This window comes from Phaseolus vulgaris, chromosome 9, assembly GCF_051622355.1.
Source record: "Phaseolus vulgaris cultivar YP4 chromosome 9, ASM5162235v1, whole genome shotgun sequence".
Lineage (NCBI taxonomy): Eukaryota > Viridiplantae > Streptophyta > Magnoliopsida > Fabales > Fabaceae > Phaseolus > Phaseolus vulgaris.
This window is the reverse complement of record NC_143506.1, coordinates 21,674,532-21,742,005: the sequence shown is the minus strand read 5'-3', so window position 1 is coordinate 21,742,005 and position 67,474 is coordinate 21,674,532. Positions and strand designations below refer to the sequence as shown.

Here is a 67,474-nt window from a genome sequence, read left to right as displayed (position 1 = left end):
AGATTTAATATTTTATGAAGATGACATATTTTAAATAAATAAAAATTAAATTAATTTTATATTTAATTAAATTAATTTTATAACTTCTAGATACAAATATTTGTTCAATATTTAATTAAATTGTTTCCTTTAAATTTATAAAATAGTCTTTTTTTAAGATTCACTGTAAGAAAATTATTAATCACTTTAAATAACAATAATTTGTTAGTCTCTAAAATAATATATAATTTAATTAAGTAATTAATTATTTTTTATTTCTAAAATTGATTTTTGTTTAATTATTTTAATTTTTAAGATTATAAAATTGAATATATAACAAAAGTGGTAGAAAAAGAATAGACAAAAAATTATTTAATTAGTTTGGATCTTTAATTATAGATTTACTTCCTTCATATTCTCATTTTAATAAGTGATTTAAAATACGCTTCTTAAAAAATATCATTATATTTAACGAATAAGAAAATTATGTGATTTGTAATCAAATTTTTAATTTGAATAGTTTGTTTTGATTTGATGATTCAAATTTAATGTTTTCGTTTACCATAATAACTGAAGGTCCTAATGCTTGCAATTAAAATAGATTTGAATAACTAATTTTAATTCTATGGTTGTAATTATATTTTTATTTTTCACAATAGCTATGAGTTTTGAACAACTAGTGATTAATTATATGTTATATATATATATATATATATATATATATATGTATATATATTATGAAAAATAATAATTTTAAATAGTATGTGTTTTTAGATAAGTGTTTGAATTTTTCCTTTTAAAAGTCTTTTATTGAATAAATGGATTGTAGTAAAAGCAAAAGTTACTTAGGTTGGGAGCTTGAATTCAATTTAAGCAATTCACAGTTGAATTTTTTTTAGAATCTTCTGTTCAAAGTGTAGTTTGTTTATTTTGAAAGCATGATTCTTAGTATTTTTTATGCATAGGAAACAAAGTAATAAAACTGAAAAGAAATCTGACTACAATCCACAGCTTCATATATAATTCATACAATAATTTATATAATTTATAGACGAGAAGTAGAGAAGAGTGTGATAAAATAAATAATATAATGAAAATGTATAACATACATATAAGCTCGAATATCTTTTTATTATTTTCAAGTTCAAGATAAATTATTTTTTCTAATTTCAAATTGGAGATTAATATTTTAATTTTCGTAATTTTAAAGATACTTTAACGTAAAAAATAAAAAAAGAATTTCCATAAAAGTGATTTGTAATCCGTTAGTCTTGTAAGTAATTTTTCTAATAAATTTTGAAAAGAAGACTAACTCATTTTTTTTCAAAACACAGAATTTAAAATAATTAATTTTAAACTTGAAAAAAATAATCTACGAATAGAACATTAAAGGCGTATTTATGGGTAGGGATAGAATGGAGGGCCGGTAGTATCTTTATATTGAAACCATTTTTGAAAGTAAAAATTTACATGCAATATTGGGTAAAAATCTTATTAAACAAGTGAATTTTACCATATTGAATTAAATATAAATTTATTTAATAAGATGATATTAGAGACACTTAGTTTTTATCAGAATCAAATTCATTAGCGTTGTCATCTCATCGTTATTTAACTCTTGTTGGTCTCATAAATATTTAATATCATAATTGAGATGTTCATTCATCAGGTAGATGGATAAGAGAAATCATACTGAATATAGATATAACCTATTCATAAAATATAAATGTAAACATCAATGTACAAACTAAATTTGTGAGAAGATTGACTTAGACATAAATCCACCATTGACTATTCTCGTTGGTGTCTAATCTCTATTAGTTAACATATATATCCATACTCATACTTGCACTTGTATTTTTCAAATACTAATTAAATAATTTTTCTATAAAAACAAAAATTCTCTACAAATAAAATATAATATTATCAAGGATTTAATGTAAAATGACATTCATATTCCTTTATTCAATGTGAAACAAAGAATCTTTGCAAATAAAACAGGATATTATTGTTAAGGATTTAATTTCAAAATGATACATATTTTCTTTTATTCAATATCAAATTTGAAGAAAGTAATTATAAGTGCATAAATAAAGTATTAAATAATAATTTCTTTAGTATCAAGTAGTTATAAAAAAGAGAGTAAATAATTACAGTTAATTGAAATTTCATGTCAACTAAACATCTATTATTTTTTATGGTGAGATTGATGGATATAAGACAAATTAAAAGATGTGTAGCGGAAGAATAACTCTTTAAATTAAATGAAACTAATAACTAGAGATAAAGTATCATAAAGATTACCTAATAAACTAATGTGTTTACACAATTGAACCCTCGATATTGATATTCAAACATTAAATTATACAGTAAATAATAATACTTAAAATAAGCATAAAATAAATTATTAAATGTGTATCATAAAAACAATTTAAATTGATTTAAATGAGAACTACTATTCCATAAGATGCAATAGGTTGCTTCAATAAAAAATGCATAAAAAAAATGTATAATTGAAGTTGCAAAGAGAATGAAAATACCTTAAGGACATGAATTTTTTTGATAAATATTGAATGAGAAACGAACAATTAAAAGAGATAATAGAAAATTATGTAGAGAAAAAAAAGATTTTTCAAATAAAACAAAACAAATGACCAAATGTAATATTGAAAATAAGTTTTTCAGGATATATAATAAATTATGATGTTTTAGTATCTTCAAACGAAAACAAGAATGAAATGTAATGAATATGCATATACTCATTTCTCTTGTGAAACTCGATTTAAAAAATAAAGTATGACTTACACTTACACTTACACTTATAATTGTTTCAACAAAATCAAAACGAATTCACACACTATCCAACAATATGATTTATTTATCATATCTCTTCAAGAAAAAAAAATATAAATTATATATATATATATATATATAATTATATTTAGATACTGAAGCTTATATATTTTTTTAAATATTGAAGCAAAATTAATATTTGAAAATGCTATTCCAAAAAGGTTAATTTCTAAAACATTTATATTCTTTACTAAAATAATTTCTTTTATTCTTAAGTCTAAAAATGTAAGTGCATCTTAAAAGTCTCTTTAGAAAAAGTTTGGTTCCAAACACGAAAAAGCGAAAAATAGAAAAGTGTAGAGAAAGTTAAAAAAATAAAAGAAAGTAAAAATATGGAAAACGATACAACTTTTTGTTTTAAAACTTTCTCTTCTTCCTTGAGGAGATTTGTAGAGAAAGATGACTTTGCATTATTTTTTTTAAAAAAATAAAAAAATATGATTATATATGTAAACTATTAATTTTCATATTATAATAAAATAATAAATAAAATATTAGTTTTAATTATTAATAAGTATTTTTATTTAATTTAATATTAATTTTTTTATTTTAAATTATTTTAATTCTAATATATATTTTTAATTTCTTTTATAATAAATTCTTTAATAATTTTTAAAAAATTTATTATTTATCAAATTTGTAAACTTACACTTTATACATTTAAAAAAATTAAAATATTTTTCACAATATCACATCAATTACAAACTTCAATAAATTTTTCTCACAAATTTACTCTAATATACCCTAATCCAAACAATCTCACTTTCCTCTTAAATCATTCTAAATCCTCTCTCTCAAATCTCCCTCCCCAATTCAAACACACTATAAAAATCTAGAAGCATCCTCTTATACTCGAGTTTCATTCTTTAGCCTAAAATTAATTCTCTACCAAAAAACTATAACCCAAGTGCAAAGAAGGTTTTTGCTTGTGTATGTGACAGAAAACCACTTTAGTAAAGTAGACCCACTAAAAAAGAGCAAAGATTTTGTGATGCCATTTCTTTTTCCTTTCTGCTGACACGTTCTATCTTTTTAACATCAACTTTACTTCACCTTTTCTAAAATGGAAAGGTGCCATTAAACTAAAGAAAAGGTGTTCAAGGAAGAAAGAAATTCAACATTTAAAGGAGAAAACTAGTTAAGAAACAATGATGAGCCACTCTACCTCACTTTTCATTTTTCACCCCAACCCCTCCCTCATAGTTATGTTGGTATAGTATTTGCTATTGTAACTTCTATTTTTTAAGTAGGGAAAACAACATTAGAATCTGAAGCAAGGAAAGTTATTGAAATGAATTTACTTTTCTAATAAAGTTTTAAATGCATAAACAGGATAATCAAACCCTGTTAATATACTTATGAGATTTAATTATGTATCCACTAACTAAATTTTAAGATAACATAGCAGGGGTGGGTGATTTTACTAGTTTAGTGACATAAGCGATGAACAGAAGCTATATTACAGACAGTAAGAATACTCTGTATCTGTAACTATGTTTTGGTTTGCACTAGTTTCACTCAACTCCAAAAACTATCTAATGTGTTTTTTTTTTATAATTTACAGAACAATCACATGCAAACCACCGATGGTTACTCACTTTTCTTGGAGTATTTCACAAATCATTTCTCAATTGCATCTTCTGGTTTGATATCATTGTTGAACATGATCCGTGGCTTGCCCATGCTGAAATTGAGAACCCTTGCATTCATGTTATACTTGATTACCCCATCGTATAACAGCTTTCTTATGTAGTGCTCTATGTCAGAACCAATCAGACGAAGGGTGTAATCGTTCAATGGAGCACCCTGCTTTGTGTAATCATAGATTAGTATTTCAACACACACAACAACCTAAACCACATATCTAGAATCTCACACCCTCTTTTGTTGGTTTATCAGTTAGACTCGAGACTAGAATTTCTAGAAACTATCGATCAAACCTTAGCATGTAATTAAGAGAATTTGATTAACATACATTATGGTGTGATTATAACTATTTAAAAAAAAAATCAGGTTGTGGATAAAATTGCAGACCTTGTTTGTAGGTAACACTAACCTAAGAGAAACAAATCGAAAATAAATGAATTGTGTTTAAGGAAAGTACCTCGTAGTGATCAACAAGTTCCTGGAAGTAAGAATAGACCATGTTGCTGGTCTCAGGGTTCCACAGAAACTCATCAGTAGGATCAAGAATAAGGGTGAGCTTATCTATTTGGGTTTGATCAAACTCAAAAGTTACAGGGTCGATATAGGCTGCAAAGATCCTGACATGGCGTGTGGTGCAGCTCAACCACTGTCCTCCATATTCCCTTAACATGTTTTTGCTCTTCACATTCACCTGAGGTTCCACTGGCCTTGGTTTGGTACCTTTTGGCTTCGGTTTCTCACTCTGCACTTGTTCCTGCTCTTTCACCTTCACGTCCTCTGCTTCCTGAACATCGCTTTGTTGTTGGGCTGAGACCAGAACTGCTCTCCGGTTTCTGACTTCTCTTCTTCCTCCACTCCAACCCAACATGGATAATTTGGTGGAAACCATGTAGGAGCAACTTGTGGCCATGACTCAAGGTTGTGTTGTGTCGTTGCTAAGGTTTAATTTTCGTGGTCATTGCCTTTATATTAGTTTCAGCAGCTTTGGACCTTCTACTGTGGATAAGATTTCTCATACATAACTGGAGGGAACTTTTTGTGGTCTGCGAAGAAAGAAAACTTTCTTAAATCGATACACCACTTCCAATTTTACCCATGCACACTTTAATTGATATGATCTGAAACGAAGATAGAGAAAAATTATAATTGTTGATTTGGTGTTTAAACATAAAAATTATTCATCTATTATTACTTCCCAAGCTAGCGCTTTTCGCTTTTCATTCATGTAGTTTTTTCTTAATCATCCTTCAGATACAAGTTTTTTTTTTAATTTTTAATTTCTTTCATCAAATTTTACTGCAAAATATTAAATTTATTGATGTATGATAATATTATCCCCTGTTATGTTAATAAAAAAAATGACATCATGTAACATCATCATCGTTAAGAAAAAAACACGTTAATAATAATACCACAATATCGATATAATCGATGAGTTGAAAATAGAAATATTATAAGAAAAAAAGAAAATAGATAGATTAAAAGAAAAAAGTAACATATTTGTAAACATGAAGAATTCAACTCTTAACTGTAACATCTAATTTTTATTTAAAATAAAAAAAACGAGATGAAATATCGTTTTGATCTTTTAAGCCCTGGTCAAGTTTGTTTATGATATTTTAAATTTAAAAGAAAAGTAATTTGAGAATAATCCATCATTATTGATCCCTAATTTGTGGTAGTTTAGTCCTCAATGAGAATCAAAAGTGGACAATTTCTAAATAAAAGACTAAAAATTAATTTAAAATTGAAGGGACCGAAATTTAACTTAACACAAATTTAAGGGGAAAAAATCAGACGGTGTTACTTTATAAATTTAGGAAGCTGGTGTAGTCTTGTTTGGATTGGATGCAAAGCAATGATCCTTATGCTCTAAATGCAACTTCTTCATCTCTTTACCAATATATATTACAAAACTTGATCAAATTGAGATCATGGGAAAAAAAAAATAGAGAAACCATTTGAAGTATAGAGTGACAAGGGGAACTGGCCTATAACAACTTACAAGACCTAGTTTCCTGGTTATTAAGTAAAGGAGGAGGGCACACCCAAAGAACCTCTCATCCTAAATCCATTTAAAACCGAAAGAAAAGATGAAGTCAAGAAAAAAAGGATAGAGCTTCTTCTAGCATTTTGCTGGTAATTTGCTCAGTCAAAGCTTGATGCACGGCTGCAACGGCCTCTCAAGTACTCCTCCAATGTCAAACCTTGCTCAACACTGCACATGGAGACCGAATCATCCACCACATCACCCAGTGCAACATTTATATGTGACTGTAGATTATTACTCGGTGGACAGGCTTCATCATCAACCGTTTCTGCTGCATCCAAAGCGTTATTAACTTCTAACCTTGCCCACTTCATTGTTTCAGTGTCACCTTGAAGGAGCTTTAAGATCTGTGGTCCAATATAATCAATACATCACATTTTCAACAAAGGACTAATTCACAAACAAGAAGATAAAGTTAAGGTGTGCACTATGAAGATATGTACCACAGGATTTAAGATAAGCAAAAACGCAAAAATTCACTTCATATGCAACGAATGAGTCTATTATTATATCTGATATGACGTAGAATCCATAATATAATAAAGTCAAAAGTGGACCACTTACAAGGTTCATTTGAGGCCTAGCCCTTGGAGCACGTTTGATACAGAGTGTGGCTGCCAAGACCATCTTTTCCATCTCCTCATGATCATAGTTATCACCCAAACTAGGATCTAACAATTGTAACACCTTTCCACTATTTAGAATTGGACTTGCCTGCGAAAGTGCCTTTGTGTTATATTTTTTCAGGAAACATATGATTAGGAAAAAGAAGTAAATGAGGAGATGCTAGAGTGTAGGACTACAGAAACATACCCACATGACAAGACTCTCTTGGCCTTTAGGATAATCACGGTTTATGGGCCTTCTCCCCGAAAGAAGTTCAAGGAGCACCACACCAAATGCATAAACATCAATCTTATCATTTACTTTGCCGTACATGAAGTATTCAGGAGCCAAGTAACTGCATAATAAGTAGAATACATAATAATTTAGGACCATTTCAAACACATTATCTCTCTGTAGCATGTGCTCCCAAGAGGGATAGTATGATTATGCGGGGTTTAAATGTACAAACCCGAAGGTTCCAGCAACATCTGTGCAGGTTATATGCGATGACGAGGTTGATGCCCATTTTGCCAGTCCAAAATCAGAGAGCTGAAGAAAATCAAGCACATCATGTGCCTAGATAGATACAAATTATGTTAAAATAAAAAGTAATCAAAAGATAAAATACCTGGGGTTCAAAATCCTCGGATAATAACACATTTGATGACTTTACATCCCGATGGATCACGGGTTGATCATCTTTAGAATGCAGATAATCTAAAGCCTCAGCAATACCCACTGCTACCTTATATCTCTCCGACCAACCAAACGCAACTGAAGTTTTCTTATTACCTATTTCGGAATGGAATAGAAGGAAGTCAATAACACGCCACCGACTAAAACAAAAGGGGATAGATATAGCAAATGTATATTTGCAGTACCATGAAGGTTCTCTTCAAGGCTTCCTCTTGATAATAGATCATAAACCAGAAGAAATTTGCCATTCTCAAAGCAGAATCCCAGGAGGGAAATTATGTTTTTGTGATGCAAGGTAGTGATGATTTCTATTTCTAGAATAAACTCCTTCAATACATCTTCAGAAGGCTTTAGAATCTTGACAGCAAGTTCCTTGCCATCACGAAGACAACCTCTGTAAACCTGACTGCTTCCTCCTTTCCCAATAAAGTTTTCTGAAATCACATTAGTAACCACATTAAAGGAAAATAATCCAGTTTGTTAAATTGAGCTAAGTCAAACTAACTAAGAAACAAACCCGGTAAGAAATTTGATGTGGCAGATACAAGATCTTGGTACCCAAACAATCTACAAGTCGAGGAGTACTTCTCATGAAGGCCCTCCAATTCTTTAGGAATGTTTCTTGAATTGCCTTCAGGCGAAGTAGCTGTCCCTATTTCAGAATCTACTGGAACAAGCGCACCACTTTCCCTATCTAAAACCGCAGGTTGATCTAGACCTTGACCACAACTTTCAGGCTTTTCATCACGATCTGCAGCGTATGAAATATTTCTAGAAGGTAACCTCATTGCCCACTGGACCACGGAGATCTGGGGATGCATCAATGATCTATCAGTAGATTGTGTGTCCGATAAAATTCCGCGGTGTAGTAGTGGCCAACCAGGTTTCGATTCCGTTTTTGCTGCAACAGTGGGTTTCACTTGCACAGGTACTATAGCCAAGGAATTCTCTTTACCATCATCACCAGAAAAGCTTTCTTCAGACTGGTAGCAAGAAGGGTCTGGCCATGCCAGGGTTGTGCCACAAATTGAACAGTTTGGTTTTCTAACAGTTTCTGTAGAATCCAGAAAAAACTTAGCCAAACTGTGATCTGAAATTTGGACAGGTTTCTTCTCATCAGCATCCGTCCCTGAATTGTCATCACTTAGAACTTTTGTGTTCTTACTGAGTGTCCAATGAATCGAACCGAACAAACCATTTCTGTGTTGACGATCAATCCCTGCAAAACAAACTCAAGACTGAGAATTCTACTTACTCCATCAGAATCCCAACAATCAAAACTAAGAAGAATCTAACACCTTGTAAGTCAGCAACACTTGGTGGCGAGCTGTCACGCTTGAACACAACTTTCCTATTGTTAACAGCGAGAACACAACAATCCTTGGATAACTTTTTAGCACAGTATTTAGCTACAAAGGTAGATGACCGGATTCTATGCAGACCATGAGTTGTTCCAACCACAACATGAGTTGCGGAAGAACCATTTGCTTCTCGAACCAAAATTTTCTTCACCGATGAACCACGGCAAATTTTGAGTCTGAGGTTGACCTAACAAAAACAAAAACGAAAAGCATAAAATTCAGTATGTTTTCTTCAGAGACTTCAAAGAAGAAGCAATTCCACAAACTTCAAATTACGTTTTTGTTTTCCAGTGGGAAGTTTTATTTTGTATGTCCTGCATTTCCTACCCAATTTGAAGACAGCAAATGAGTTTGCATAATCCGTTTATAGAAATTGAAAAGAGCCCACACAAAGAAAGAAGATTGAGAATTTGAACCTGTTTCAAGTTGCAGAATCCTTCATAAACGGCAAGAACAGAGTCAAACGCCTTGACAAGCGAAAGCAGCGAAGATTTCCCGTCTCCATTCACAGTTTCTACGTAACCCCATTTCACCAATCAATCTTCACATTGAAAAACAAAAACCCAAAGTAAAAAAGGAAAAAATAACTGAAATTCCCCGAGTACCCTGGTTCCCAAGAACATGCAGAGCAACCACGGTGTCACCAGGGTGAGCAACTTTGACCAAAGCCCACGTGAGCAATTCCTTGCTGGGGGAGTCCATCTTTACTCCGACCACCACCGTGCTGCCACCTGAGCCTCCGCGGGTGGGTTCTCCGGTGAGACCCATTTGCGGCATTTTTGACGTTGATCACGATCAGAGGGACGTCGTTTTGTTGGTGGCGAGTGTTGTCTCTGACAGAGTGACAGAGACTGTGAGTGAGTAATACTTCTAGGAATTAAGTGAGTTTGTTGTTCCTCTGTTGTGCTGTGTTATGTTGTTATATGATTCTGGTTTGGTTTGGAACTACTAAGGTTTGTTCGGCTTAACTGTCGTTGGTTCAGTTCGCTTTTGAAGCTCCCACGCCAAACTATGAAGCTTCTAACTTTTCTGCTAAAATTATTATTATTATTATTATTATTATTATTATTATTTCTATTTATATAGGTGACTTTCTAAATAAAATGCTACTAACCAAGTTTAAAGCCTTCGGTTTTGACCATTCGACCCAACCTCCTATGTCTAACACGTTCAACCTAAAATGTATCATTTTTTCAACAATAAATATTCTTATCTACTCTTATAAATTTATCTATTTTTTAAAACTATCTTATCTTATCAAAATACAACAAAATATTTTTAAATGTTATCATTAAATAAAATATATAAAAAATCGCTCTAAAATCACTACCATTCAAGATAAATTATTTTAATATCTCCGCATATAAATTAAAATCGTTATATTTATAAAAAAAGGATTTTAATTGTTTGTTAACATTTATTGTTTAGCCTCTTAAATATTTTAGTATATCACTTTCAATATCTTTAATTTTAATTTAATTTCAGTATTGTCCGACAGTAATTAAAAATATCATACTACACAGTATAAATTATTTATCTCAAATATAAAATGTAATTTATATGCTAAAATATTTATTTATTATCATTAATAGTTATGCATTGGAATCGAAGCTCTCTTGAATTATAATTAGTAGGTTTTTAGGTATTTAAAAGAGTTTTGAAATGAAATTTAATGGGAGGGTGAATGGTGGTGTTAATTATTTGTGAAGAAATAGGAATTGGTTTTGTTACGTCATTCTCATTTCATAACATCACGCTTTAATTTGCTTCGCTTTCAATCATTGTGTTAACATCCACCGTATACGTATGCACCAAATGGAATTTTTCTTTTCTTTGTCTTATTAAGTTTTAATTAGCTCATTTTTCATGCTCTATTATTCCATTATTCAACAACCTTTCACACTCTTTAATTTTCCTTCACTTTGCAAAACCAAAACCAATTCAAATCTCATTGCAGGTATGAAAGACGTTAAAACCATGTCCAATTATCTATGCAATAAATTTTATTTTATTTTCTAAAATAGATATTCGTGTATGTACTGAAATTAATATTAATATTAATACTTTCCACAACATAAAAATTCCATTCCCATATTTTTATTTTAATATAATTATTGTTAATAAATGAAGGTTTTTAAATATATTTTATATTTCATTTGTATTAAAAATATTCCTTTCACGAGACGTGTACCAGTTGGTTTGAATTGTAGATAGCAAACCGTTAGATAACGAATTTTTATAAACACTTCATTTCAAATATAATTAAGAATCACGATTTAATTTAAAAACTTATTGACCGGATGCTTATTAAGTAAGCGCTTATTAAAATAAGTTGAATTAATTGTATTTTATAAGATGTAAGTTGTTTTTATAAGCTATCTTAGAAAATTTATTGCAATAATCTATTTTCATAAACTCTCATAGACACTTATACAAATATTTTATGTCAAAAAATGTGTTAAAAATATACAAGTAAATTCCTCCAAACAGAGTTAATACGAGATTTGAAATATACACTTGAAACTTTAATAACCAAAGTTATTTCTTATAAGATGGATAAAAATATATATGTGGGGGAAATGGTCAATCTTATTAAAGATACAGAATAAACTATAAAATTAACATCTATATTAATTGTTTTGTTGATACACTATTCCTATCAATTAGAGTTTCGTTTTATCTAAAGAAAAAAAAATAGTAATAATTTCAATATTTTTCTCTCTGTTTTTAAAGGAAGATTTAGAGCCACAGTACAGTTTTTTTTTAAGTTAGAAAAAGTTTTCAAATTGACAAATATTCATAAAACATTTCAATTTACTTATTCTAAAAAATAATTGGACGAGACCTAGAGATCTCGATACCCGATTTTGGCTGATTGATATATTTAAAATGCATTAAAATTAAGAAAAGATTAACAAGATTAAATCATACGAAAAAATTAGATAATATACCCTTAATCACAATCTAAACGTTAATCTCATGTCAAAAGTAACAGACCCATTATAAAATATAAATAATTATAATTTTTGAGAAAAAAGTACGTCATTATTACACATTTATTGCATCGAGCACCAAATACTGAATACTTACTTAAGCATTCAAGCACCTCTTGCACGTGTCTTACCGATCGAGAGCTTACGAAGGAATGAGATCTTGACTGGAGTAGAGGAGCGAGAGTTGAGAAAGGGAGATTAAGTTGAACAAGTCCGAGAAGTGGAAGAAGCAGTGGTGTATACCGACTGACCGAAGCAGACAGATAGAACTCCTTTTGGTTGAACAATTCACTCCTTCGCTATTTTAGCTACCAAGATTTTACCTACCAACAATAAGTACCTTTTTTTTATCCTCCATCCATCAAGAAGAAAGAAAGATTTTAAAATAGAGAGTCAAAGGAAGTGAAACCTTGGATCGTCATTCATCTAATTAGATCTACAAAGCTCTAAAGAAACTTTCTTTTAGAGAAAAATGTCAGAGTCATCCATCTCAGAATCTCTAAAGCAATAAAAGGTAATCTCTTATGGAAAAAGATAGACATAGTCTCTCTTAATATATGCGGGAATCACATAATTTTAAGATCATGTTTTGAGTTTCTATATTATGTAGTTATTGAAAAATCTTAAGTTTTTACTCCATGTTTTTACATGCGGTATCTGAGTCTCGGTTATGAAATTATATAATTCTCCTTATATGTTTTCTCCTGGTTTTATAAACTATATTTATGAAATTTAGAGATTTTTAATTTATGAGGTTTTGAGTATGAAGGGGTATGAAAAATAATTTATTTTGATCCTATATTATGATTATGGAGTTTTCACTGCACATATTGTTTGATTGGATGATAAAGTTGTGTCCTTTTTAAATTGTATGCACAAATATTGATGTTTCCATTGCAAGTTGATTGTGTTTTTTTTTTCATTAATGTTATAATGAGATTGCTAATTTTCTTTTTCTGCTCAAAAGAAAGAGATAAAACAAATATATGAATTGTTTGTCTTAAGATGACAAAATGAAAGTGTATAGTTAATAACACGTGCATGTATTATATTTGTTTGCAATTAGATGTATGATAAATTTGTTAGCCATCAAAGTTGTCAAATTTTTATGTTTATACATATTATTTTGAAGTGATTGAATATTCATACTTCATATTGTTGGATGTGTGGATACAATGAAATCCACTTTAAATTTGGCTATGTATTTTTTTAGTCAAGTGAGAAATATTGTAGAGAAATGTAAACGCAGTCTATTTTATTGTATTCACCATGAAAGTTAAATATGTAACATGTTGTGAGACCACAATTCAGGATAATTGGTTACATAACTTTATTTTAGGGCTTGAAATTGTTAGTAATATTGTCAGGTTGTAGAAAATGTATTGTGATAACTTGTAGAAAATGTATTGTGATAACTTTACAACAATGCTTTTCTCATGGAATGACAAATACTCTGAAAGTGTTAAACATATGGAGATGAAGTACTTTATCGTAAAAGAATAAGTTTAGAAGTAACAAGTGTCAATAGAACATATTAGCAGAAAACTTCTAATATCTAACCCTTTAACATCCAAATTATTTATTGAACATGTTATGAATATGGATATTATTGATTACAATAAATATTGAGTATTGAATATTGTGATTATTTTATTATAGATAATTGATAATTTGAGCTTAAGTATGATATACTTTTGGACCATAGCAAAATAATATGGTTTATATCTTTATAAACTACTAACGTATAAAAAGTTCCTCCTAATAAATATATATGTTTTTCTCTCCTACATCCATCAAGAAAAAGATGTCATAAAATAAAGAGTTAAATCTTGAATCATAATTCATCTAATTAAATCTTCAAAACACTGAAAAACAGTGTCTTATAAAAAAAAAATCATCAATATCATAGAATCTCTAAATTTATGATAATAAAAATACACATAATAATCTCCCTACGTATGTAAGAATTTTAAAATATTATATTAATTTTCTATATTACACAATTATCGAAACGAAAACAATACTTTGATACCGTAATAATAATAACACTTACTTGACAACCACTTTTAAGTTCGTCAAAAAATTCCTTAAATTTAAATTTGACAATTTTAATATTTTTTCAATACCATTTTGCAGATTTCAAAATTTTAATTATTTATTAAAAAATTATCCTTTTCTCACATAAGCATCTCTTATAGTGTCACAATTATTTTAAAACATTTTTTTATTTAATATATAAATTAATTAGTCTCAAAGTTTTCTCTTTATATATATATATATATATATATATATATTTGTACAATACATTAATCGAGGATATCTTTTACATTTATATAAAATGCAGATTAAAAATTAACTTTAAATTTAATTTAATTTTATAAAATTAACTTTATAAGATAAAATTTATATTCCATATATATACTATAAAATATCATTTATTATAAAATAACATTTTTTCTAATATGAAATTTCCAACCAGTTCTGCAACTGAAGTGTATCTCGTTTTACCTTTCATTTTGCGATGATACTTTTACTACAAAACAAGATCATTTACTTTCTTGATTTATATTAAATTTGACTTATAATAATCACTGTTTGGAACTACTTAGTTATTTGTTTTTGTATTTTTTACACTGACCTCAACTCCAGCGTATTCATTTATTAACTGTGGATACAAGACACAGATTACCTGCTGTGGCATAACCCTTTAACCTGTCTGTAGAATTGAGTACTCAAAGAAGTGAATGCATTTGTATTTATTGATTGTGATTGAATTGATGTGTTTCTCAAGTGAAACCGACCATAGGAGGTGTTAATATTGTGGTGCTTTAATGCACCTCATGCACTTTCTAATAAATCATTTTCCACTTCCATTCAACTCTAAATCATCCATTAACAAATACTCACTGCACATCTTATGTTATCCACTGTCGGTGAATCTCATTTCTTTCACGGACTTCAGTTAGAATAATAATGAATCAAAAAACATGTTTCTATTTTTTTATTTAGCTTTTCTAAAATTAATTTATTTATTTTTAACAAAACCATACGTATATATTGAGACAAATCGCGTCAAGTATTATTTCAAAATATCTGCTAATAATGCTTATAAGAATCATGGTGATATATAGATTAAAGGTAGGTGGAGAGTTTGATTTGATCGTTATGAAAACATTATTAGTATTTTTGTTGGCATCATATTTTACAATTATATCTTGGCTTGACAAAAGGAATGGCGCATATTCTTCCGGTGTAGTTGACTCCGTACAAAATTAAAATATTCAGTTCAGCATAAGCCATGCCAAATTAGTGTATTATTATATAAGAAGATGATAAGACAGGAATGGAATAATTTTTTTATTGGAGTTATACGTATAAACAAGAAAGTGTTTGAAGAATATCTTGAAAACAATTGGTATGGTATGTAGCAAAATATGATAAGAAAAAGTGTCTGACTCTAAGCTAGAAGCAAGAAGTAAGTGGTACTCATCGGCAGTTAGAAGCAAGAAGTTGTAGATAACATATCTAGCATTGCTTACTAACAAATCATTCAATTCATTCAGACACAAAAACATAAAAATGAAAGGCTCTATCTATCTATCTATCTTTCATTAACTAATACTACATAGTAAAACATTAATGGGGCACAGTTTCTTTGAGCTTAATTAAGGCCTTAAAACAAGGTTATTGGACATAGCTTCTTCTCACCATTAATAAGTAACTTAGGGGAGAAATAAACAGAGAAAATTATGTTGAAATGACAGTAACAGTGAAGGCAGTTACATGCAATGATTTGATATGGGTACAGTTTGAGTCGATTTCTGGCAATAAATGGGCGTTAAGATGGAGTTTGGAAAACCAAAACGACATATTAACCAAAAAGTGAAACATCAGATAGCGGCAATACCAAATCTCACTCTCTCTTTTCTTAAACTAACTTTGTACAAAACAAATTCATGACACTGAAACTTAGTCTGTCTGCTGGTGAGCTTACTTTTATATGTTAAGACACCAATAACATATGCAAATCTTGGTTAACTTAGAAACTCTTACATCTACCATATCATCAAAATATTTATCAAGAATATTATTTATTAAAAACTAATCATTCATATTGTTTTCACTCCATTTTTCTAATACCCTTTTGGTAAAAACCAAGAACTTATTTGTGTACTTATATTTTTAATTTTTTGGCAAAAAAATATTTTTGCATTTAAATAAAATGTAAAAACGAAACGAAAAAAATACTTATAATAGTGGTTATAAAATTGATTTAGCTTACGGCAAAAATAGTCATTTAATATTTTTCATTAACTATAAATTATTCATAGCTCCCACTTCCTAGTTAATGTGGTTATAGTCCCGTTGGAGAGGTTTTTAGCATTAATTTATTTTGAATAGGATAAAGTTCAAATATTTGAATTATATGTATCTAGAACACCAAAAAGAACATTGATTCCTCTAAAATAGAATGTGCATGTAGAAGTTGAAGTTGAAGTTGTGATCCATAACACCATTTTTTAAGTGAATGGTTGGAGCCTCCATTGGCCCTACAGATTCACATGGTTCCAACACTTTTTTCTGAATAACAAGATTTGGGAGAGAGAGGGATGATGGAGAATTAATGTCTATTTAATATCATTGAAGGTCGTATTTAAGTATACCTTATTTTTTCTTACCATAACTTCCTACAACTTTCATTCCTTGCATGTGATATGTTATTTTTTTTTAATATTCACACAAAGATCAAGACAACATCTAGTTTTTAAAAAAAAAATTAATAACATACCATTTAGATTGAGTTAGAGGATGAAATCTTCACTGATAATATTTTGCATAGTTGTAAGGACGTATCATAATCCAGTATTTTTAAGTAAAAATGACTTCTAAAACCATAGCAATAAAAAAAACTGAAATGCCAAAATATTTTAAAAAATTGTTGGGACTATGTATGTTATATAACTTCTCAATTTTGTAACAGGATTAGAGCATCTGTAAAATGATACAAGTTTATTCATTTTTTATTTGTTGAAATAATAATAAAAAATATCATTACAAATAAAATTATGATATTTTTTGGAATAATATTACTAAATATTATGAAAATAGTTAAAATTTATTTCAATTTGAATAGATTTCTCTCACTAATAAATTCAAGAAAAATGGAATAATACATTTATTAACACTAAAAAAAAAATATCAAATAGAAATTAATTTTTGATACCAAAATAATTAGTTACAATAGTAACTAAATTAGAAACCATTTTATAAACTAAAAAAACGTTTATAAATTAATTTCTATTATTGTTAAATAGTTTCTAAATTGATATTTAATTAGCTATCAAGGTTTTAACTACCAATTATTTAGTTTCTAAATTTGGTAGCAAAAATATTGGTCGCTAATTAGATACCAATTTAGAAATCATTTAACAATAATAAAAACTAATTTATAAACCAAAAAATTATTTAGTCCCTTAAATGATATCTAATTTAGTCACTATAACAACTAATTATTTTTTGTCTCTAACATTGGTTTATATTTCATGATTTTCTTGTAGTGTAAAATTGCTGGGATTTTAGTATATGAAAAACTAAAAAAAAAAGTTAAAATAACTGAAAACAGCTTAAATTGAATTAGATTATTTTTTACCTAACCATTTACTAACAACCTAATAGATTTTGGTATAGTTGAATTATAATTATATTGTATAAATCAGTTTTTTTATAAAATAATAATTATATTTATAAAATAAAATAAATATTATTTTTCTAAAACAAATATATATAGATATATTATATTTATATCAATTATATATAAAACTTAAATTCAATAATATTACTTAGTTTTAAAAATAATTTACTTTATTTTTATATAAATTTTTTTTAAAACGTGTCAGAACGTCCGTGGATCCTAAGGAAAGCTGAACCACAATAAATGGAGTTTCTTCTTGCACCTCCTATGTTTTTCTTCTCCATCCCCACAATTTTTAAAATTCCAAAATTAATCTTGACCTTTCATTTGAAAAAGGCACCTGCATTTTTTAATTACATATTTGTGAATTCAGAATGCATTTTTTTCATTATGGACTCTGAAATCCATAAACATTCTACAAATCCGCAAATCTAGAAGATTATCGGACTCTGAGAGTTTTGTAGATTCAATATTCAAAAAAGACAAAAAAAAACAAAATGCGGATTTCCTGTTTTGTAAACCTAGCGAATTACATTGTTTAGAATCACAATATATATATTGCGGAAATGAAAATCTGCAATAAAAACGAAACTATAGATCCAAAAATAAATAAAAAATTACTTACCTTATTCTCCAAACATAGAACCTTCAAGAGAAATCACCGAACAATCACTAAGTCCGGAGACACCACCAAGAGAAATGCCTTCTATGTCAAGAGATGGAGTAGCGTCGTCGTTGAGATAGCAATGCAGTCTATCTGTGTGGAGTCTGTGTGTAGAGGAAGAAGAAAGAGTAGAGTGTGAGTGTTGTGTGCATTTTCAAAAAATATTAAAGATAAGTTTGTCTTTGCATAACATTATGGGGGTACAGGAAGAAAAACATAGGGGTGCAGGAATAAATACCATCTATTTAAAAATTGAATCCAATGGGCTGAAAATAAATTCTTTCTGCACCTCATATCTTCTTCACCTGCACAACAATGGAACTTTTTTTAGAAGACCAAAATCCACTCTTCCAAACAACATCTTTCATCATCATAGTACTTCTCAGGCTATCCCAAAGGGATATTCATCTCAAGTAATGGCAATGTTTTGGTGTCATCGGTGTTTTTTTTCCGTAATTTTAAAACTTATGTTCGTGAATGTTCTTTTCCCAAGAAAATAAAAATGCATATTTGGAGAACTCGATTCCCATTTTCCTTCCATATTTGGGATTAGTCATCTTTCATTTAACTTACAGAATAAAATTACGTAAGTCCCATAAGAAAATCAACATCATCATGGATTTTTTTTTGTGTGACATAAATTATGACATTTGCTATATAATTAAACTTTAACCTCTTTTAAAATGGAAACTAAAAAGTTTAATGTGTGTGGTTATGGACCAAATATGCTTCACAACATTTGCAGTACATGCTCAAAATGTTGATTGGAAAGTAAGAAATCTCAAATGTAAATTTTAAATTTGAGTATTTTGAATTATATATTTTATAATCTTCATTTTGAAAATATTTTAAAAATACTTCCAGTAATTAGGATTTTTTTCAATACATTTGGAATAACATTTTCCTATATTTTAAAAGATTAGTTTTACCATTTCATTACAATAGAAGTTGCAGAAAATAATTATGAAGATGCAGAACCAACACGAAACATAAAACACGTAAGCCCAACCCGCTGTGCAATTCTATACTGTAATAGCTGTATTAAACCAAGAAATATCTCACATCTCCAATTAGAACATTATTAAGCAATATAAAAATAATTATTGAATATGCTTATATTAGCTTTTCCAAAAAATTTGGAGAAAATAAAATAGAATAAATTTATTCATAAACTAAAATTAGCTTATTTAAAATTAAAAAAAATATAATTTAAAAAAAAAGTATATTATACAGCTATAGAATACTAATTTTTTTTTAATAATTTTATCCCAATAAACCTTATTAACCCGGATCTCACTGTAATGCTTAAGTGTAGCAGAAAAGAAATAATGATGTAAGTTTATTAAATTGTCAGAATTTTTTTTAATATATTATAGGTATACTTATATGCATACAAGTACGAGTGTATATTTATTAATGGAGACACGTGTGCTCGTTAGTGTGTACATAAATAGATGCAAATACGAAATAAAATGAAGATTAAAATATTTATAAAATTGATTCCCTGTTATTCAGTTTTGAATAATTATCTATAAAAGAAATAATATTTGAACAGTGAGATAAAATTAAAAATATTTCTTTATAAAACAAGTACAGTTTTATTTTTTGAATATTTATGTTGTTAAAGAAAAGAAAGGTTTTTTTTGAGTCAAAGGATGATGGAAGATGGTCCATATATAGAAAAGTGAAAAATTATTAGGTGACAAGTGTCCATTCAGCTGAGCGAGTAGACATGTATGCCTTTGTGTTACAACAGCAACCTTAAAGTGTGACTTTATTTGTTGTAAAATTCTGATCACTATTCAGTTTGTGGTTTCCAACCTTTTAGCAGTCATTGATTTCTGCAATCCAAAAAGACTCCTCTTTGTTCCTGCCCACTACACTCTTTTCTTCTTCATTCCAACCCTTCTTCTTCTTCTTCTTCTCCTCCTGGTATCTTTCTCATCCATTTCACTTCTTATGCTCATCTTCTCTTGTGTGTGCTTTCACTTCATTTTGCTGGGTTTATCAACCATTTTCTAGAATTTTATACTCCTCCTACCTACGAATCAATTGTTTTGTTTTTTTATAAATCTTAAGAACTCCATCACCCTTAACTCATCTAACATCCCCATCTAATATTTATAACTTCTGATTATTGAAATTATCTGAGTTTGGCTGATACCTTTCCTTTTATCAAATCCGCAATTTTTGGGGTTGGATCAGGGTTTCTTGTTGGATGTTCCCTTATTTTTCATATACTTCTGAATGTACACCTTTTTACTCCTACTTTTTTACACAGGGTCATATGTGTATCGAAATTTTTCTTAGGTAAATAATAAATCATTGCTTAAAACTGATGTAATACTGAGAATCATGGATGTTTGTCGATTTTCTGGTATTTGGAATGATAGGAATATATACTTAAATGTGGCTTTGAATTATCTGTCTTGCACATCAATTATTAATTATATATGACATGTGGCATCAGTTCTTCTCTGGAGACTTCTTGCACAGGTTGGCTATTGTTGCATCCCAGCAAATTTCTAAATAATTAGTGACTAGTCAAATATGCCTTTTCCTTTTCTTGACCCTATCTCTCATATTCTCCCTTATTGATTGCTGGCTTTTCACATGGTTTTTGTAGTTTATAAGCTATAATACTATAATTTTAATTTTAATTGTAGGTGTTGCTTATTGACAACTTGGATACCAATGTTTTGTAGACGTCAGTGGTCTGAAAGATTTGTGGTGTTGGTGCAAACATATTTGACTTCTAGCACATCCTGCTCCTTCCTAGTTCCTAAGAGGTGATAAGAAAATGCAATTGTATCATCATGCATTTGATTTGGACAGCCAGAAGGTGAGACTTGCGTTGGAAGAGAAAAGCATTGATTATACATCACACCATGTCAATCCTGTAACTGGGAAGAACTTGGATTCTTCATTCTTCAAGATGAATCCCGGTGGAAGACTCCCAGTTTTCCAAAATGGCTCTCACATCCTTTACAAGACTATTGATATAATCCAGTATGTTCTCTTCCCATCTTATTCACCATCCTTTAATGTTATTTATTCCTTTTATCAACATTTACTTCTTATAAAGTGAATTTTAAACGTAAATCAACCTCCCACAACTGTCACAAAACTGTTTCAGTAAGATAAAGTTTTTACCTACTTGTATATTATAATTTTATTGATACGAGATCTCTAACACCCTTCGATTGCTGAGAACTGAATATCTTGAGCTTAGATCTCTAACACCCTTCGATTGCTGAGAACTGAATATCTTGAGCTTAGATCTCTAACACCCTTCGATTGCTGAGAACTGAATATCTTGAGCTTGGAAATAGAGGGTAACTCGATAGACTCAACAAACACTCTTTAGGATAGATATTCATAAACGCTGATAACATCTAATGAAATGACTCTAATAACATCTTATGAAATGAGCTTCATTCTATCTCAAACTCTAGGAAAAAAGAAAAACATTGAACTGAAATTGTGTTATGAGACTGTACTAATGTTTTATTTATATTAAGAAACATGAATAAAAACAATAAATCTAGAAAATTTGATATCTTAAGGATATGATACGGGAATAAAGAAAAAAGTTTCTAATAATACATATATAATCTAGATATTTTTTATTATATAGGATTAGATCCTTATTTCTATGATTATGTTGTACTTTGAAGATTTACGCAGCATTTGAAGTAACCCCACGGAAATTAGTTTTTGCTGACACAACTCCTTTCAACATATTTATCAAGGAAGGGATTCTATCATGTTGAGTTTCCACATGACATATCAAACGAAAATAATAAAAACTATGCCTCTTCATAGAAATTAAACAGGTGGGACCATATTAAAATTTGTGTATGTTTAATAGAGACACAAAATTTTCACATGATACGGCCAAGTGGAAATTCTACATGAGAGAATCCATTATCTATTTAGTACTTTCCAAGTCAATTCCCTTGAAGCAACAATTGCAGTATTGTATGTGGTACTTTGGATAAAGGATTGGCTTTTACTGTTGCTTGATAAAGCTTAATCCCTTAACCTAAATGTTGAAGTTGAATTACTTTCACATGCTTTTATTGTGACTTATGAGTGGACATTTTACAGTGGTATTGGGTTTTCAGGTACATAGAAAGAATTGCAGTGTTCTCCTCTGGGTCTGAAAATATCACTAGCAGTAACAAGGAAGTGATTGAATGGATGCAGAAGGTACAGGAGTGGAATCCTAAGTATTTTTCCCTTTCCCATGTTCCAGAGAAATACAGAATATATGTTTCTAAGTTCTTAAGGAGAGTGGCGATTGCTCGAATGTCCGAGTCTCCAGAATTAGCAGGTGCTTACCATAGGAAGTTAAAAGAAGCCTATCAGACTGAAGAGAAATTGAAAGAGTCAGATGTGTTGATAAGGAGCAAGGAGCATTTGATTAGGCTGCTTGATGAAGCAGAGAGGCAACTGAGTGAAACTCCTTATTTGGCAGGTCAAGAGTTTACTATGGCTGATGTGATGCTCATTCCAGTGTTGTCTCGTTTAGTTCTCTTGGATTTAGAGAATGAGTACATAACTGGGAGGCCAAACATTGCTGAGTATTGGGTTTTGGTTCAGCAGAGGCCTAGTTATAGGAAGGTGATTGGTAGATATTTTGATGGTTGGAAAAAGCATAAGACACTGTTAAAAACTTGGTGCTTTGTTCGTCTTAGAAGTTTGCTGAAGAGATTCTAGTGAGGTACATATTGGTTGCCAAAACAAAACTGCATAAGTGATATATGAAAGAGCTTTTTGTGTGTTGTAGATAAGGAGTTGTCATAATAAACCTTGTTTGTATTTTCTCTTTTTGGTTACAAGAATGATTTTTTAGAGAGAAAAGGGGGATTCATTTTTCTTTCTCCCTTGCCAAATGGTGATGCTGGGTACTAAGCTTGGATTTGTTCCACAGAAGGGAGATCGAGCTATGCATGTTAGAGTTCAGTCTCCAAAAAATCGAGGCCTTATTTGGTATTAAGGTTTCATCTTCATTCACTCTCACAAGAAGAGGCAAATTTGTGTTTGTTCAATCAATTAGCAATTTCTGTGCAATGTTGTATACTGATATGGGAATAATAATTCCTTCATATGAGAATCGTTACTTGTTTTGTGTACACTTATTTTGGTATTTGTAAATGCAAAAGCAACAATAAAGTATTCATTTCATACGTTTCTGTCTCCTCAACAAATTTCTCTAGTGCTATACATTTTCTTCTTGTTCTGTTGTATGATAATCAAAGATCAAACGGAGTTTAAGTTTATAATACAAACCTACCTTAAATATAATAAGAATTTAGAATATGTTGAAAATGTAAAAAAAAAGTTTACTATCATCTGAACCGAAATCCAGATTATCGGATCCTTGCAAATCAACTTTAAGATAATTATGTTAAAAAAAATCTAAACTTTTTTTTGTTGGTAATTTAAAACTCTTTAATTATTATTTTTAAATCATTTTGGAGCATCCTCAATCAATCATATTAAAATCAGTTCAATAATAAATTTAGTTACATAAAAATCGACTCAAGTTAGAATAGTAGTAGAAATCCATTTAAATTGGTACGTCTAAAAAATATTGTTTAATAAAAGTTACTTTTAAAATAAATAAAAAGTACATATTTAATAAGAATAACGAATAAAACTAAATACATTTATCAACTATTGTTAATTCCTTATCGTGTAATTTTAAATTATAGTTTGTTATTTTTCATTCAAGATGCAAATTTATTATTGTTTACATACACACTATTGTATACTTTTGATAAAACATAATCATACAAGTATTATGATGGATTTGATTTTCATAATGTTTATCTAATTTACGTATTAAAAACGTATAAAAAAATTAATTTGAAAATGGTGATGTCATATTTTATTATTTCAGAACATTCAGAATCTTAACATTATATTTTAAAAACATGTTAAGCAACTATGAAACTTTATCTTAAACTCCAATTGTTGACAAGTTTGAAGAGAGTGGTACTCTAGCATTATATCACTACTAACCGTCTATTCAGAGTTTTAAGTATATCCTGACCAAAGTCTTCACCCGATTTAATGACCGTTCAGCTTTTACCACTTCGACACTTTTTTTCTCCTCGAAAAGTCAGTAAATCTGCCCGAGTTTGCCTATGAAGAATAAGAACAAAATAACTTCGAAATAAAGGTGCCAACCACTAGCCATTTCTAATCTAGAAGAGAACAGGAAATTGCACCCATACAAAAATAGAAACATTTATTCCCAAATTCTCAAGACATCACAGGTATAACTTCGAAAGTTTTGAACCATATAAAACACCTTGTATCCGAAAAAAAAAAAGAACCAAATTAAAAAAAATAATACAAAATAAATGAGACCCAAAGAAAATAACTGACCTTTGGGATTCAAATAATAAATCATACAGGATTAGAGGAACTAATAATTATTTTTACTGATAGTCTTATCAGTCATCAATGCTGTGGGACAGACAGCATTAGAGGTTTACCATTTTGGGAGAGAATTAGAGGTCAAGAGAAAGAAGCGGGGCATCTTTGAAGGTTTGGGCAGGATGAGTATTAGGAAGTGGAGTTCCCTAGGTAGGGTAAAAAGTGAAGGAGAGGAATGCTGAAATTGAATGATATTTTCATTGAATAATAGATTCAGGAACGAATGAATTGACAGTACATTAATGTATAAGGAAGAAAAAAGAAAACAAAAAATAATTTCTTTTTCCTGTGAACAACATTGCTGCTGTGCATGCTAATAAATATTATTACCACCTTTCTCCTCTCTACAGATTGCATTCTCCGCATCACAAGTATCTTCCGACTCTTTTGGTAAATCTACATCTATACTGCACATATCACCACTAGAGTTGTTCTCATTACATTTCCATGCATTCCTCTGGAACCATGGTCGATGTATTTTCGAGTTATTCCATTTCTGCTGTTTATAATACTTCCTTACCAAATCATGGGAGTCACCCTTCATTCGTTTAGCTTCGTTTTCCTCGAACAGAAGGTTCGACTCTTCAGGATTAGCACCAGTTGTGCTGGGAATCATATCATCTGCACAACAACTGACCATACTACTGTTATGACCCTCCTTAACTTCAGCAGACTGATCACTTATCATAGCTTCAGCAGGCAGATCAATTATCATAGCACTATTATTATTAGAAGGTTGACAGTCTTTGTTGTCCCGAGGATATGGGGGTAGTGGAGGAAATGGAATGAAAGGTATGCCAGGTGCAGTGACCCAACGCTCTGGAAATTCAGTATGAGGTGTTCCATATTGGTGGGCAACAGACCATGGCATTCCATATGCCACAGGCAAGCGAGAATTAAATTTCCTTTTCGAATGACCAACTACTGAATCAGAGGGACATCCAGAACGGCTTGCATTTTGCAATACAAGATTACCAGAGTTTAGGGCAGAAGCATTTAATGGACCTATTGGACACGAAAACCCTGGTGGAACATCCTCATGAATGTTCTGGCTTTCACCAATGGAGCTCATAACGGCATCAGAAAGTGAGTTTGTCTCTGCCGGTTGATCCCATCGGCTTTTGCGCTTCCGTTTTTTAGCTCCTTTGATTTCAACCCCATCTAGAGAGTGGGCAGGACAGCTTTCCTGTGTATCAGCATCTACTGGAGTTGTCCCGAGCATAGACTGCTGACTACAGTCAATTACTTCTGCAGCCCTTAAATCCTGCTCAGGTCTATGACTGTGTGATGCTGAAAATCTGCTACCACTGAAACTTCTGTTAGATTCCATTCTATTATCATCCCTGTCCAAATAGCCATGTTTTCTGTTAGGTCTGGGAAACCATCTGTCTCGGAAGCTTCGAGCAATTTGATGGACCTACACATGCAAACAAAAACAACAAAATTTTTCAACGATTCTATTCCTTGTACCCAAAACAGATATATATATAAATGGTTGAAATATCCTCTAAAAAACATTTCTTGGCACTTGTGTGCACTTTAGAAATAAACAAATTAGCATAACAGATACCTGCTTGTCATCATGCTCTGTCAGAGAAAGCATTGACTCTCGAAAGCTGAACATAAAAAAAAATTATTAGTGCAAATTACATCATTTAAGTCAAAATAAAAGTGAAAATGCTTTGAAGATTCACAGCAATGAAATACTTGATTCCACCTCAGGGTTCAAGACAAACTACAGAAGGGCAGAAAATTTAGTGTTGTTTTACATCAATAAGCAAGTGACAATGTTATCAATCGGTTTAGAATGAAACAAAAAATCTACATACATGTGACATGAGTACCAAGAATTACAAAAAGCTTCAATCCTAATGGGATGAATATCAGGACAAGAGGACTTAATTAGGAAGAAGAAATAAGGGTTCATTCAGATAACTGGTCATTTGTAAATTGAGCATTGGCTCTTTACAGAGGGAAAACCCTTGGGAGAAACGTCTATCCTAGAGTCTTTTTCTTTTCATCCTATTTGATAAAATATATCTTTTCTTTATCAATCCATCTTTTGGTTCCTGAAAATTTGGTCTAACCTTCCAGATCTTTGAGCGAAAATCAGTGTTAGAGATGGAGGAAGCACACATTTGGGCCCAGAAGATAAGAGCTGCTAATCTGTGTGAGGGCAGACCCCATTGGGTGGGATTGCCAGGACTGAGAAATTGAAGTTCAAGAAATCCATTCATCCAATACATTGTGATTGGAATTTATAAGTGTGAAGGGTGTGGCAATCTTTGGTTGTATACCTAGAGCCAAAAGGTCCTAAATTCAGATTGGGAATAATTTTCTGCAACTTTGATCAAAAGATTCAGAGGTAGCTTTGGTAGCCACGCCTTTGAAGAATTGACTACCTCAAAGCAAGAAAAGCAAACTGAGACAGAAACCCATCCAAGGGATAATCATAGCAGAGGGCAAGACCAGCAGCCAGATTCTTGGCAAAGAGTGACATGAACTCCAATAACTGCGCTGAGACCTGTTATTGGGCAAGAAACGTGGGTGGCAGATTGCACCATTGAAAAGTTCAGTAAGGTGCAGTAGATGAAGGCAACAGAGACAATATATGAACAACCCAATACTGATGTGAAGTCAAAACATGACTCGGTGTATGTAGATTGCATGACATTGGGAAAGAGGTGGAGCAACTGAATAAAGGATTCAGGTTTTGAAAATCATTGTGAGGGTAATAAAGAAACAAGAAATAAGAAAAGGTGTTGTTGGAGACTCAATGCAGCCCAAGGAGCAAAGAGACAGGAACCACAGTCAATATGACGGTTTAAATGATGACAGAGCTATGGAATTTAGGCCAGGTCAGATGTTACAAAGAGCAGACATCAAAAACTAGGTTACATACTGCCTACACCTCCACCACCACTGGAGCCACCAGATGCCAGCTTACATGCAGCTAGCCCAAAATCATAAAGGGGCAGAATTGACACCATATTCACTGAAGATAAATTGTGCACAGTCGATTCTGCTCAAACATTCATTGGGATTTTAGCTACAAAAATCAAAATTTCCTTCCACTTAGGTGGCAAGATATATCAGTACAGTACTTAATACATTATGATGAAAGATGAATTATGATCACGGACCAACAAGTTCATTTTCAGGGCCACAAAGCAAAACAAGCAAAATTGACCAACATGCTTATTGGATATGAATAGAGGAAGAAGGATACACTAAGAAAACTTGTCATTTGAAAAATGAGCATCAGCTCTTCGTGAAGGGGAAATCCTTGGAGGAGAAATTTCTCTCCTACTACTGTTTCATTTATCCCATTTGTTGAAAGGATTACTGACAACAAAGGTCTCAGAGGATGGTACCACTCTAGTACCATGTTGAGAAAAGAGAAACCAAGAAAGAATATAATAAATTTTGTATCTTGGCTACACACAAGAGTATTCTTATTTAAAATAAAGAGATACAATATTAAGTACAAAATCAACATACAAAATCCCTATTAAATCATATCATATCTCTATTTAAAGCAATCAAATCATATCCCAAACAATATTCAGTAAAAGTTATTTTCTTTCTCATTCTGATTCTTAGTTTCTAATACGTTTTCTAATTACTTATCAATTACTACTAATTGCCATGTCATACAAGTAAAATATAAAAAAAATGTTGAGAAAAAACTGTAAGAGATTCTACATCTCCCAATATAAAGGGTAAGTAAAAAACAAACGGTCAATTGATTCAATTCCCACCTCCCAAAACTACGGAATAGGAAAACGGTGATGACTTGAAGTAAACATATTTCATGCTTAAAACCACTTCGACAATAATTTTTTTTGTATTTTACGTCAGTCAATCATATTCATAATAGCCACACAAAAAAGGCAATGAAGAAAAGTCATAAATGAAAACTGCTACTTCAGTGCTACAATACAACAAATAATACAATTACCCGGGTAAATTTGGGGAGAAGGATATAATTTAAAAATTTCTAACCTCTCCATTCCATGACAAGGAGGACCACCATTAATCTGTTCAGGTGTCAAAATTTTGCTTGCTGCTAGGTACTCTAAGACCTGCAAAAAAAAGAGGTGATTGAGCAAGGGCCATATATTATCTTAATACTCATACTTAGAGAATGAAGAACAGCACAAAAAAGACTAGGATCTACCAGCAATTAACTTATTAAATAATATAGGATGGTCAAATTTATACACATAATAAACAATTACCAGATTAAACATTCCAGATAATGAAGAGGAATAAAATATATTATCAGCTTTCAGAGTTAACAACATTGCCATTGGAGAAAAGTTGCACAATATATTTTTATGTTTAAGGTAAATATAAGAAAATAGTATCATAACAATCGTGTAACATGGGGAATTCAACACAAAAGTCCCTGGGTAAGAATTTTCAATTTTTAAAAGGATTTAAAATACCATAATTCGAAACAACTTTAAGAGTATTTAATCCAAAGAAAATTTAAAAGATGAAAAATTTTCATGGGATTTTTTAAAGCAAAATGAAAAGATTTCTACAAACTCCTAAAAAAGTAATTCCTTCATTTTTCCAGAGTCTCGCTGTCGACTCTCACTCAGAAATTTTATGTGCACTCTGACTTCAATAGCACCTCTCTCCCTCCTCCCTTCCACACTTCTCTCACATTCCTTCTAAATTTATTTGAAGCAACTAAATTCGTATGCATTTCAAACCCCTTTTTAGTATAAAAGAAATCCTTAAGAATTTTGAAATTCTATATCCAAAACTACACATATATATAACCTCTTAGTCAAAAGTAATATAACAAAAACAAAAAAAATACAAGTAATCTGAGCACCTTAAGAAGCTTTCGCAGTATTGGAATTTTTTTGAAGTCCTGCCTGTACTGCTTCATAATGTTATGTAACATCTGTAAACCTGAGAAGCAACGATATAGTTACACAGAGAACCAACAAAATGTTCAATAAGTTTTCCACATTTCAGATATATAGGGAGAAAACTGAATTACATAACAAGAAAATAAATATTACCATTTTTGTTAATTATATCATTCAGCACTGCTCTAGATTTTGTTTTCAGAAGGGCATCAAGTATCATGGAAAGATCTCGATTACTGCAACCAAAGTTTAAAATCTCCGTTACAAAGTATTTACAGGTCCATGAAACATGGAAAAATCTAATATAACTGTATATAATGCGCGTTTTAATGAAGAAACGGCAGAGAAGAGAGGACCTTTGAATTGCTTCACCGTTGCTTCTATCACCAGATGCCACAGTGAGAAACAAAAGCTTCAAGTACCCTTTGGTGGCGTCCTGTTATAACAAAAAGGGTGAGGGCAGTCAAATGGTTAGCAACCCTGTAATAACGCCAACATAAAGCCATTCAGAAGTAATAAAATTGAAAAAAAAAACAACTGAAGACAAAGTACTTCTCATAATTGATTACAAAACAAATAAATTTAAGGTCAACAGCAGTAGAGAATGATATCACTTCTTGCTTTATTGCATAACCAGTATTAACTGTGAAAAAACAAATTGGAGGACACATGCATGCCCAAGCTTCCAAATAAATGTACCTATTTGAAATATTATGTTCACTTGGCAACTATAAAGTACTTACCTTTCTTTTGCTTATTCCCCCATCTCCATCTAGCAACTCATTAAGTTTCTCCTGAACTGCAGGTAACAAAAAGGTTTATACATTAAATTTGATTTTAATGAGCATGTTCCTAAAGAAATGATGATGACCAACCTGCTTCAAACCGTCCATTGGAAGAACCTTCTAGTTTTTTGTGTTTAACAGATGACAACTGCAATCGATTGGCTGACACCTCAGCTTTAAGGCCATTTGGAAGATTAGCATGAACCTTTCCTTTTTTAACAGAACTCTTTAACTTAGAATTCTTCCTGCCTTCAATTATTTCAGACTTGGACTCCTTATTACTACCAGAATTAGATAACATTTTGCTAGCAGTTGTAAGGGGAGAAGTAGTCTCTAATCTTTGAGTGGAGGAAGTTTTGTCTGCAAACTCTGATTCCTTTTCCTTTTCATATCCTTGTTCGGTGGACATGGGTTTGCTTGTTACATCCTCCATCTGTTGAGAAATTTCTTCAACTTCAACAGAAAAGGGTAACTTGCCCTTTGAATCCTCCATTTCTGCTGGGCTGTGCAACAGAGAAACAGCAGAGGCAGGGTTCACGGAACTTTCTTTCTCTGGAGAACCATCCGAATCTATAGCAGTTGTAGACTTTTCCAATATATCCCTGCCTTTTAACATATTTCTGGCAGACTGTGTATCAACATTACTAAAATACTTGGGTATGGGTACAGCATCTTCAATTTTACCATCTTTGGAAAGCATAACAGGTTCTGGGAATTCTTCTTCTGAATCACTTTGAACTATCAGGTCAGCATTAAGTGGATCACCGCCACCTATATAACCTCGACAACTAGGTGAACTACAATAACATTTTTTTGCAGCAGCACCAAAAACCCTTACATAGTTGTAGTCAAACGTCAATTCTTCATCCTGGGGAAGGTGTTGGTAAAAAAGTTCAGTTTGGCACACAATACTAAACATTAAAGCTTAGCATCTAGTTTCATAATCCAAAACCCGTAAGATAAGAAAAGGACTTCCAAGACCTCAAACTAACCACAAATCATCTACCTTAACCCCCACAAAAACAAGAGAATATCAATTCAGTATATGTAAAGAGAATTCAAATTGATCTATTTTATCAACCTTGTGCATGATTGTTAATCTTGTATAACAAACGATGTTCAAATAATTCTGGGAAGGCAGCAAGCATGAAACAAACACTGTTCTCCCTTGAAAATAATAAATATAAGTAAAAAGACCAGCAAAGCATAAATAATAAAGGGGTAGGTAGAACAGGTGCCGTCCAAGCAAGATATTAAATGACAATGAAAACTTTGTTAGAGTGGAATAACTTAACTCTGGGAAGAAAGAGCCATAACCATTAATCAGCCAACCTTCTGTTCAATTAAGCATATATCTGGCTCAAATGGCCAAATATTTTATATTTCAACTTGTGCAAAGGCAACATAACCAACCCTTTTCATACTTAAAATACAAAATTTTGTAAAGAGATTCACATTTTCCCACATGTTTGCTAATCATAATACACAACAGACATGCACACAAGAAAAGAAATTGAAGTTAATAGTTCAAACTTCCAAACACTTTGAAACGTAAAAGCAACAATGTTCCACAACACAACTGCAAAATCTAGTGGAATTAACAACACACACATGAAAGTAGTAAGTAAAGGAAGAATGCAACACCTGCTTAATATCCCTCAATGCAAACAGTCCAATACAGATCTCCCCATTCACCATCCACTGTTAAAAAAAGGATCAAACACAAGGTCAAGTAATTGAAAACAACAGCATAACTATGAAATTCATACTCATGGAACTAATATGGGCAAAATGGCATAAATAATATGTTCAGGAAAAGTCATCCACATTTCTTGGTAAAAGATAAGTAGAATGCAAAACATATATTCAGGAAAATAGTTCCCAATAATTAAAAGAAAAGGTTCTTTGGTAGTAGTATCATTGCCTTTATTAAATAAACCTAAAAATGTAATAATAAACACCTTTTCGGTCCGACAATTAGGATCACAACTATGATTAATGAAACGCCCCAAGTTTCCTTTCGCACTAGCATCTATCACCTGAAAATAAATAATTGTTAATGACAAAGTAGTCTTTATTAACTAAAAGCTGAAAAACTAATAGCAATAGGGAGACAATAACAAATCACGTTGAAAGAGCCAGATGACATAATTCCCAAGACCCAACTAATGCTTGGACTAGTTCCGATAATGAAAAAATTGAAACATGTTAAATATCCAGATGAGATGATATGTTTTGCGGCATCCAGATACAGGCAGTCACAAAACACAGTCAAAATAAATACACATTCCAGATTAATCAAAATAGAGGTGTCAAACAGCCGTCCTTCAATTCTAACATTTCCATTCACACAAGCTATGTTAAGACAGATGGGTAAAAGATATTTGCTTGGGAAAAAAAGAAGGGTTCATGTTAAGAACAGTTAGTTAGCATGACTATTTTAGATAATTAAATAGGAGAATGGAAGGGTCGTTAAGAGGAATCATTATACATTGTTACTTGTTAGCATTAGAGAATTCAGCAAGTCTGAACAATGAAAGAGCCTTTAGGAGAGATCTTTCTCCTTTTTTGCTCCATTTTCAGTCAAGAAATATAATCATAATTTTAATTTCTCCATTTCAATTGTGGGTGGATTCCCAATCAAGTAGTTGGCAGAAGAAGTAAACCAGAATATTCATTTAACATACTATGAAGATTAAATTATTTTATATTCCAAACAAGATACGTTTCACAATCAATTATAGGATGGCAGGGCAAATTTCCCTTCAAAGGCATGGTTTTCATAATGAGATGGTTTCTGGTTTCCTAACTCTCTATGGGGCAACTACTAAGGGGAAGGTAACATGAATGTTGTGCTCTTCTAAATTCCCGTAGCACCTAGAAGATCAGGAGATATAATGCAAAAGAATTCTATTCCAAGAAAATAGTTTTCTTCCCTTATTAATTTTTCTTTGAAGGAAGGGAAGGGAAGAGAATTTCCACAGCACATGCATAGGAATGCATTATAGGGGAAATTAAATGACATCTACTAACTATCTATTCATGTAAACAATTGTGTTGTGTAACACACTATCATGAAAAAATCCATATGCACTTCCGGCCCAACCAGTTAAATTTTACTTTGCTAAAAAAAACAAATATACAGGATAAATCCATACCTCACTGCCATTCAAGGTCATAAAATAGAAATGCCGATGACCCTTCAAAGCATATTCCCTTTGCCGTGCCTCATACGTATGCATATCAAGCACCTGTTTGGACCACATATATTGGATATTTAAGTACCTAAAAGTGAATGATGTGCACAAGTTGTGCATCACCTTTGCATTTACAACATAAAGCGCATATATGTTCTTATATAGAATAGCAGTGCAAATTATACCACTATACGATTAATTACAGAATCCATCCAATCTTCTTACTCCAACTCCATCAACAAGAAAAGTAAGTTGATTGTCAGACATAAGCTATTCTTTATCCCCATACCAGCATAGACTATAAGTTTGAGTGGTTCTAAGTGGATCAAATCAATCCTAATTAAGAAAACACATTCATCGCTTACTAGTAAAGCCAAACTGTTAATATTTTTCAATGCCTCTTCACTGTTATTTAAAGAGTAATTCAAATACTAAAAAAAAGCAAGACAAGCTTAAGGATGCGCATGGTGGTGATCACTAAAACTCAGCAAAAGAAATTATTAAGGGGAAACAAACAAAAGAGAAGACAGTGTGACAAATTTAACATAACTGCAGTCTGCACCTATAGCTTCGAATATGATGACAAAAATTGATAATCAACCTCAGCAGTCAATAGTTCATGTATGTACCATAACAAAATAACAAGTAAAATTGCTGAATTGGTGGTATAGGGATAATAAAAAGGAAGATTGCACATTTTACCTCTCCAACATATTCAATAAGAAACTGGCCTTGAGCTACATTCCCAAGTGCCTTTAGTCCATATCCCTTTTTCCCACATTTAAACCACCTCAGATTAGCATACTTGCGTTTTTGGAACTGAAATCAAACATTTGTCTGACAGTCATGCAATTTGTCAAAAAGACCAAATATTAGTATATATTTCATAAAAAAACCAAGTTTATAAACCTGCTGGTTAGAACAACGGTCCCCACACGGGCATGTTCCTTGTACACATTCAATATTAAGCATCCGATTTAGGCATTCATCACCACAGCCTAACTTTCCTTCTTGAGACGCCTTGCAATGACAGACCATTATCTGATACAAATTCAGAGGAGTAATGAATTCAGGAATATAAAACTGATGCACAATTTTCAAATTCCAAAAAACTTAATTGAAACCGAAATGTTATCCATCATGATTAAATAATAAACCTCAATCAAAATGTAAAATAAAATTGACAGTAACTATTGTAATAGCAAAAGAAAGACATATTTTAGAAATTAGAAGCAAGGCAACAGAATATGCAGTTCTCCGAAATACACAAGAAAATAGTATAAGGTCAACAATTCATCCCATCCTCTACAGAGCACCATCCAACATATAAGAAAAGAAAAATTAAGTTCATATTTAGGCGGGACCGAACTTTGCTTAAAAAATGAAGGACATGGCCCTGACAAGTTTTTCAATTCTCTATTTTATATGTAGTCATTTTATATATAATACAAAAATCAATATTAAAGAAGGTGGATGAAATTATTTCATCAAAAGTACTCAAAATTTACAATTTGACAAGTCTTACATAACATATCGATTATATTTATGGTAGGCACAAATTTACAATACATTAATAATAATAATAATAATAATAATAATAAAATTATATCAAGAGGAAATGTTAACCGATATTCTAGCAAACATTACTTTTCCTTCAAATAGTAATTTAATGACTCAAATCTACTGTATAAGGTATGTGTGTGCGTGCAAGCAATATGGTGACTTGTAGTAATTCAATCATAATAATTATTCTTCCAAAATCAGTAAACTTGCTCCAATATATGAAACTAGTGTGTAGTGTCTACAAAATGTGAAGTAATCTGCACATAAAATTACTCTATACAAGACCATTGTATTAAAATATTATTGCCCAAACATAACAAATTTTATGATAAGAGATAGAAATAGTTTCGTTTAAAAGGTATTTTATGTATTTAACCACCCCAACTAACACAGTCTAGCTCCACCACTGTATTTAGGTATCTGCTCTTGATATTGATAAACTCTGATGGGCTTCCACGAAACTGTAACCTTTTCCACATTTCTTAAGGAAAATTAATAAAAGAAGGTAAACAACTTGAAGGAGATCAAAGAACCCTCCTGGAATAAAACATAATGCATATGTACTCAAGAAAGAAAGAACGTATGCAGATCAGCACAACAAAGCTCTCAGTCCCTGTGCAAGTCATAAAAGGAAATCAACATAACCAGTTTCACTAATCCAACATTATCACAAACATACAGGTAACACAACTTGATCAAATTATGTAATATGATATTCATTTGTAATAATTAAAAACTAGAATAATTCAGTACCTCATCAATAGTCTGAGTTTTATGGCTACGGTGTAGGAATTCATTGGTAAAAATATGGGTAAAAGTTGACCCCTGGGAAACTGCAATGCATAGAGCAAATTAAACATCAGACAATAAGACAAAATGATATTCCTAAAACAGTATAGGTTCAAGCTTAGATTTCATTTAAAAAATAAAAAACTAATGACAAACTTGCTAACAAATGTAACATACCAAATGGAGGCCGATATTCTAATTCCTTAAAATTTTTGGAGCCTTCATATGCATCTTCTTCACCGGAGGCATCTGATAATCCCAACTCTGCATTAATCTCTGCATTTGACTTTTCTTGAGGAACAGCACAGTCAGCAAAGGCACTATCACTGCTGTCCTTACATGTCCTTCAAAAGAAGATCACCCAAGAAAATATGCAAGTCATTTAAACCAGAAAAAAGGCGTTTAAGGCATTTGCTTTACACGCCTCTATATGCAATGATATAAGAGGACTGAAACAATTAACTACAACTATAAATCATGACTAATTAATGCAAACTATGCAATTAAAACCCCAATGATCATGGATGCGCAAGGTCAATTAATTAAAAGTGAAGAAAAAGCTGTGAAAAAATCTATTACAAACAAATACATGATTATATCATATTCTGCCTCTTCAGCTTCAGAAACAGGTATCATAGAAAAATAATAATGGAGTAACATGAATGAAACAAGTCATACCAGGTACGGTTAGTTTCATCAATTAGGTCTGCAAGCACAGCTGGAATTCGCCTCCACTTGTAACAATCATCACATCGCACCCACGCATTACGGGGAGATGGAAGTTGCCCACCCAGTTCAACACCAGACAGCGTGTCTAATTTAGATATGTTGACTGATACTTTGTTGTCCTCAGCATTAATTTTTCCGACAGCATCCAACTTATAATTTCCAATATTTGCATCTAAGAGACAAAAATTAAACATATCCTATTTACATTTAATTTCTCAAACCATATAGCTAAGACAAATGATTAAGAAATAATAAAATACAAATTTAGATAATCATGTCAGTCTCAGGTTAATCCAACATGCAAAAATCAATGTCACACATGATGCTGTCAATTTGGCACATAAAAAACTACCTGCATGTGGGCGATCTTCCATTTCACATGTAATTTTAAGAGAGGCACCTTTTCTCTTGACTTCAGACTTATTAATTGGCTTTTTCTGTTTCTCCTTGCGTGTACATGTAGTCTTTTTCCTGTCAGCCGAGTCAGAAGCTTTAAATTTGGTCCTACTAACTTTACTAGGTTTAAGACTTTTAGGTAGTTTACGACCCAAAGGTGTTGCAGAAGACAGCATATTTTCAGAAACTTGAGATTCTGAAAATCCATTGTCAACTGATTGTTTTCCACTTATCATGTCATTTTTAACTTTCAAAGCCTCAGAAGAGCCTCCAAGTTCAGTCTCTCCAGAAAGGGACAATGATTCTGGGCACAATTCTTTACTGCTCACAGATTTTGTCATCTGAGTGAAAGTAGACAATTCCAAAGAGCTAACTGCATCTCTACAATTTTTCTTACCCCTGCGGTTCTTTGACTGCTTACCTCTACTGTTTCTAGGCGGACCTTGGCATTCATCTTCAGTGATACAAATACCTGAACAGATAAGTTTGTCTTTCTTCTTCCCTCTTCTACTGATGGTAGCATCCAATTTAGAATTTAACTCTTTAGAAGAACCTAAAACAGCATCATGTAAATCTTCTTGATGTCTCTCTACAACCTGGATTTCAGGAATTGAATTGATAACTTCAGAATCAGGTGAAGTTCCAGGATCCATACCCTTGTTATTGATAGGTTCAATCAAAGCTTCAACCACCTTCTCTGGAGGAACTGCAAGACAATGTTCCTCTACGTCCCCATCTGCCTTCTCAGTTATTTCAGTATTTTCTTCTAAGGGGCTATTAGCCACTTGTTCATTTCGAACAAGATCATCCTTATCCAGGTCATTGTTGAAAGATTCTGAATTGCCCAATGTCACCACTTTCAACATTTTATCTTCGAGATTGCAGGCTATTTTCTCAGAAGCTGAACCAGACTCCAAGTGGGAAGCAGAAGCCAAGCCTTCAACAGAGTCTGGAGACAAGACATTTGAGCAACATAAATCAGGTTCTTTCCCAAATTTGATCTTTAGACGAACACGAGAGGTTGAAATAGGGCACTTCTGTACTGAACTCAGTGAGCCAGTACTTGCTTTATTCTTAACTGCTTTCCCACTTTGACGCTTGCTTCTAGCCTTCCCCAATTGGCACACAGCTTCACCGACTGCACGCTCATTATCTTGCTCAAAAAACTGTTCAATATTCCCAATTGATCCCCAGATAGAAGAACGAGCTGGTTTGGAGAAACAACTTCTTTTCTTTCTGGCAGCCTCTGAGTATAACTTCATATAATCCCCATTTGGACATGTCACCTTGGTTTTGTTTTTTCCTCTTCTTGAAGCCTTTTTGGTTTGTGTCTTACGGCCTACTTTACTTCTTCGACTATTCCGTTGAGAAAGTAATGGAATGCTTTCAGTGATACAATCAACTTCAACTGCTTCTTTTCCATCATTATCCATCTGCCCCAGATCGTCCACAGCATTATTAGTAGCAATAGTAGTGGTAGTAGAAACATCACCATTACAATGGAGGTCAGAAACATCCTTTGAAGAGCAGTTGGCAATTGAAGCAACAGAGGGCAGGCCTGATTCTGGAGTAGATGGCTTTCTAAAGGTAGAGTTGCCCACATCATCACCCTTACAATGGAAATCAGAAACATCCTTTGAAGAGAAGTTGGCAATTGAAGCAACAGAGGGCATGCCTGATTCTGGAGAAGATGGCTTTCTAAAGGTAGAGTTGCTAGTTTCCTCTGAGGAACAGTCCTTCAATTTACAGAAAGCATCTTCTATTTGTAGTACAGCATTCTTCATTTCACGCCCTGCATCCAACAAGGCAGGCTCACAAGGAGAATCTACAGATGAGCTGTCAACAGTCCCATGGCAACCTGGAGACGAAGATATTTTTACACATGAATTAATGAAAATGATTTCTTCATCAACAAAATCTTTAGCCTTTTCTTCGCAAGTACTATTCTGGTCCTCACCATCTTTCAGATCACTTGTGCTCTCTACTTCTGTATCCGCACATAACGCACCAGATGGCACTTCCATATCCAAGGTAGGAGATATCTGCCTGCAAGCAGCAGCTTCAGTCCCAATTAAAGCATCACAATTTTCCACAACATTCAACAAGGGGTCTGCATTTCTCATAATTTCCTGCTGCTCATTTTGCTGGTTGCAATCAACTAACAAGTCAGCCACAGATTCTAATTCCAAAGACATTTCAGAATCTCTGAAATCAAGAACATGATTGAAAGCATCACCAAGACCAGTGTCATCGATTTCTCCTTCAACAACGACGGACTGATTTCCTGTTGCAGGTGATTGTTGAGAACAAAGCCTCTGTGAATCATCAGTGGTCAAAGACCGTGACCGCAAATCAAAGTTTCCCTCACCCTGAACATTCCCCTCAAAGACACTGCTTTCACAGGGAACTTCGATGCCCCCATAAGAAACCCCCAAACAATTCAGATAATCATCTTCGGTGGTTTTCTCCAGTGACAACAAATCAGCATTTTCACATTCACTTGCCAAACCCAAAGCATCGCAAGACCCCTCACCTAGACACCTTGCAGAACCCACAAGGTCCTCTCCCACACAACCATCAGTCACAGTGGAGAGGTCAGCATTAGAGTCCACAACATTGCAGGCCTCTTCCAAACAAGACTCCTGTACAGAAACAACCTGCTCCGCAACCTCTGAGCACAAATGCTGCTCAATAACAGACCCTCCAGAGCGATCATTAGCGGTAACAGATCTCCCACACGACCCCATCTCAATCATTCAAAAATCATAAATGGCACCGCACCACCACTAACCCGCCACACTCTGATTAACTTCAAAAATCCAATAAACGAACAAAGGTAAAAGAATCGCAACAATGCATCAAGCACTACCTATCAACACAACCCAACGAAACGGTACCTCGAATTAAAGCAGAGTAGCGAAGACTGCCTCCACGGGAAAACCACAGCCCAAAAAGAAAACCCTAGAAAGCGGCATTATCCTGAGACGCTCTGCACGGAAAGAGAGGGGAAAATTTGATAAAGAAAACCCTACTTACAGAAAATGCAGACGCTGACACGAGTTCCTAGGTGCAATTACGTTAACCGAATAATAATCTATATAGCGAAAATTGAAGACAAAAAAGAAAAAGAAGAAGAAAATTGAGATACGAAGTGGATTAGAGACAATACCTGCTCTCAGGATGTGCGAGAATTGAGATTGAGGATAAGGAGGTTAGGCCTCGGCGTTTTCAACAATGGTTTTTTTCACAAAAATAATCATAAAAAACGAAAATATTCTTTTCTCTCTGCGTCGAAGAGAGAGAAAGAGTTGGGTCTGCGTCGCGCGCAGAGGAGAGAGAGAGAAGAAAAAGATGGTTGGTGAAGTTGTCAACGAAAACAAAAATAAAAACAAAAACCAAACCGTTTGAGAAAAAAAGCACAAAACAAAACCAAAGCGCGAGAGAGAGAGAGCGTCCTTCTTTCTTTCTTTCACTACCCAAGCCAGATTTTTTATTTTTCTTTTTCTTTTTCTTTATAGATATATAATAAATAATCTGGGAGGACCCAAATTCAATGTGATTAGACCGTTTTGCCCCCACGCGCCTTCATCACTCATCCATCTTTTTTCTTTCTTTTTTGCCACCTTATTTTTTTCACATCTGTCTCAAAACATAATTATAGAAAACAATTATTAAATTTTATTTAACAAAAAAAAAATGAAAATAAAAAAGAATCCTTTTGATTGAGATTCGGAATACTTTTAATGCAAACACGCTAAGAACCAAGAAATTGCCATCGGTGGTGTTTTGATATTTGCGACGGTTTCTTTGTACTTTGTTCATATCTTCTTGATAATTTTTTAAATGTTATTGGCTACTACTAATAATTTTATTTCTTTTCATTCGTAATATAATAACTAATTATCCACCAAAATTAAATATTAAATATGTACTCGCCGAAATCCATTGCATTCTTTTGGAATGGGAAAGATTTTATAATTAGGTTTAATTCGATAACAATTTAATAAATTATTACTTATGTGTTTTGGTTCTTTTCATAAATAAAATCCTCTTCTTTTAGAGAATAATTTTAATGGCTAAACTGTTTTTCCTTTAAGAATTAACGCATATAAGAAAAAAAAAAATGGTATTCTAGATAAGTAACTGACGTGGCAATTTTTATTTAATGCATATAACATAGTAAGTTGAATTTTATTTTCTAAAAATACAATTAAATTATTAATTAAGACCATGCGATTTTTTTAAATATTCGTATTACTCTGTATTAATGGTAAAGAGAAACTGTCTATGTATATTATAAAAAAATAATAACATTAATCATTTTAATTACGTAATGGATAATAATCATTGTTAATATTTGAATACTTTTTTATTTTTAAATATATTAAGAATAAAATAAAATATTAAATTTGTATTTTTTTTATATTGTTATATTTTTTTAATTCTAAAATATAAATTAAATATGAAATCAAATATAAAGTATGTACAGGAGAATCCATTTCTATATTATTATAAATACATTGCTATAGATATAAAATAAATAAATTATTATATTAAGTAGATTACTTAAAATATTTCTTGTAAAATTAAAAATATCAAAATTTTAAATTTTAAACATAATGTTAAAAGAAATACAATTAAGTAATTTTGTGTTTATTATTAATATATTTTAATTAATAACCAGAAATATTAGATAAACATATAACCGGCATTAAAGATTGTTATTAATATCTTACTTAAATAACTATTTAACATCATATTATTTATAGATATCTAATATTATTTTTGTCAGTAATGGAATGAGGGATTAATAGTGAACTAAAATTATTTAAATTAAAAAAATAAAAGATCAATAATTAATTTATTATAAAAATCAAAATTGCATATTTTTCTAACTAAAGAAACTAAAAGTAGCTTAAATACTAATTTATTTATTTTTAAGTAATCTCGTGTTTTATTTTTTTTAAGACTATTTATAAAAAAAATCAATTTCTAAGTCAAAATATACATGGAATAAATTACCTGAATAATGAAAAAGATTAAATTTAATGTTTTTTCAAAGACCTTGTTAATTTTAATTACGTTGAAGAATCAATAAGTAATCATTTTTATTATATGTTGTAAATTACAGTATCTAAAATAATAGAAGTAAAGTAAATTACTTACTTCACTCCCTTAGGATAGAAAAATCGATGAGGAAAAAGTATGTCAAATACTCAAATTAATATTTTTTTTAGATAAATTATGTTAGTTATTTTTTAGATAAATTGTGTCATGATTCAATGTGAGACTTTATTATTCCCCTCGTTTTCATTCTCTCTATTGAATCCAAATATTTATTTTCTTTATTTTTAAAGTTTTATTTATGCTCTCTTTATCTCCTTCATATATTCAATTTCGTCACTGCTTAATAATATGATATTTTCAGCGAAATAATTTTTCAATTAGAGTTTTGTAACTTTGGGATAAATTTTACATGAACAGAAAACTCTTTAAAAAAAAGTTCAAATAATAAAAACTACTTTATCAAATAACTTTCCAGCTAACAAGTATATATTACTCGATTTAACTCGGCAATTTTTCGTAATATCTAAACTACAAGAAAGTAAATTGCAGTTTACCCTTAACACTTGTTAAGTCACATAGTTAGATAGTAAGTCAAAATCACTTGAATCACGTGGTTATTAATGAGATTTGGATGCATTTAGTGCTCACATGATTTTATTTTATTTTTTCAAAGTTGACTTGATAGAGTTCAATCATTAAATAAAAATTAATTATAGAAAAAAATAATTAATTATTATATTAATTGAATTAGATATTAAAAAATTATTAACATAAAAAAATTGTATTATTAATAAAATTTATAAATTAGTTTTTAAATTGATATTTAATTAACTACTAAGTTTTATTTATTAACTAATTTAAATTCTAATATCGATAATCAAAATATTAATATTTAATTAGATATTAATTTAAAAAATAATTTATATATTTATTCATAATAAAAACTAATTTAGATATTAATAAAAATTTAATTTCTAAAATAATATTTAATTTATTCTAGTGATTAATTAATTATGATTTCTAAACTTATTTATATTTAGTGGTTTTTTTAGTGATAGTTCGGTCTTGATGCTTCTAACTTATCTATTGAGTGCTTATTAACCCTAAAAGTAAATAAATAAAATGGTGTGCAGGTAACAGTATACATGTATCAAATTTCTGTGGCTTATTAATCACTATTAAATTTTGTAATTATTAGTATAATCATCTTAAAAATAGATTAACATTTGTCCACGCATGATAATGATAAGAGAGATCTGAAGAAGCAGAAAACATAGTGATTGATAGTTTGATAATCCAAATTCAATGATGGTGGTATAACAAGTCTCAGAGTCTACACCGAGCTATCATAAATAGGTCGAAATAGGAAATGACATAAGTTTTGAAGGGTTTGAGCAGAATTAATTTGACAGCAGCCATTAATCTGCATTCATTTTTCTAGATTTGGTGTTAGGGTATAGCTGCATCTGGCATAAAGGGAATTCACTCCCTTTAATTATCATCTTCTCAAATCCATTGTCCATGCATGTTTCCCACACCTTCTAGTGCCAAATGTTGTTGCTGTAATACATAGATAACAAGTCAAATAATAGTGTTAGTTTCATTTTATGCTTCATCATCTTCCCACTCTGGATTATCCTATAAATTTCCTTCAACAACATACCAAAATAGAAAGAGTGACAAAAATGGTGGTCATGATGCTAATATATGTATTAAGATAAGAGAGAGACAGTAATGATTGCCTTTAATTTTGGAACATGACACAAGTTTGTCTTATTAGATTTATTTATATGAAAACTATCAAATTCAACTTGTTCTTTAACTACAAATAGACACAAAAATTACCTAAAGTGGGTCTAATGCAAAACTAACAAATTAAAAAAAGAGAGTAGTATCAAAAAAAAATTCTGTGGTTGCTCATGGAACTCAGTGTACACATAAATTTCACGATGTTTAAGATCTTTTCAGTATAATCATCAACTGGATTCAATAATCGTGAATAAGTATAATAGGTTAAATTTCTCACCTTAAAATAGTTAAAAATGCGTCAAAACTATCTCCCAAAATCGAACAACATTATTTTAGGAAAAAAATTACCTAAACTTAAAAGATTTGTTGGCAAAAATAATTTTTAAAAAAAATATAATTTAAATATTTTATTTTAGATCTCTCCTTACATTCATTATCTTTTTATATTCTATAAATATAATATTTCATACAAAAATATCTCTCACCTTCTTATTCTTTTTTATTTAAGAGATTTGTTCACAATAACAAAAGTAAGTTTGAATTTAAAGCATTATGCAAATATCTAAAACCTGTGCTTGACTTGTACTACAGAAAATCACTATTCTTAATCATATGCTCCACACACACATATGCATATATAGGAACAGTTGAAGCTACGTGTTAATATAAGCTGCGACAAAATGTTTCAATTTTTCATTAGAAAACTTGAATTAACTGAAATGCATTTTAGTTAAAAATCAAATCACTATTAAACATCTGCAACTATATATGTGATACCAAATCCTTCATACGAACAATGATATTGATCCAAATCAGAAACATGAATGATAGAAGTTGTGAACACTCATTAATGCGCATATACACACACATATTGCCACTTTACCAGAAGAAAATTGAGTTCCTTATTTTGCTCCTCCAAAATTTTGCCCTGAACAATATCAAAGAATTAAACAAGAGTCAGTATCCTTTTTATCATATATATATATATATATATATATATATATATATATGTTAATAGAACCAAGTGGGAATAATTAGTTATCTTAAATGATAAGAATGACAGATAAAAATTATTTAAAAGGGTAATATTAAAACAAAATATTTTTGAACTTATGATATAAAGACTGATTAACTTCTCATCTTATACACTGGAAAAAGACCTACATTTCTCTTGAACATCCTGTGCACTTCCACCTATGGCACAAACAAGAAAAGGTTTGAGGAACTTGTTTTTTTTGTGTTTGATAACCAATAATGAAGCTGTGATAAGTTTAATCATTAAATCATTATTACCTTTTTCTCACGGACGCCATTGAGGCCATTTTCAAGGGCATCCTCTAGAGCCATCAGTTCCTTGTAATTCAGTGACGTAATATCCTCCCCTTTCAAGTGCCTGAAATATATATACACTTGATCAGAAAGACATGATGTTGGATATATAATCAAGGTGCAATAATTAATTAATGTTATACATATATATACCTGAGCTCAATTTGCATGCTGTCATTCTCTTTTTTGAGTCTATCAATTTCATTGCTGAGGTTCTGCATCAACCACAATATTGTGTTAAATCAGAACATACATATATTATGTCCCTAGCTAGTTCACCCCAGAAAGAAAGAGAAAAGTGGAGTTGAAAGCAAAATTTGTCAAATAAATGAACATTATTTGCAGTAGATCTGGCTCTAGCTAGTGGCTGGTTTCATTGTCAGTGAAGAAACGTGTAGTCGAGAGAGATCCATCGACCGAGTACTCACTAGCTAGGAAGAGACATTTGTCACATCTTTGTTCCTAATCCCTACAAACAACTCTTGTATACCATTCGGCTTTTGAAAAAGTTTTGCAAAGAAAAGGAATTAAGGGAGTTAATAATACTGTTTTATAGTCAGATCTGTTCATATAGACATATATCTATTCTCACTGTTCTTGCCTTTCTTTAATATAAGATGTAGGAAAATATATATGTAGAGAGGGAGCGTGAGAGTTCATTTCCAAATCTAGATCTAATCACAGAATTACCGGTTCTTGGAACTGAACATATTTTATGCAAACAACTATCTATATACATGTTTTCATTGGAGGCAAATCAAGCAAAAAACTTTTGTATATTTTTTTCAAAGAAAAAAAAAAACCTAGCTACCTCATGCTTGGCGTCCCACAGGGTCTTCCCAGAGGCTCTTTGGTATCTGTCTAGGACGTCAATCAACCTTAACCAATAAAGAGATCCAAGTTTTTTTTATTGATCAGCAGAAAAAAAGATCCAAGTTAAGCTAGAAAGAAAAGTAGATGTAGATGTGAGTTTTGCACTCTTGTTGATGAAACAAAAGAGAAAACTAGGAATCTAGAAAAGCAAAGCTTAGCATAGGAAGATGAAGAAGTGAAAGAAGTCCTTATAATTACGTGGTGGAGGGGCTGATGTATTCGTGCATCTTTCCAGAGGCACCAAAGATGATAAGGGAAACTTGAGCATCACATAGAACACTAATTTCCTTTGCCTTCTTAAGGATCCCATTCTTCCTCTTTGAATATGTAACTTGCCTGTTGCTAGAGTTCTCAATCCTTTTGATCTCAATCTTACCCCTCCCCATCTCTCTCACAAATTCACAAACTCACAACCTTTCTCTTCTTTCCTTCTCCTCTATTCTCTTTCTATCTTTTGTGTTTCTTAACTGCAGTGAATGAAGAAGTGGAGAGATAAAGAGGGGTATATAGCAAGTAGCAAGAAAAGTAATAGCGGAGCATTCCATTATGGGTTTGTGGATAAACAACTTTCTGAGTGGCACAGAAAGGAAGTGTTTGTTTAAGGGTTTGTGACAAAGCCAATTCAACTGCATGCCTTTATTTCACGTTTATTAATTTGGCTTTGTGTAATTCTTCAGTTTTGAACTTGTGATCCATTTTCTTAACCCTTGGTCATTTCCAAGAGTACGTGTATTTTGAGGGTGTACTAAATTATTCACTTTAAAACAAGGTTATAATTGGAGTTTAATTAAGTTGTATTGGTGGGTGTGACTGATTAAGTTTTCTAGGGTTTGAATGACGGGTAGTGGTAACTAGTTGTGGGGCGCTCAACCATCAAATCGAAAGGAAAGGATTATTATTCCCATTTGTGTGCAAGGAATAAAAGCTTTTTAAAGTAATGTGTAAAAGGGTATAGGGGAAAACAATGAAAATGTTGCAACCACAATGGAAAGGAGAAGGCTCAAGCTTATCCATCAAATTAATGGAAGACCAAAGATATGATGAATTGGAGTTTGGACAAGCATGCACTAGTAAATGGTGACTCCCTAACTGGAACCCCTGATTTGAAAGGTGTGGTTGGTAGAAACTGCAACCCTCAAATCACTAGCTATAGATATGGCTGCAAGATTGCTTGACATGACAAACTCAAGAGGGAGAACTTATGTATACATCTTACTACAGCTATATATCTTACATGCTACCTGCTACAAGGAAATGTCCCCATGTTTCAAAAATTCTACTGCATCTTTTAATATATCATGTAACTTATAATCTAAAACTAAATAATCTATGTATTGGTACTTTACACCTTGAATATCTAGCATCAATGAACAATACAACCAAAATATTTATTAATCTGTCCAAAACAAACAACCTTATTCACAAAAGCTCCCAACAAATCAGAAATAGATGCATCCCACTATTGTAATATTTCATTTGTTCCATAAACACTTGTTACGGATTTATAGTCTTTTCTGGTGTGAAGATTTGGCAACAGTATCTACATCAAACTTACTCATAAAATGTAAACTGCACCACACTAGTAGTGCACATGAAATTGTAAGTCTTATTTATATAATTTAATCTTATTTGTATGTCTTTCAAGTCTTTTAAAGGGACATATATATATGTGTTAGTAATGACTCTTCTAAAAAATGTGTTAGGTCTAACTCCAAACAATGTGACAGAAACAACACTTCGTAGCTGCAAAAAGAGGGAAACAAAACTACTGAAAACCCTGAACTGGTATTCGGTTTGCATAGATGCAATGCAACAGCATTTAATTCCACTGATAAGAATTAGAGTTGGGTCTTGGTGAATGCAATTTTGTTGCATCACATTGAGAAGGCTTAAAATATTATGCAGAAGTGTTTCATTAATTTGGTCAAACGCGTGGAACATTGAAGAGCATATTCATCTCACCTTCTTTAATTGGGGTTAATAAGTGGGTCTCACTCATAGCTAACTGCTTTTTATCTTGTGCAATATAAACTGTTCATAGAACAGTAAAACATTCAGTTGAATTCAATGATCTCTAGATAACTTTTTGAAGTTTTTGTTTTTATTATTAATATTAATTAAAAAACTATACTTTCAACTATTGTAAATAGAAATGTGATCCACGTAACATGTACTTATTCTCATTTTGTGTCCCTAGCTAACACAAAAGCTGAAAAGCTCGCAAAGGACTCGAATTTCTCCAACATATATTACCTGCAAGCGCTCAAGGAAGAAATTTAATTAGTGTCACGCATAAAAGAAGCAACAATCTGCAACATCATTGAAAAATGCATTAACTAAATTCAATTTTTTTCATTAATATTTGTTTGCCAACTTGAAAGTTAAAATTAGATAAATTACACTCTTTTTTCAACTTTAAATAGTCTTAAACCTAAACCCGTTCTTATTTTTTAAGGAAAAAAACTTTTTTTTTGGTAAAATATAACTTATTTTATTAAAACATTTATGTATAATAAGATTTTTATGAAGCATGTTTACGAGGAACTAATAAGTTTTATTTTTTTAAGAATAAATTTGATAAAGTATGTTCTCTCGTCTATCCCGTTGTTTTATCTGTTCATGTTTAAGGTTCATTCAGTAGTGTTGAAAAAGATTGTGAATCTTCAGAGGAATTTCTTGTAAGGTTGGGAATCGGAAGGGAGGAAGATCGTGTGGGCCTCTTGGGATAAGGTGTGTGAGCCTCGGGAAGCTGGCGGGCTTGGTATTATTAACATCAAGTTTTTTTTTAATTTAACCTTGTTAAGTAAATGGATTTGACGGTTGGACTCTAACAATGGTGGTTTTGAAGGAGGTTTTAGAGTCTAAGTATAGAGGATGAAGAAGCTTGAAAAAGGTTTAAACAACAAAGATTTCCTTTGGTGGAGAAATTTGAATGCGCTCTGGAAGATGGAGGGTTGGGGTAGGAGTTTCAAAGACCGTTTTGTTTGGGAAGTTGGTAATAAGAAATCTATTAAGCTCTGGGAGGACAGATAGGTGGGTAATGACCTAAAGAGTAAATTCTCAATGTTTTTTTCTCTTAGTGTTTCTAAAGAAGCTTCGTTGGAATGTTGCGGGACATGGGTTAACAATGAGTGGGAGTTGGATTTGGTTTGGAAAATGAGCCTTTTTGTTTGGGAGAAGAATCAGGTCAATCAACTTTTGGAGGTGGGGCAAGATTTTGTGCTTAATTTGGAAAAAGTTGATAAGTGGACTTGGAAAGATGTCACAAGTTTAGAGTTTTCAATTTAAGTCTGCTTATGTTTTTCTATAAGGAGTTTCTGCATCAATTATTTAAGGTTTTTTAGAAGATTAAAGTTTTGGCTTCGACCCATTTTGTTGAGGGTATTGAAAAACAATATCACAACCAAAGTTAATTTGGTAAGACATGAGATTGTGGGTTTGGTTGAAAATATCGTGTGTAGCTTGTGCAGGAAAAAAGATGAGACTTCTTCTCATTTGCTTTTTCGTTGTCGCTTCGCTTGGTTAGTGTGGAGTTGTTGTTATGCATAGTTAGGGGTTGAAGTCGATTGATTCTTTTAACCCTCATTCCAATTTCTTGCAGTTTAACTTGTGTAATGTACATAATCCTATTAATTTGGTCATGGGGAATGTCTAGATTGTGGTGGTTAGCGAGATCTGGTGTGTTAGGAACACTACAAAAAAAATCAGTATTATCTACGAATTTTTATCCATAGATTTGAGTTCGTAGGTAAATTCAACATTACCTACGGATATTACCTACGGACATTACCACATATTCTGAATTCGTTACCTACCAACTATTACCCACAAATCTTATTACCTATCAACTTTTACCTACGGATCTCTATTACCTACCAACTATTATCCATGAATCTTTATTATTACCTATGAACTATCATCTACGGATCTCTATTACCTACCAACTATTATCATAATAATTATATACATAATATTAAAAATATTATTATAATATGAATAATTATAAAATCATAATTAATATTCATAAATAATAATAACCATAACTAATAAGTATACATATTATTAATATTATAAAATTAATATAATAATTTAAATAATATAATTAGTATTATATTAATAATATGAATAATATTAATAATAATAATCATAACATGACAATAAAACTTAATTGGTGTAATGGTTAAAATTTCTATACACATTCCTCAAGAAATTTGACTTTAACTCTCATCTATACAGTTTAATTCTAATATTAATTATAATTGTCATAGCATTCTAATATTAATTATAATTGACATAGTATATATAATAATTGACAAAAAATAATATTATTAAATAATAATTAAAAAAAAATCTACGGATTTTTGGTGTTACTTCTTATTTCTCTCTAACTCAATTGGTTTGGTTTTGGAATAATTGGTGGGTTGTTTTACATGAACCATTTATTGTTGAAATTAAGTGTTTTTAAACTAAGAATAATCTCATCAAATATAACTATAACATAATGTAATGATAATTTCGAAATAAATTATAATTTATGCTATTATTAATTAAAAATAACTAACTATTTTTATTGATCTAAGTGCAATTGTAATCGATGTGTTATCAACTATTAATTTTTGACACATAAAACATAAAGGAATTAAATTGAGAAATTCGATTAAATATTTTATTGATAGAAGAACCCATTTAAATAAAATAAATGAAAAATATAATGAAAAAAAATTCTTTAATAAATATTCAAATATTGATCATCATATTTGGGGATCAGTTCTTTCCACTGTATATATCCAGCACCATTGGTACAAAATATATTATACTGGAGTTTATTGAACGTGAAGAATCCTTTTAATGGTACTGAAAAAAAATTAGGAGTATATATAAATATAAAAAAATGAAATGAAATTTTTCAAAAATTAAAATTAGCTTGTATAAAAAAAAATATTTTTTCTAAATTTGTATTTCAAGTTTGTATAAATTAATTTTAACTTATCAAAAGTTAATATTTTTATATATTTTATAAATTGTGGTAAAAAAATTCGTTAAAATAGATGCCCGTTGCATTAACATTATTAAAATTAAATTTATTAAAAATACAAAATTTCTGAGAATCTCATTTTTAAACCAAGAAAAATTATAATATGTCAATTTTCGTAATATATCAAACTTATAAGATTATTGAAAGACGAATACTTTGTTTTGAAAATTTTAAATAAATAATTTATTATGTTATATTGGATGTACATAACTAGGCAAATTTTGTATGCAAATAAAGCTAGATTAAAAAAAAAATATTTATAACATGTAAGAGGTCAAACTAAAACTTCATTTTAAATAGGTTAGATTCAGACTTACTAAAATGGACTCGGAGTAACCTCTTTTTATTCTTAATAATTATTAGTTGAAACTCAAAAAATTTACACTGTAAGAGAATTTTACTGACAAATGGATATTAAGAATTCAAAATTACTTATTAATAACACTGAAAATCAAGTAAAGTATAAAGTAAATCAGTAATCATTAAAAAAAATAAGTTGGTTCCCAAATAAAATGAGAGTTTTGTGGGTTAAATTTGAATATGAATATGATCTAACAGGGCAGTGCAGGAAAAGAGACTTTGAAGAGAACAGCTAGGGTTCACCTAATGGCAATCTATATATGTACTTGATTTAGCAGAGATAGCCCTTTTTTTTTCTCCAACTCTTCAACTTCCATTAACCATTCTTAGTCAATTTCAGAAAGCTGTTTTTGTTTGGGAAGCAACTAAGGTTTTGATTTAACAGCATCTGATCTATATATGCAGGCTAGGAGGCCATGCATTGTACTCAAAGTTAGTTTACTACTACAGTACTAACCTCCACAATCTGACCTTAGGGTAAAGGAAACCTTCCCTGCTTCATTTTTTGCGTGCTTCATTTTCAACATCTCATCTTTTCTGCATCTCTTCATTTATGATAGGCCTCTAATGGTAAGAGCTGCAAACATAGGCACACCCTAAAAGGGAATTCAACTAGAGAGATTCTAGTTATACACAAATAAACATTGCAGCCCTTGCCACTTTCACCACTCAACTCTATTGTTACAACCTTTAGCCTTTGTTTGGTTTTGGGTAAATACTATTTATGCTGATAAATTTGAAGGAGGGTCATGTGTTTCTAAGAGTTTATTAAGAAGAAAATGTGAATGAATGTACGAGGAAAGCGTTGAGGAAGTATAATAGGTACAAGAAAATCATGAAATAGAAATCAATTTTAAAAATAAAAAATAATTACTTGCTATAGTGACTAAATTAGAGATCATTTAAAAAATTAAACAAATTTTTGGTTTGTAAATTAGTTTCTAAATTGATATATACCAAAGTTTTTGCTACCAAATTTAGAATCTAAATAATTGGTAGTTAAAACCTTGGTAGCTATAATTAGATACGAATTTAGAAACTATTTAAAAATAATAATAACTAATTTAGAATAAAAAAAAAATTAGTCTCTAAATTGGTCTCTAATTTAGTTAGTATAACAACTAATTATTTGTTGTCTCTAAAATTAGTTTCTATTTCATGATTTTCTTTGAGAGAGAGAAATTAAGAGGGACGTGTATCAGAAAACTAAAGTGTCTTTCACTTTTACACTATGTATGGTAGAGATTCGTGATCTCATAGTGATCATATATGTAAAAAATTCTTGAATGAGCTAGAAAATATTTTGACTATTGATGTTTAACATTTTAAAACTCTATTAAATACTTGTAAATGGATCTAGCTTCATACCTTCATTTTTTCCTAACAAAGTTAGTGGTTGTCGTGTGAGGTAAGTTCTCAGTGTGCTTAAGTTTAGGTTGGTGGAGTTTTTTTTTATAAAATATTTAATTACTTTGATGTATATTCTTTTACTAATAATAAATTGCAAATGTTGAATATTGTAAATTTTTACATAATTACTATAAAGGTAAATAAAATTTTACATAATATATGTTTATTAATAATTAAATGACATTATAAAATTGTTTTATAATATTAGAAAATAATTTTTATTTATTTATTTAGGAGTTTAATTTTGATATAGTATTAGTCTAAATATGTTATCCACTGAAATAATTTGCAAACCAATATTGTTACGAAATTTAAAATAATTATTATAAAAACAACAAATTTAAACATCAGTTCATTTTATATGTGATTAATTGATAAGAAATAACCGACGAGATAGATATGCAGATTGGTTGTCCACTTGATTACTACTAAGGTTGTTGCTATACTGCGGTATTCAACTTCGGTAGTGCTTCGTGAGACTACCTGTATACCCAGTGGTGGATTTTCTATCATCTGAATTTGAGTCCCAATCAGCATCAACATAAGCTTGAAGAGGAAGTTGAGAAGACATGCAAAGGAGAAGACCATGAGTCTGAGACCCTACAAGGTAGTGGAGAATTCGCTTCACGACCTTCCAATGATGTTGCTTAGGATGGTGCATAAATTGGCAAACCTTATTGACATTGTAAGAGAGTTTAGGACGTCTGATAAGAAGATATTGAAGGGAGCCGACGATAGAGCAATATAACGAGGCATTGTTAAAAGTTGTAGTGTCATTCTGAGATAAACAAGGAGAAGAAACCATGGGTGTAGGTTGAGATTTTGACAAAAGCATGCTTGATTTATGTAAAAGATCTTTAATATATTTATTTTGTGAAAGATGAAGAGAGCCATGAGTTGTCCACAATGTTTCTACACCAAGAAAGTAATGAAGCTTGCCAAGAAAGTATCATCCACGTAAATGAGGACAAACAAAGTAACTTTATTGTGAGACTTAATGAATAGCGATGAGTAAGATTTAGTATATTGAAAGCAAAAGATGAAAGAACAATACTTAACTTTTGAAACCATGATCGTGGGGCTTGTTTGAGGCCATAAATATCTTTATGTAGCTTCCAAACAAGATTGGAATTTATAGATTCAAAACCAAGGGGCTGAAGAATGAAGACGTTCTCTTATAAATCACCATAAAAAAAATCATTATTAAAGTTTATTTGATTAATATGCCTATTAGATGATAAAGCTAGGGTGCAAATAATGTGTATTGTAGCTGGTTTGACTACATGACTAAATGTTTTAGAGTAATCCAAACCTTCAAGTTGATGAAAACCTTTGGCAACCAACCTCGCTTTGTGTTTGTGTAAGGTGCCATCAAGATTATATTTATTTTTAAAAACTCACTTGCAACCAATAGGTTGAATGTAAGGAGGTAAAGTAGTCAAGGTCCAGGTTTGGTTTGCACATAGAGCTTTGTATTCTTCATGCATAGTAGCATACCAATGAGGTTGGTGAAGAACATCGTTAACTGTTGTGCGAATAGAAAAATATTGGACAAATATAGTGTGGGTTATGGGTTAGAATATATCATACTTCCCATGAGTAATCATGGGATGGTTGTTTTGAATGAGAGGGGAAGACGGCAGATCTACATAAGAGGTTAGAGATGGAGATACAAGCATAAAATGAGTGATATCAGGAGTGACAACAAAAGAAAGAATAATAGTAGAAGATGGTATTAAAGCAAGAGTTGAAGGATGAGTAGAAATCATATCAGGATCAACACAAGATATAGTAGAAAAATGTGAGAGAAATGAGAAAACATTTTCATCAAATAAAACATGACAACTAATATAAAGTTTAGCAGTTGGTGATAAGCATAGGTAGTCTTTATGTGTAAGATTGTAACCAATAAACATGCAAATAGTGGAACTAATATAAAGTTTAGCAGTTGGTGATAAGCATAGGTAGTCTTTATGTGTAAGATTGTAACCAATAAACATGCAAATAGTGGAACGAAAAGCAAACTTATGTTTGTTATATGGTCTAAGTAAAGGGTAGTTTGCACAACCAAAATATTAAAAGAAATTATAGTTAGGTTGTTTGTTAAAAAACATATGATATAGGTTGTCCTAGTGAATACTAGAAGAAGGTAAAACATTGATTATGAATGTTGTTGTGCTGAAGGCTTCAGCCGAGTAATTGGAAGACATGCTGTAGCAAGCAATGCAAGACCATATCAATTATATAGTGGTGTTTTCTTTCAATAAAATCATTTTTCTCATGGTGTGAGGACATCAAAGCCGAAAAATAATATCATGAGTAACAAGATAAGGTTTAAAGCAGATAAATTCTTTAGCGTTGTGAGACAGAAATTGTTTAGATTTTAGTTGAATCAGCACCCAAGAGTGTTTTATTGCGTGGTCTTTACTCCATTCCAAGCATGTAAGGTGATCCACACTTCTGATATGCTCGTGATTTCTAGATTAACAAAAAAATTGAAATGACAATTTTGCACTTTAAAAATTAAATGTATCAAATAGAACACAAAATTAACCGAAACATTTAACTTCATTGAAATAAAATTACTTCTTTCTTACAAAGGATTTTTCATGTAATCAACTTTAACCTATCTCGTCTTGTAAATTTTTAACAAACGCTTTTATAAACTATCTCTCGCCTTATAATTTTAGCGAAAAGAATTTTCTAACTCGTCTTGTATTTCAACTGTCGATATAAACTGTTAATTTAAGGTAAGTCAATGATCGTAGAAAGAGATATTTTTAGAATGAATGAAATTCGAGGATTGATTATGAAAAGGGTAGAATTTATTTAAAAGTAATTAAAATAAGAGTGATTTTTTTCATCTTTTTTTCAAGAAAAAACTTTTATTTAAATTAATTGCTTTTACAAAAACGGTGGGTTTGATTAAGTTCTCTAAAAGACAATTTTAATTATTTTGAGCAGATTTTTAAAAACAGACAGTAACTTTCAAGGTATTTTGAGAAGGTATTATATAATTGCAACTCTTTACAAAATAATTTTGAAGTTTGAACTGTGATTTCGTCTCATTCCTTAATCAATAGCATATATATACATGCGTCTGTGAAGAAATATTCTATTCTTAATTCAGTGGGTTTGATCAGAGTTTGGTGCAAAATCTCAGGTCTATATATCCCAACCAGATTCCAGACTACATTCAGCTGTAGGTCATAACAGCATTTTTGGCAGATCATTCTCATAGATTATTGAATTCCAACAGCCGCATCTTCAACAGGTTACAACAAAATACACATATGATCAAGCAACTGGCACACAATTTCCGAAATGAAAGGTTGAGTCTAATTGCCCTTTATCGCGTGCCCAAGTTCGACCTCCCTGCCATACTGTGTATATCCATGACGCATTCTTGGAATACCTTCTTATCACTCAAAACCAATTTGAAATGCTGAAGTCTCTTAGCTTTTTAAGATGTCTCTCCATTTCTGCTCTGCTAGTCTCCCACTCTTGTTTTTCTATAACAGTCGTTGGATCCTCTTTTTCACTCTGCAAATAAGATGGCATATCAGAGGTATAATGTCAAGATAAATAGCAAATGGTTCGGGGAAGAAATAGTCACCGCATGTATTATCTTGAAGGAGCTCCCACGATCAGATATAACAAGTAAGTCGCTCCTTCTATCTCTTGTTCTCCCTCCTGGAACTGTTACCTACAGAAATGCCAACTCATGATTAGTGTAAATATTAACATTATGGACAACTCAAGAATGAGTCACAATTATCCCCACGTTTATAACAGTTGTCTCACAGAGAGATAAAAGCCTGGATGGAGTGTGAGTGGGAAGAGAGAAGGGAAAAAAAAGCGTTCCCATGTTTATGAGAAAACTCTCCTTAAGCACTTAAAGCGACAAGTGGAAGAGCCATGCAAGGCAAAGAAATTCAATCAGGGTAACAACTTACAAGTTCTGACACATCAATTAGAATCCAGCAGTTTTGGTTGGATTCATAAGTTTTCTTAAGGCAGTAAAATGCAAAATAAGGTCATTGCCAGAAAAAATTAAAACAGTCATCAGTTTTCATAGACATTCTTCAGAAATAGTTTACCAGAGAAGGAAACTTTATTATAGCAAGAATTCTAAATCACATACAATAAAATAATGTAAAGCCAGAAATTGGAAAAGCCATCTGCTGGACTAGAGTTGTCATGCTTATATGCAGTATAAGAAATCATACAGCAATTGATATATACCCAACACAAAAAGTTGTACAAAAACACAATATCAATCTCAGTTCTCGACTAACAACTAGAAATTTGCAGAGGTGGAATGAACAACATTTCTGAGCCCACATCAGTCGTTCGGGACCTAAGATCTAAGATGGGCTTTGATATCATCTTAAAATTTAGACTAGAATTCAGCTCAACCTGACAAATTCTGCTTATAAAGGGGGAACTGCTCGAACTTTATAAGGATTGCATTGGTAATATCTCTAATTGACATGAAACTTCAACACATGTATGCATATAGAAAACAACAGTTCAACATAGAAGTTGGCAAGAATCCCATAAATTAAACCCGAGCTTTATCATGCGATGGTATTTCCCAGGATTTTTACCTAAGATCCTAGAGCTATATGCAAGAACATTACGTTTTAGAAAAGGTTCCAAGAATACACTGTCTAGCACTAAGAAGGAAATTGTTTAACAGTAAAACAATAAAGGTAATCTAAATTCAAGGCTGAGAAAAATGACTATGGAAGACTAGTTCTGCAATAACCAGCAGAAAACATTCCACAAGCAACTGTACTGAGAATTAACAAAAAATAATTACCAAAACTTTAGCTCTGGTAATTGACTTGGTTTTGGAATCAATAACATAAATCTCTTCGAAATCTAGCACAAACTCATGATCACCCAACCTCCGATTTTTGTAGTGTTTTGTCAAGTACACCTGTGACAGGAAATAAGATCAATGAGGGAGACATCTTAGCAAAAAAAACTAGTAACTATGTTAATTTCTTTTTTTCTAATGCTTGGACGTGTTGATATAAATTTAGAACAGATTCCCTATACTATGATACCTATAAGGAAAGGAGCGAGAAACAACTACCATCTTCAAGGAGAGGGGGAAAAAATCCCAACATAATCAAAACCAGATCAGAATTTCCACAGCTTCTAGCAGGCAATATTTATGCATAAAAGTACGAATGAATTTTCCAGAGGCATAACGATGAATAGAACAAGATTTACCAGCCTCGTTAGTTCATATCTTGTTCAAACATCTAATATTCCTAAAACCTCCAATAATGAAGAAAGGATGTCATTTATAATATATATATATATATAAACAATTAATCAGTCAGAGTGGTCCTGGGCCCAAATGAAGATTACTTCATTCACCCTAGATTACCTACAAGTGGGAAAGAATTGTATTCCTGAGACAACTAAATTAAAGCTCATTGCCGCACTGGATTCTGTAAGAGGATTATTCAGTAATATCTCACAGCTCTTGAGACAAACTCTAAAGCAAGCAATGCTCCAAACAGTCACATTTACTCTTCCTCTAATTCGTATATCCATCTCTTATCCCCAATTTTTCATTAGATTTAGTTAAAACACAGAATTGTAAGAAGCACAGTAACTGCAATTGACGTGTTACTTGCAGCCTCAAATAGAACAAACTGTTCATACCTTCAGAACATCCCTCTCAGTTTTATATAAAGGATCTCGAGGCGCATCAATCGGTGGCTCTGTCACATTGTAGCTTGCATAATCACTCTGCGCACATCTAATGTACTACACATTTGACCAAAAAGACGGTATTCATTAAAGACACATTAAATATTATATAAAAAATGAATTACTCCAAGAAAACAGACTAAATGAAGTGAAACTTACCTTCTGGGGCATTGGAGCGAGAACCCTGGGAACTGAATAAACATCTGTATCTGGAGGAGTGACGTACATCTACGAACAGAGATTCAATTCAAGTATTCAACGATGAAAAGTTGAAAGCGACAAGAACGAAAAGGCAGAACTGGAAATGGAAGCGGAGTAGGGTTACGAACCTCTCTGAAATCGTAGACGTCGTTGTCGGGGTCGGGGGGCTTGCGGATGAAGAAGTCGCAATCGAGAAGGCTGATCTTGTGGAATTCGTCCTCGTTGATTTTGTAGTCGACGACGGTGTCGGAGTTCCAGCCCTGAGTGGAGACGAAGCTGCCGCTCTCGACGATGGTAATGTCATCGTCGGCAGCGACGGCGGCGGGGAGTAGGGGGTCGTACTCGATGTCGAAGTCCTTCTTGTTGTCGAGCTCCTCCATTTCGTCCTCATCCATCTCGTAGTGGTCAGGACCGGCAGCGTCACCGTCATCGTCGTCGGCGCGGGTGAGGAAAGGGTTACGTGGAGACCTGGAGGGCGTGCGAAGGAGAAGAGGGGAGTGGAAAATGGAGAGTGGTTTGAGTTTGAAGGGAAGGAGAGAGCGATGTGAATGGGGATTGAGAGAGAGAGGTGGCGAAGAGAAGAAGAAGGTGGAGGTAGTGGAAGAAGTAGTCATGGTGGTGCTGGGTTTTGTTTTGAGGGGTTTAAGGTGGGAAAAGAGATGCGCAGAGAAGATAGTGTGAGTAAGGGTAACTGATTGCTGGATAAGATTTCGTAAACGTTGCTACTGTTATTTTTCTTTTTCCTCTGTGGATAATAATTTATTTTAATATATTATTATTATTTTTAAATATTTTTATTTATTAAAATAAATCAAAAGTATTAGATTTAGATACTTTCTTAAATGGTGTGTCAGTATCGGACACGTATTAAATACATCTAAGATACGTATAGGTGAAATATCTAATTCAAAAAATATTTGAATTTCTGATAATTTTAACACGCTTTTAATCTAATTTTAAAAAAAATACATTAATTTTTTAAAAACATAAATTTATTATATAAATTTTTATTATGATTATAAAAATAAAAAATAAAATTATAAAAATAAAAAACAAATTTTTTAACAAGTTATAAAAAATATTTTTATGCTAAAAAAATTAAAATATATTTATGTACATAAATTTTTATTGTCAATATATATAATTCATAGTTATATAATATATAAATTTGTGTCTTTATATTTTCATATTTTATAAATTATACATATTTTCGTGTTGTATTAATGTATCTCTTACCTAACTAATTAATATTAAATAAATGTATTATTTAATTAAGTTATTTATTATATATTTATTAGAAAATTTAAGTATCGAAACGACAAATAGTTGTTAAACACTAAACATACCATGATGGTGCCAATGCCGTCACGAGGATATACGAAAGAAAACCTAGTAGCGTGTGTGTCATAAAATGTCAAATAACAAGAAATCAATAATAAAATAAATTATAATAATTTATAATTATTGTATACAAGTACAAAAATTAAATTTAATTAATTAAATCACCTTAATATAACTTATAAATGAATCGTTCTATCTCGATTCACATCATTTTATTTACAAAATAGGGATTTGGTATTGTTCCCGTATGTCAATACAGTCTCACATCGCTCAGGAATCGAGGTCAATGGCAGTTTATATACTTCATCCTCCTTTCACCCTTTGAGGCGTTTTTTAAGGACAAAACCGTGACGGAGCACCGACTTCCAAAGCGGACAACCCTAGCGATGTTGTCCAATAACTTGAGGTCGGAACAATGGCGCCCACCGTGGGGTCGAAGAGGCTCCTTCGCCCCTCAACTACGGGGATCCACTCCCCTTAGACCTCGACTGGGGGGTTTGTTCCCGTATGTCAATGCCAATATAGTCTCACATCTCTCAAAAATCGAGGTCAAAGGCAGTTTATATACTTCTTCTTTCCTTTCACCCTTCGAGACGTGTTTTAAGGACAAAACCGTTACTATGTTTAAATTTGTATATATCTAAAAAACATCTTAAAGACTCTATAATTAAAAAAAAAATATTCCATATAATATGTAATAATACATGACAAATAAAAAAAAAATACCACACCAACTAATTTCTCAATTCTCATAAACTTATAATTTTTTTAAAGTTTTAATATTATTTTTGTTCATCAACTCTCAGTTTTCTCATAACATATAATAAATTAAAAATAAAATTTGAATACAATGGTGTATTTATTATTAGGTGCATTTTTTAAAGGTTGAAGAGTTGTTTGGTCTACCATGAGTTCATCTTAATGCATGGAATCCAGTATACAATGTGTTCAACTTAATGAATTGAATCCAATTTTGTTATCCATTACTAACGTTTATCTCACTCAGACCATCTTACCCAAACTCAGTACATAAAACTAGGTTAATTCACCATTCATCTTGTATTGATTGAATGCACTTTGATGCGTGTGATTTTTATTTTTTTTACCTAGATAATACTTGTTGACAAGGATACATTTGATAGTGTTATAGTTATGAACACTTTATAGGAATGTAGAGGCTATTTGCACCTCATAGGAGGTGAGTCCAAAAGATCATTTTATTTTTTTAAATTTTTTATTTTGAATTATAAAATCTATAAAGTATTTTAAATATGAAAATATATTTTGGATTTTATAATTTAAGATGTATTTTTTTCTATTTATACATTTCAGATTGGAGAATTCAAAAAATATTTTTGAACAAAAAAATATCTTATGAATACTACAATTCTAAATGTTTTTTTTTAAAAAAAAAAATACATCTTGGATTATCCAAATCCATAATATTTTTAATTTACAAGTCCATTGTATAATTTAAAGGACTGAAAATATTTTTTTGGATTCTACAATATTAAATTTTTTTTCTTAAAAAAATATATTTTTTATTATAAAATTCGGAAGATATATTCGAATCTAAATACCTTATAGATTATATAATCTATGATGTATTTTTTAAAAGATTATAGAATCTAAAAGATTATAGAATCCGGAGTTTTTCTGAATCACTTATTTCGAAATGAAAAACATCAATTGAATAAAAGGTATTTTTTGTATTTAAAAAGTATGAGTGCTAATGGAGGTACATAAAGAAACACCAAATATCCATTGATAGAAGTAGTTATATAGGACCACACACATTCAAATCAAGTTAAAAACTCGTAAAAAAGACATCTATAAGAAAAAAATAAGAAAAAAATTGTAACCACATCAATCGCAAGTTGTACATATCTATTAATTGAGTTTGTTAAATGTGTTGTTTGAGTATTATATATGAATTTGCTTACATTGTTGTTACATGTGTTTTGTATTGTTTATGTTAGTATTATCTTTATATTTTTAAATTTTTTATCGTCGTATTTAACTTTTTTGTTTTCTTTGAATCAACAAAAGCACATATCCATCAACATAAATAATGTTTATGTTTAATAAATAGTTATGATTTACATTATGACTTGCAATTATCTAGTGTTTATGGAAACAAATGAGTAAATGTGTGATAAAAGGATAAATATTTTTGTGGACAAAATGTGATGCAACACATCAAAATGTATTATTGAAAGAGGTATAAACTAGTTGGCAATGATAGATGTTTTATGTTCATCAAATATATCAACCTAGAAGTTGTATAAGATAACTTTTTATTATGTGAGCTTGTTAGGTGGAAGTTTAGGATCCCATATTTGGATAAGTTTCTCTTTCTGATTTGCATTTTGGTTACGTTTATGAGTATGTGACTTACGTGGGAAAACAATATTCCTGTGTATATTTTTTTTTTCAATTATCTGTAAAGGGTAGATACATAGTTAAGAAAAAATTAAACACCTTATGATTTTGATTAAATGTTGAAAACACTCAAGTTAAAACACGATCATGCATCGTTTGTAAGACAAATGATGTTCAACAAAAAATCATGCAAAACACAAATGTTGTGTATGATAGATGAAACAATATTGTGTAGTATGTTCTTGTATCTAACAAAGCACTTATATGATTGGACCATATGCTTAAAAGATCAAATGATGCATGCAACTAACTTTGTAACCTAAACATATATATTGCGTGTTTATTATTTGGATGCAGGAAATGTCCATTATCTTTGTTTGTCCAAAAGATCCATTATAGATGCAAGCTAAATTCAATATCAAATAATCTCTTGGGAAAATAGCTAAAGTTGCCTTATTCGCCAACCTCCTAACACAAAAGACATTTCAATTCTGATCCAAAAGTTTGTCTCCCTTGTACACTGTGAACTTTTATCATTGGTGCTAAAGGATATGCTACATAGGAAAATGAGCATTCTCAGCGATCAAGAACGTTGCATAAAGATGGAGTGCATTAAATGCAATGACTATATTCAAGCTTGATATACGAAAAAAAAATCATAAAACGGAAGTTGCTTAATGGAGAATGATAAACTTATTATTCAAATAAATTATTCAATGGAGGAATGAAGATGATGAATGCGAAAATGTTGGAAGGGACTAGTTAGTGGAATTGAAGTGGACATAGGAAAATGTTTAGAAGAGAGGTTAGGTTAACTCTTATAGAAAGAAAGAAGACTAAGTGCTAGCCAAATTCTAGGAAACTATCCTATGAAGGACCTGTGAACAAGTAGTGAGCAAAAATGGACATAATTTCTTTACTCATTTAAAATGTATTATATAATGGGTGGTGAGTCCTATTTTCAGACTACATGGTCGACCATTTTTTTGATTCAATTTGAATTCAAAACCCTATAAAAGTGATGTGTAAAGTGAATCAAGTTTTACTTGTCCACTCATATTTTTCGCATTAAAATATGTGCTCAAAACATGGGAAAAGACCTCAACCCTATATCAACCTAGGGTTTCTCTTAAGCTGTTGTAAGCCAATTTGAAATCATAGTTAGGTTAAATAAACCCTAATATACTTAGGATCCAAATACAAGCCCAAACTCTTAGACTACTTGGTCCAAATGTTTTACACTACTTAGCCCAAAACAACGCCCATTAAATTCTATTATACTTTATACAATGTTTACAAACTAAAGTTTGACCCATGTTGATAAGATCTTTGACCTAATAAGGTTAGTTGAGTCATAGTTTTCTTATATTTTTTTGGTCATGACTAGTGGTTGATCCCTTGGTAAGGAGTCTTCCATCGGATAGAAATGATCTTTTAACGATTAACTTATTCCAACACTTATAAAAAGCTAATTAATAAGAAGAAAAACGTGGGAGGAGAGATGACACTATGCTAAATGTTGCTAAAATGCAAAGAACTCCTTAAAGCTTCAAAATAATGATCTTAAAATTCAAAGCATGAATGTTGCTATATTCATGGATAAAAAAAGGTCATTAAAAGAATATTGAATTGTTCATTCAACCACTTAAGAGGTGATACTTATCCATTGTACACGTCAAAAGATGCAACCCCTCCCTAAAGTGCAAAAATATTTGAACTAGGAAAGAAAGTTTAAATATTGTACTTATTGTTAGATGCAATCCTCTTTAACAGTCAAATCAAATGATCAGATGATCATACAAACTTCCAACCTTCCCTATGTTAGTCAAGAGTGGCTAAAAGGCAAAGAATATTCGTTAAGCCATGAGTGACTTGTGGAAAAAATACTAAAGGGAGTAGTCAAGAGTAGATAATAATCCAGAGAATACTCCTTAACGGGGTCAACCAAGAGTGGTTGGGATTTAAAAGAATACTCAGTCAGTCAAGAGTGGCTAGGTGTAAAGAATATTTTGTGTCAATTAGGAATGACTTGAGAAAAGAATACTCAAGAGTTTAGACAATAGTGATTACGATACTAAATAATACTCGAGTGTACTTCACAATATCCATCTACCTAGTTGAATTTGGTTTGTTAGGCAAAAATTGAATGTATTTTGTTGCGACAGACGTACCAATACAAATTGTTATGTATATTTTCTTTCTTTCTTATCTCTTATCTCATTTACATTATATGTTGTTATTATCTGCACTAACATAAGAATGAAAGTGTCGCAACCAAGGTCATGACAAAACGACAAAAAAACTTGAAAAAAAGATAAGGAGTCATCATTAAAGTTTATTACAACAAAACTACCCAAAAACAAAAAAAAAAAAGGTCTTGAAACCATATTGGGATTTGAGAGTTACTTACCGTTAGGGGTGGTCATGGATTGGAATTTTCAAAATCCAATCTAGATCCAATCCAAATCCAAATAAATGGATCGAATTTAAAATTCATATCCATTTTAACTAGATCAAATTTAAATAGATATTTTTAAAATCCATTTAAAGTGGATTAAATCTATATTCAATCCATTTTGTTAATTAGATTAATTCCACTTTGTCAATTACATTAAATTAATTTTGATATGGATACAGACTAACTTGGCTCGAACCGGACCTAAGCCGACTTAACCTGAAAGCGGACCAACAAGATTCGACATCGACCTGGACCCGGACGACTCAACATCAGCCCGAGCATGGACGACTCAACATCGTCCCGGGCTCGGACGACTCGACAATGGCCCGACCCTGGATGATTCGACATTAGCCTGAGCCCGTTCAACTCGACATCGGTCTGGGCCCGCTCGGCTTGACATCGACCCGGGCACGCTCAACTTGACATTAGCCAGGGCACAATCGACTCGACATCGACCCGGGCCCGCTCCACTCGACATCGGCTCGAGCCCGGACGACTCGACATTGGCCCGAGCCCAGGACACTCGACATTGGCCCGAGCCCGTTCAGCTCGACATCGAAGTGGGCCCGACGACTCTACATCAGCTCGGGCTTGCTTGACTCGATATCGACCCGGGCCAGCTCGGATTGACATCGGTCCGGGCCAGCTCAGCTTGACATCGGCCCAGGCCAGCTCGGCTCGACATTGACTCGGGAATGCTCGGCCCAACAACGGCCTAGGCGCGCTCCTCTCGAAATTGGCTTGGGCCCGCTCGACTCGATATGGGTCCGAGACTGCTCGGTTAGACATTAGCCCGAGCCCGCTCGGTTAGACATCAGCTGAATTGTCTTGGCTTAACTTGGATCAGGCCAAGTCAAAATACATCCCGAAATGCAATTTGGATAATCCAAAAATGTATCCAATTATATTTAATCCATATCCAATTAAATGGATTGGATTTAAAATCCAAAAATATAAATTTGAATTTGAAATAAATACATTTGAATGAATTAAAACTAATATAGATATGGATAATCATGGATTGAATTTTGTAATTTAAATTTTTTCTCCAAGTAAGAAAAGATATTAACACCTACGAACTCTGAGACAGTTACGTCAAAAACAAATGTGATTTTAAGATGTTTACTTTTTCTCCATAAATCAACAAAAATGCATGTAAAAACTCTGATTAACATTGTTCATACGTATTTTTATTCACAACAAAAAATAAAACGTTCATTTGTGAAAAAAATACTTTAGAAGATATTTGTAAATATTTTTAAGTTTAAATTGTTTAAAAAAATATTTTTATATTTAAAAAATTTAATTATTGCATAAATTTGAGGATAATTAAAATTTTCTAAGATTATTAATTTAAATAAAAAATTAATTATCAAATAAATCTGAGACTTAACATGATATTTAGTAAGTCTTGAAATTTTTGTGAATAATTTATTTTATTTATTAAATAAATTTGAAACTTAACATTATAATTAATAATTTTCAACAAATTTGTACGAATAAAATTTTTAATTAACAAGTTTGAGATTTAACATGAAATTAATATTTTTCAAAAACTATTGTTAAATATATTAAGTAAGTTTGAGACTCAACAGAATAATTCATATGTTATTTAGTTAAAATTTTAATTATAGATACTTGCTTAATAATTTTTAAAAAATATTTACATGAATATCTAATTTATAGTTTTAAAAAATTTGATGTAAATATATAAAAAATAATAATTACCTAGTCTGAGATTCAATCATTTTCAAAACAATATGTAAAACGCTATAAAAAAATAAACAAAAGAATACTTAATCGTTTTTTTTTTGATGAATTATTTTTTTGCACTCCTTTACTAAATCTTTAAAGTTTAAAGAAGTTGGTTATGTATCAACTGGGTTGAATACTCTGGGTTGATATGCCGCACTAATTGTTTGCCCATAGAAATCTTTCAACCGAGACTTAAACGTGTCAACTAATATAATGGACACCCTTACGTTTCTTGAAATTAAAAAAAAAAAATTGTTATCCAAAACAAAAACAAAGAAACAAAAGAGCAACTAAAAAGACTTAAAATAAACGAGATTTACGCACTTCTCTTAAATAACGCACTTCTCTTAATAACGTATCTTTGTCGGGCATACGTATCGACACTCGTACGACATTGTAGGACACTTATTACTGAAGTGTTCAATTCAAAAAATATTTATTT

At 31.3% G+C, this 67,474-nt stretch overlaps 6 protein-coding genes across 9 annotated transcripts; 1 reads left to right on the top strand and 5 right to left on the bottom strand.

Annotated features, from left to right (window-relative positions):
• Positions 1 to 4,264: 4,264 nt before the first annotated feature.
• NDHM (subunit NDH-M of NAD(P)H:plastoquinone dehydrogenase complex) lies at positions 4,265 to 5,574 on the bottom strand. Its single transcript, XM_068624036.2, has 2 exons — positions 4,937 to 5,574; positions 4,265 to 4,638 (listed from the first exon to the last, which is right to left on the bottom strand). The coding sequence occupies exons 1-2, from the start codon at positions 5,387 to 5,389 to the stop codon at positions 4,453 to 4,455; spliced, it is 639 nt and encodes a 212-aa protein (XP_068480137.1). The 5' UTR covers positions 5,390 to 5,574; the 3' UTR covers positions 4,265 to 4,452.
• A 770-nt stretch (positions 5,575 to 6,344) lies between these two features.
• On the bottom strand, positions 6,345 to 10,193 carry LOC137821939 (protein kinase STUNTED). The gene is made up of 10 exons (XM_068626752.1): positions 9,798 to 10,193; positions 9,609 to 9,706; positions 9,130 to 9,379; positions 8,349 to 9,050; positions 8,017 to 8,265; positions 7,764 to 7,927; positions 7,605 to 7,684; positions 7,343 to 7,490; positions 7,094 to 7,243; positions 6,345 to 6,876 (listed from the first exon to the last, which is right to left on the bottom strand). The coding sequence occupies exons 1-10, from the start codon at positions 9,967 to 9,969 to the stop codon at positions 6,628 to 6,630; spliced, it is 2,262 nt and encodes a 753-aa protein (XP_068482853.1). The 5' UTR covers positions 9,970 to 10,193; the 3' UTR covers positions 6,345 to 6,627.
• A 10,049-nt stretch (positions 10,194 to 20,242) lies between these two features.
• On the top strand, positions 20,243 to 23,733 carry LOC137821885 (glutathione S-transferase TCHQD). Of its 2 annotated transcripts, none has more exons than XM_068626678.1 (3): positions 20,243 to 20,473; positions 21,247 to 21,550; positions 22,669 to 23,733. In XM_068626678.1, exons 2-3 carry the CDS (start codon positions 21,342 to 21,344, stop codon positions 23,261 to 23,263), a joined length of 804 nt encoding a protein of 267 aa, XP_068482779.1. In that variant the 5' UTR covers positions 20,243 to 20,473; positions 21,247 to 21,341; the 3' UTR covers positions 23,264 to 23,733. The 2 variants fall into 2 exon arrangements, with proteins under 2 accessions (XP_068482779.1, XP_068482778.1); XM_068626677.1 differs by having other exon boundaries at positions 21,208 to 21,550.
• Positions 23,734 to 25,170: 1,437 nt separating this feature from the next.
• On the bottom strand, positions 25,171 to 40,834 carry EFS (histone-lysine N-methyltransferase). 3 transcript variants are annotated; one of them, XM_068628286.1, is made up of 19 exons: positions 40,509 to 40,834; positions 40,237 to 40,328; positions 37,296 to 40,148; positions 36,893 to 37,115; positions 36,392 to 36,558; positions 36,179 to 36,258; positions 34,772 to 34,903; positions 34,565 to 34,681; positions 33,824 to 33,916; positions 32,627 to 32,704; positions 32,310 to 32,366; positions 30,756 to 31,533; positions 30,624 to 30,679; positions 30,237 to 30,316; positions 30,034 to 30,116; positions 29,841 to 29,920; positions 28,997 to 29,076; positions 26,562 to 26,607; positions 25,171 to 26,408 (listed from the first exon to the last, which is right to left on the bottom strand). In XM_068628286.1, exons 3-19 carry the CDS (start codon positions 40,093 to 40,095, stop codon positions 25,305 to 25,307), a joined length of 6,054 nt encoding a protein of 2,017 aa, XP_068484387.1. In that variant the 5' UTR covers positions 40,096 to 40,148; positions 40,237 to 40,328; positions 40,509 to 40,834; the 3' UTR covers positions 25,171 to 25,304. The 3 variants fall into 3 exon arrangements, with proteins under 3 accessions (XP_068484387.1, XP_068484386.1, XP_090151274.1); XM_068628285.1 differs by having other exon boundaries at positions 37,296 to 40,328; positions 40,509 to 40,822; XM_090295148.1 differs by lacking the exons at positions 25,171 to 26,408; positions 26,562 to 26,607; positions 28,997 to 29,076; ... (8 more) ...; positions 34,565 to 34,681; positions 34,772 to 34,903 and adding an exon at positions 35,615 to 36,038 and having other exon boundaries at positions 40,509 to 40,696.
• Positions 40,835 to 43,663: 2,829 nt separating this feature from the next.
• Positions 43,664 to 46,848, bottom strand: LOC137823042 (agamous-like MADS-box protein MADS9). The gene is made up of 7 exons (XM_090295920.1): positions 46,556 to 46,848; positions 46,296 to 46,362; positions 45,638 to 45,699; positions 45,449 to 45,548; positions 45,320 to 45,349; positions 45,039 to 45,083; positions 43,664 to 43,966 (listed from the first exon to the last, which is right to left on the bottom strand). Exons 1-7 carry the CDS (start codon positions 46,741 to 46,743, stop codon positions 43,913 to 43,915), a joined length of 546 nt encoding a protein of 181 aa, XP_090152046.1. The 5' UTR covers positions 46,744 to 46,848; the 3' UTR covers positions 43,664 to 43,912.
• A 9,417-nt stretch (positions 46,849 to 56,265) lies between these two features.
• On the bottom strand, positions 56,266 to 59,814 carry PTAC6 (plastid transcriptionally active 6). Its single transcript, XM_068626534.2, has 6 exons — positions 59,225 to 59,814; positions 59,055 to 59,123; positions 58,848 to 58,952; positions 57,988 to 58,107; positions 56,779 to 56,868; positions 56,266 to 56,705 (listed from the first exon to the last, which is right to left on the bottom strand). The coding sequence occupies exons 1-6, from the start codon at positions 59,708 to 59,710 to the stop codon at positions 56,589 to 56,591; spliced, it is 987 nt and encodes a 328-aa protein (XP_068482635.1). The 5' UTR covers positions 59,711 to 59,814; the 3' UTR covers positions 56,266 to 56,588.
• Positions 59,815 to 67,474: the final 7,660 nt, after the last annotated feature.

Coding starts and splice junctions, on each gene's coding strand:
- NDHM (XM_068624036.2), bottom strand. CDS start 5,389: ATGGCCACAAGTTGCTCCTACATGGTTTCCACCAAATTATCCATGTTG. Junction 4,639..4,936: donor AACTTGTTGATCACTACGAG/GTACTTTCCTTA, acceptor TACACAAAGCAG/GGTGCTCCATTGAACGATTA.
- LOC137821939 (XM_068626752.1), bottom strand. CDS start 9,969: ATGCCGCAAATGGGTCTCACCGGAGAACCCACCCGCGGAGGCTCAGGT. Junction 9,051..9,129: donor AAGTGTTGCTGACTTACAAG/GTGTTAGATTCT, acceptor TTTGTTTTGCAG/GGATTGATCGTCAACACAGA. Junction 7,491..7,604: donor GATGTTGCTGGAACCTTCGG/GTTTGTACATTT, acceptor CTTATTATGCAG/TTACTTGGCTCCTGAATACT.
- LOC137821885 (XM_068626678.1), top strand. CDS start 21,342: ATGCAATTGTATCATCATGCATTTGATTTGGACAGCCAGAAGGTGAGA. Junction 21,551..22,668: donor AAGACTATTGATATAATCCA/GTATGTTCTCTT, acceptor TTGGGTTTTCAG/GTACATAGAAAGAATTGCAG.
- EFS (XM_068628286.1), bottom strand. CDS start 40,095: ATGATTGAGATGGGGTCGTGTGGGAGATCTGTTACCGCTAATGATCGC. Junction 30,680..30,755: donor CAATGGACGGTTTGAAGCAG/GTTGGTCATCAT, acceptor TGTTACCTGCAG/TTCAGGAGAAACTTAATGAG. Junction 30,117..30,236: donor AACGGTGAAGCAATTCAAAG/GTCCTCTCTTCT, acceptor CTTTGGTTGCAG/TAATCGAGATCTTTCCATGA.
- LOC137823042 (XM_090295920.1), bottom strand. CDS start 46,743: ATGGGGAGGGGTAAGATTGAGATCAAAAGGATTGAGAACTCTAGCAAC. Junction 46,363..46,555: donor TACATCAGCCCCTCCACCAC/GTAATTATAAGG, acceptor TTATTGGTTAAG/GTTGATTGACGTCCTAGACA. Junction 43,967..45,038: donor AGGAACTCAATTTTCTTCTG/GTAAAGTGGCAA, acceptor TATGTATTACAG/CAACAACATTTGGCACTAGA.
- PTAC6 (XM_068626534.2), bottom strand. CDS start 59,710: ATGACTACTTCTTCCACTACCTCCACCTTCTTCTTCTCTTCGCCACCT. Junction 59,124..59,224: donor ACGTCTACGATTTCAGAGAG/GTTCGTAACCCT, acceptor CTCTGTTCGTAG/ATGTACGTCACTCCTCCAGA. Junction 56,869..57,987: donor TTACCAGAGCTAAAGTTTTG/GTAATTATTTTT, acceptor GCATTTCTGTAG/GTAACAGTTCCAGGAGGGAG.